This window comes from Haliotis rubra, unplaced genomic scaffold (genome assembly GCF_003918875.1).
Source record: "Haliotis rubra isolate DU_JTF1 unplaced genomic scaffold, ASM391887v1 Scf1403, whole genome shotgun sequence".
Lineage (NCBI taxonomy): Eukaryota > Metazoa > Mollusca > Gastropoda > Lepetellida > Haliotidae > Haliotis > Haliotis rubra.
Genome location: NW_025765341.1, coordinates 73,111 through 145,199, shown reverse-complemented (window position 1 = coordinate 145,199; position 72,089 = coordinate 73,111). Strand labels below are relative to the sequence as shown.

The following is a 72,089-nucleotide window of genomic DNA, read 5'->3' as shown; positions in this document are numbered from 1 at the left end:
AACTAGGTGCATTGTCTAGCTCATGCGAGGTTTTCTGCCCTTTGGGTTATCTGAACCTACTATGTCACTCATATATTCATTCAATATTTACCATTGTTTGCCTGTGTGACAATCAATGAATTCGAAATGTGTTTCAGGATCTATAAAACACTCTATGTGGTAACAGTCATTATCACCCTCTTATATCCAAAAGGAACTCTGCTGCAACTATGGATGGGACCCCGCAACAAATCAACAGAAGCAATTATAAGGTAGACTGTCTAGTGCATACTTACTTGCTAATACCCTTGGTTCACCAAATACCTGCAAAAAGACACAAATGCACATCAATTTACACAGTGTACCTCTTAATCATTGTTTTTTCCGTTATACTTCATTTGATAATGTATCAGCCAATTCATTATTTGAATACTCATGAATCCACACAATACATTTTGAGCAACTGTATGAAATTGGATCTAACCTTGAAGATGAAATCAACACCGGCTGTTTCTTGCAAGATGCTTTTAACAGTGGCCATGGTGGTCTTCACATCAGCGACTCCTGTTGGTTCAACGATGTCGACAAGGAAACGAGAGTAGTCTTCGCATCTTGCAAGGCCCAACACAAGCATAACTGCTAAAATGGTCAGCGTAGGAAGTTCCATCGCTGTACGTAAATGTGGAGCCAACGCCTTACTGATTCATCACAGTTGAACTTCCCATATATAGAGGTATAGCAATAGGGAGGTCCATTTACGAAAAGGGGTGTTAAGTTGCGTATTGCACGAACACAAATCCTATATCTATGGGATCACATGATCAGACGCCCATGAAACTAGGAAATACGATATTTATTTTTTGGAAATAGTTGGGTAATATGGGAAGCATGGGGTGTTTCACTGCTGTATGTTATGCTTCAACACTTCATGACATGATATCTATAGATTTGCACAACACGTTTCGGTGTAGCTACTAACATCTTGATAACGGTGTCAGTATCTCGACCAAAACGTTAACAGTAACGATTTGCGCTACACATTTGTCCCAGCTCAGTCTATGCCTGATCACAAATAAGCATCCCACACTGACTAAAAACCCCTAATATGAGCAATTTCTTACATTATTTCACATTCAAGATCACCCCACCCACCCCAATCGCTCAACTGCCATCACACCAGCCTGCCACCCCTCTCCCCCTACTGACACTACCCCCACCTTCCCCTACAGACACCTCCTCAATGAGAGAGAGAGAGAGAGAGAGAGAGAGAGAGAGAGAGAGAGAGAGAGAGAGAGAGAGAGAGACACTTACACCCGCTACACCCTTCAAACAGACATATCCCCAACCACACTTCCACACATCATATTTATTCAGACACACCTCCAACAACATAGTAGCACACACTTACCCAATAACAAAACACCACACAAACACACACACGCACGCACATGCACGCACACACATACTTGCAGTCAGTGACTCCGTCCACTCCCTAACCCTTGCAGATCTTCCCCCATTTATCCTCACAGAGAGAGAGAGAGAGAGAGAGAGAGAGAGAGAGAGAGAGAGAGAGAGAGAGAGATAGACAGAGAGAGAGAGACTGGAATAAGATAGATCCGGACCTCTTTTATGTACAAATTACATGTAGTGTTCATCTGTTGCTTGTCACTACATACTTCTCATCACCTTGTTGTAGTCACATTCAGCTTGACAACGGTGTAAGGATCTACTTCGAAATATTGCTCTGTGCGATTAACAAGACATTGTCATATGCTTCGTATGACATCTGAAGGTGAGTTTTGCCATATCAAATAACATTTCATGATATCGTTAGATCAAATCTGTCTTATATATTTCAAGCCTTTGTGTAAATGAATGCATGAATATTGCTTTATGCTGCATCAGCCAATTTCAAGCTATTCGCTCCGGGAACCAGCTTGTCTCAATTACTAATTTAAAGCCAATCGATATCAAAGACTGCATAAAATATTAGTCATATGTCACGAGTAATTGAACAGTGAGTGAGTGAGTTAGGATTTTTTTCAGTCACGTAGGCAATATTTCAGCCATATCGTGACTAAGTCAAGTTATAGATATATCATAATTAAAAGTAAATTATAAACACCTGTCACCGAAGGGCATTAAAACAACTAGGTTATAGCAAAGAGAAATTTAAAACCCGGGACCGTTCTTCCCGCATGGACCCCAGCTGGATTTACACCATCCCTTCAGGTGTTAGCAATTTTTTACTTTCTAGCCATAACTTAAAATGGCATATATACTGCGGTTAAAATAGTAGTAAGTGTGAATTTACTTTGAAAGTTTTGGGACTTACGTACCTTCTCAGGAGGACAATAATTTTACAATACGTTAACCCCCTTCGAGGATACAGCCACCAACAATCTCAGTTCTTAATTCAAACTACTAATCATAAATCATTTTTCCATTTACACAACTTTAATAAAAAATCTAATAACTCCATTTCTTTTTAAAATGCAATGATTAAATGATAATTCACACTAAAAAGATCCTTCATTGTTATGCCAATGAAATACTTATCCCTTGTGATGGAAAAATACAAGTAATGTTAAAAACTAACAATTTGGCTAAAGTTATATCTTGTGATAAAGATCAATATCTTTGAAAAATGATCAAATCTTGTGGCTATGAACCAGTGTGAAAAGCTGTTAAAACAGAAACATTAAAATATGATTGTCTTATCAATGTTGTATCCACACATGTTTCATGGTGAACTGACAAGACATTGTCATATGCTTCGTGACATCTGAAGGTGAGTTTTGGCATATCAATTAACATTTCATGATAACGTTAGATCAAATTTGTCTTATATATTTCAAGCCTTTGTGTAAATGAATGAATGAATGAATATTGCTTTATGCTGCATCAGCACATTTCAAGCTATTCGCGCCGAGAACCAGCTTGTCTCAATTACTAATTTAAAGCCAATCGATATCAAAGACTGTTATCACTCATGATCGGCTGTATATCACGTAGCTTGTTTGTTGTTTCTGTATCCCATTTCGATTGCCAGCTGTAATTAAAATATTGCCTCATAACAGGCTCACAATCAGTATACGGGATCTCAGTGCATCTGGCGGGTTGTTCGAGAGCAGGTTGTACTGCTTCATCAACGTGCCCTTACGATAGTCAGTACTAACTAGGTGTTAGCCACGAGACGTGCACCTGCCGTTACAATAGTCAGTACTAACTAGGTGTTTGCCACGAGACATGCACCTGCCGTTAATAGTCAGTACTAACTAGGTGTTAGCCACGAGACGTGCACCTGCCGTTACAATAGTCAGTACTAACTAGGTGTTTGCCACGAGACGTGCACCTGCCGTTACAATACTCAGTACTTACTACGTGTTTGCCACGAAACGTGCACCTATCGTAAATAGTCAGTACTTACTAGGTGTTTGCCACGAGACGTGCACCTGCCGTTACAATAGTCAGTACTAACTAGGTGTTAGCCACGAGACGTGCACCTGCCGTTACAATACTCAGTACTAGCTAGGTGTTTGCCACGATACGTGCACCTGCCGTTACAATAGGCAGTACTAACTAGGTGTTTGCCACGAGACGTGCAGCTGCCGTTACAATAGTCAGTACTAACTAGGTGTTTGCCACGAGACGTGCACCTGCCGTTACAATAGTCAGTACTAACTAGGTGTTTGCCACGAGACGTGCACCTGCCGTTACAATAGTCAGTACTAACTAGGTGTTTGCCACGAGACGTGCACCAGCCGTTACAATAGTCAGTACTAACTAGGTGTTTGCCACGAGACGTGCACCTGCCGTTACAATAGTCAGTACTAACTAGGTGTTTGCCACGAGACGTGCACCTGCCGTTACAATAGTCAGTACTAACTAGGTGTTTGCCACGAGACGTGCACCTGCCGTTAATAGTCAGTACTAACTAGGTGTGTGCCACGAGACGTGCACCTGCCGTTACAATACTCAGTACTAACTAGGTGTTTGCCACGAGACGTGCACCTGCCGTTACAATAGTCAGTACTAACTAGGTGTTTGCCACGAGACGTGCACCAGCCGTTACAATAGTCAGTACTAACTAGGTGTTTGCCAGGAGACGTGCACCTGCCGTTAATAGTCAGTACTAACTAGGTGTTTGCCACGAGACGTGCACCTGCCGTTACAATACTCAGTACTAACTAGGTGTTTGCCACGAGACGTGCACCTGCCGTTACAATAGTCAGTACTAACTAGGTGTTTGCCACGAGACGTGCACCTGCCGTTACAATAGTCAGTACTAACTAGGTGTTTGCCACGAGACGTGCACCTGCCGTTACAATAGGCAGTACTAACTAGGTGTTTGCCACCAGACGTGCACCTGCCGTTACAATAGTCAGTACTAACTAGGTGTTTGCCAGGAGACGTGCACCTGCCGTTAATAGTCATCACTAACTAGGTGTTTGCCACGAGACGTGCACCTGCCGTTACAATAGTCAGTACTAACTAGGTGTTTGCCACGAGACGTGCACCTGCCGTTACAATAGTCAGTACTAACTAGGTGTTAGCCACGAGACGTGCACCTGCCGTTAAAAGTCAGTACTAACTAGGTGTGTGCCACGAGACGTGCACCTGCCGTTACAATAGGCAGTACTTCAGTGGTATTGTGGTTATCAATGTGAAAAGTCAGTGAGAGTGATAAATATTCCAATTTGGAACGTTGAAAGCAATTTGGAGTCTCAGAGAAAATGTACCGGTGACTACATATTCCATTTCACGACAAAACGATCACAAAATCGATTAAATTTAATATATTACACCCTTTATTAATACGAATCATTAAAATATATAGCATGTTACAGCTTGCAGTTAGATAAGAGTAATATCACTAAACTGAAAACCGTTACATATTCAGATAAGAAAGATTATTTTACCATATCACATGACATATATATGACATTAAAATATAATGCAAAGAGTAGAACAGGCCCTGGAATGTTATCAAAATGCTTAACATGGACAAACTCAGAGTTTGAAATTTTAAATGAGTAATAATGTTAGAGGGCCTATTGCTATGTGTGAAATTTGAAAGTGCATTTTGCGCAGTTCTTAAATAAAAACAAGGAAACGGAACCACATGTTTTTCTTTGTTTTTATCTGCAATAAAAACCTGAATAGGAAAATGAATGAACGGTGGTAATGAACCAGTCATCAAATTTGAGATTTCAACCAACTTTCAACGCTAAGTGTCCTTTTATATGGACGAGACTATTTACCTTTAAAATTCAAAACCAAATTCACATGTAAAAGTATAATAGGTTCTCAGTTTGTTTCAACTACTTCCAGTGTTACTGCCTGCTTGCGATACTTCATGCTTCCATTTATTTACATAATTACTATAAACGACCTCTGAACTAGTGTGAAACAATTTAAGATGTGGCACAAGAAAACAAGCCAGTGTTTGAGCCCTAAAGTAAAGAAAGAGGTTATATAGTTGCCGCTTGCACCACAGGTATAAAGGACAGCGTATTTGAGCATGTACATACTAGTTGTGTGGATTAGTGCGCTATATAAATATCCCATCATCATCATCATTAGTCCCTAGTTCAGTACCAACTGATGCATTGCAGTTAGAATTCGAAGAGAAAACTACTACTGAGCAGGGTCCGTGTTGCTTTTTTTCCATCAGATGACAACTGAGACTACAACAGTAGCTATAGGCAGCAGAATTTAAGAACATTCGAAAAAACCATGAAAACAAGAAAATCTGCCAAGAATGTGGGTGTTATCAAGAGGTAATTTACCTTTCGAATTCAGGGACAAATCACACTAATGCATGACAGCCGAAGACATGTTTCGTCGACGAAATTTCATTATTTTAGAACAAGCAACAGAGAAGGCCACAACAACTGAACAGCGTTTAAATATGGCTTGAAAAAACTCTTTAATCTGCTTTCTAATGTTGCGAAATTTGGTGATGATGAAGATGGCAAGGCAAGTGAAGTTGGGGCGTTCATTCATTTGGTGGATCTGAATTAGAGAATTAAAGAGATTGATGTTAGAGTATGAAATTGACTATGTCAAACTCGTTGATGCTGTCTGCCGTGGAATCACTCTGTATACTGTTCGACGTGGTGGTGATCGGCTGAATATTCATTCCCGCTATATCACGGCTGAGGACACCAGAAACGCTAAGCCGCCAGTCTACCCTACCGTCCCTTGTCTGAACAGTTGGACACGTATGAGAAATGTAAACAGCTACCGATTTTCAGGCTTGTATAAAATCAACCAACCTCATTTAATATCGCTGAATTTCTGTTCATATTAATTCATTAAACTACATCCGGAAGAAAACCGAAATGAGTTTCAAATGGCTTGCATGTTGTCTCAATATAACAGCAGATTTAAACACTAGATGGTATATTCTTTGTCTGAGTCATCTAAATTCTGTGAGTGAGTGATTGAGTTTACATTTATAGTCACATCGGTAATATTTCAGCCATATCGTGACTTAAAACAATAATATATAGAATAAATAAAGGTAAATTTTTAAAAAAAATGTCAGCGAAGGACAGTAAAACTAACTAGAATATCACAGACAGGAATATGAAACTAGTATGTAACTCTAAAACAGCTTAATTACAGAGGACAATACAATATAAAAGCAGGCTATATATTGCCAACAACTGAAGGTAGACTACCATAATAGGGACCATGGGGACTTACAGACTTACAGTACAGATTTACACCATCCTTGAGCTATTAGCATTTTTTGACAATCTAGCCATAAATTAGAATGCCATATATACCGCGGTTAAAAAAGTTGTAAGTTTAAATTGACTTTGAAAGATTTTGGTCTTTCAGGAGGACAATGATTTTACAGTACTTTAATCCCCTTTGAGGATACAGCCACCAACAATATAAGTTGATAATCTAAACTACTAATTATAGAAAAAAACATTTATCTATTTAAATGTATGCAACCATTCTATTACTTAAAAAACAGTAATTAAATGAATATTAACAGAAGTAGAAATACCCTTAACCGTTGTTACATTGAAATATTTATCCCTAGTGATGGAATAACAGGGTTGAAGCAGCAACAGTGAAAACTTTTCCCGAGAGAAGACAATCATTGTGTCATTATGAAATACTGATGAACATTGTAGTTTAATATTCCTGACTTTCTGTGTGGGATATTCAAAGTATTTGTGGTAGACGATTTAGACAAGAAACAAAAAATACTTTTAAAAAGCAACAGAGATCTTGATGTTTGGTGCTTTTCCATGTTCGGGCGTCAACATGACGTAACAAACATCGCCTGTAACCGCTGCAAATACCAAATTACTCAGTCGGATTACTGATATGAACGCATTAGACATGTAGTTATCATAAGTTGTATGCTTCTCTCTACGGTAATACGGTCCGATGTACGCCTCTTTGTAGCAGTGTCACCCGAGCCGCTTTAAAAATTAATTTTGTTTAAGTTGAGTGCAAACGATTCAATGTATAAAATAGTTTAAATAAAGCAGTGAAAGTCGGAAAATAAATGTGTACATAGTGAACTCAAAAACAGCTTATCGAACTGTGTTGGAACTCATATCATGGCGTCATATGATAGTTAACAATACAGCTTCTCACGAGAGAGGTTTGAGGTTACTGTGGCAGAGGGTAACATTTCTTCCAGTTGTCACCGTCCTGAGAGGGGTGACACGGAAACTTGTTAAAGCGTCTTTGAAGGTAAGATAAGCGATTAAACTGTCCCTCGATCGTAATGCACATTGAGTTTAAAAAACTTGATTAGTATTCGAATAATAACAAAAGAAAAAACTCTTTTCACATTCTGCTAATCGCTGCATCGGCTTAACATTCCAACTAAATCCTTTGCATATCAATCGTTGTCAAATCATACAAGGTGTTCGCAAAGAGGTGTGCATATCTTGACTTACTGGTGCCAACGTCATAAACACACGCAAAGGCTGGTCAAGTACAAGTCAGTTGTTAGAGTCAGGTGTTAGAGAAGCACATGCACAAGTGCCGACAAAGTTATTGATTCATTAACCTGTGCTGTGCCGTCTCCATACTTGCTCGCACACTTGGCTATCCCTTCCTCTGCACTGCTCCCCTCGTAACAAATAGTGAACTATGTCAATATTTTAATGATAGTTTGTTAAACAACTTTTTTATTTTTAGGATATAAATTCTGCAAAAAACTCGCAGAGTTGGTCTGACGTTTTGATTATGATCAGCGTTTCATTGAGAATTATATGTTTATTAGTTTTCGAGTTAGATTGCAATTCATCGGTCCGCTTTTGAGCCAAACGGACTATAGTTTGTATTGGGTCTCAGTAAAAGGTTTCAAATGACATGAACCAATATATTCAAAGGTCAAGGATTAAGGTCTCTAGACGAATGCTCCTTACTGAAGTATCGTCATGGTATCATGGAGGAGACATTTTTAAGAACCAACTTAATTGGACATGCATACGTACCTTGAAATCGAAGCAACATAGCAATATTAGACATGGATACGTACCTTGATATCTATGCAACATAGCAATATTGGACATGCATACGTACCTTGAAATCGAAGCAACTTAGCAATAATGGAAATGCATACCTACAATGAAATCCAAGCAACATAGCAATATTGGACATGCATACTACCTTGAAATCGCCCTTCATTATATGTATGTCCAGAAGAAATGGGACAGAGGTGATCGTGTTCCAAGTCTTGTTCATCGGCACATCTTCCATTGACCCTTTACGGAAAGAATACTCAAGCTTCTTCTGCGAAACCTGTGCATCTAGGTGAAACAGAAATATCTGCTCGATATTTTCTGGGCTGGTCAGGCTCGCTAACTTAGTTGGAGCATGAGATAGTATTAATGCTCAAGATGCCAGTCACTAAAATGCCTGGTCCCGACTCGAAGACTTAAAGACCGCCGTCATATAGCTGGAATATTAATATGGCATCTCGTTAGTCGTCCAGTACGACAGGCAAAGCCATCTCAAATGACAAGCATGGATTTTCGAAGACCGCTAAAAGGAGACGTATCCTGCCTACTGGCAAATCAAAAATACATGTCAAGCCAAGTCAAATATCCGCCGAACAAAACATCTGAACAGGGAATTGATCATCATTGCATGGAATTTGAAATGTCCATATATTACTAATTTAACTTCCATTTTAAAGCTTAAATGCTCACCGTCTTTGTTAGAAAGAGATAACTTGTTTGTGATCTTGTAATAAAACCATGCTGGTTTATACCTTGACAATTGTGAAATGTAGATATGTAAATGGAGCTTCTGAAGTTTTGTGCTACGTCAAATGAAAGTTTACTAATCGATTAGTGAAGTGATGCACCCAGTACAGAGTCTCTCTCTTGTGGACAGGTTGTCATCAATGCCGACGATTTTTCGTTTAATATGAATTATGCATAACCTTGCAATATACATGCATCGAAAATATGAGACTTCAAGGTGCTACTCTTAAACATTGCGAGTTCCAACAAACAGTGAAAGGCAGGGCCGGTCGGTTAAAAAGCTTTTGCCAGGGTATATAAACGTAAATGCAAATAGATTCCTTACCAATTCATTATCGAATCAATCAATGTGAAAAGTACACTTATCTGTTCAGTGTATGCCAGACCCACTGGGTATTTAATGGTATGAACAGATCTATTTTACTCAGAATTTGCTGAAGATAAAGTTTTGATAATATCAGAAATTATCAAAGAAATATGTTTTGAATTTCCCGGAGCACAATGATTGGAATCATTCTTGTAGGGTTATATAATGATGGATGGACAGAGGCACGCAGTTAAGAGCTTGAGGTACTCGTGGCTCACGTGGTGCTTGAAAACTTGTGTTATCAGAGAACAACATTTGCAGCTGAGGATTGCAACCTCTTTACGCCTCCTTAACATCAAAAACGTTGGAGGACGACTGAAAAATTAGGCAGATATCATTGGTATACTTGAAATTGGGTCAACAAAACGTTTCGGTGCAAACGTCGCTAGTGTGTATATGTGATCAGAAGCGTATGGAATCTACGCCAGGCGCAAGTTTCAGTTACCCAGTGACATGCGTCACGCGAAGACGTTGGCTTGGTCACACAATTTGACGAATTACGTTATATACTGGTAACCCTTAGCAAACTTCGGGTAGTGTATATGACTAATTCATACCTGCCCTGAGTTGTGAGTCCCGTCAATGATAGTGAAGAATTTTCTTTCATGCCCCATGGAATGTCGGCTGTAAACACGCCCTTTGTCTGAAATTGATGAACATGGCCTCAACCATAATGAAAACAGATTGTATATCTACACAATGAAAACAAGCAGGGACATTTTAATATGGCCTGTTTTGGAAATTGCACGACTACTGAATAATGCTCTAGTGTATCAAATTTTGTATGATATTTCATACAAAATGTGGTATTTATGCATCAGGCGTTCACTGTCTGGGTCACATTCAGCGTATATTCTGACATTATACTACAACCTCACACGTCACTGCTCCAGGAGCTGCCTGTACATTGAATCTTGTGCAAACGAACGGGATTCAGGTTCTTGGTTCTTAAATGGAGAGTGAAATATGAATTTTTCTCGAAATGTCCAAGCTCATACTTCTCAAGGACTACACTTACAACAAGGCATCTATAAGTTGTCTTTCCTAGAATTAGTGAGTGAATAGGGTTTTATGCCGCACTTAGTAATATTGTACAATATCACACCTGGGTCATCAGTTATGGGCTTCACGAATTGTACCCATGTGCTGAATCAAACCGGCGGTTTCGGCCTGGTGAATGAACCACAAAGCCCAAGGGAAACCTGTCTTGATTGTACAAACATTGTGTTTAGAGTGTCACTTGCAATTCTGTTTCATTCCTGCTGATACATGTCTGGGCTACCATCTGAGGTCACCATCATAGAAAGCCACGTGAGGCCATGGCAACGGTACCTTTGACCAACCAGTCAAAATGTGTCTGGAGGAGACAATCCAGTGATAAACAGCAGGTGCATTGGTATACGCAACTGATATATGTCAACCAAGTCAGCGAGCCTGACCACCCGATCCCATTTATCGCTTCTGCATTTGTTGACCAATTCTAACCCGGATCATCACGCGTTCATTTACGTCCAAAAGAATGGCCCGAAGACCGAACCCTGCGGAACTCCAGTTTATACAACTTTTTGTCGGAACTGTACCGCTGTACTCTATTTTATAATTAACTTTCAAACCATTTAACAGGTCACCTTGAAAACCATACATTTCCAGATTGTAAACATCACCTATATGCCAGATCTTGTCAAGGGCTTAAATTATTAAAACACATTGATACATTAATTGATTTACTGTCGAATCTCCTGCCATAAATCCTGACTGTAAAGCCCGATCTAAAAAAAGTTCTTAGCACTACGACATTCGTAAGCGTAACGACAGTTACGACATGACGTAACGTTATGGACCGCCTCCGTGGTGTAGTGGTTAGAGCGTCCGCCCAGAGAGCTGAAGGTCGCGGGTTCCATCCCCGACCGCGTCATACCAAAAGACGTTAAAATATGGTAGCTGTTGGTCCCTGCCTGGCGCTCGGCATTAATGGGTACAACAAGGACTGGTCAGCTCGGAGTCAGTGTCTGTGGAGTATTCATGCTTCACTGCGGCATGGTATCTCAGTGGGCTAGCACTATAAAACCAGTTTAAGTCTGTGCTAGTACAAGTATACTAGTACATACACATACACACGCATTCACGTCGTCCTATGAGCGAAATATTCTCAAGCACGACGTTAAACCCAATTTCACCTCACCGTAACGTTACGAACGCTTTGTGGATCGCTACCCAGGACAATGTTGTAGACATTCAAGACTGTGGCTATTGCCCAGACGTTCTATATTCACACTGTCTTTCGAAAGAATTGGTATTTCCATACCGAAATTGCGGATTGGTGGAGAGACGAGTTAAATAGTTTTGTGAATATGGGTGCTAAACTATTTGCTGTGTGTTTACGTACTATAGTGTCTATTCCATCTTGGCCAGTCTTTTTTGTAGTTGTGTCCAATGAAACACAAAATGTCAAACCTCATGTTTGGTAGGATTTTCGTTAATAGTGATTTAGTAAAAAGCTGACAATCGAGCAGTTTCCCCGTGATAACTTACCGCTGACTGATCTGCAAATATTATTAAGAATATTAACCATTTCCTCTGGGTCATTGCAGACAATACAAGTATACCTACCACTATGCGATTTTAAAGACTCTTTGGTCAGTCGATACCATGTTTTAATACCCTGAGTATTTTTACAGAATCTTAAAGTTTAGAGAGGAACACCTGCTAACAATTCTTACAGCAGAAGTAAATTTGCTTCTTGATGATCTGAGATTAGTCAACGTCGTAGAGTAATTACGTCTCTTTGCAATGTTGCGTAACCGATAACGTTGACTGGGTTCCTATCAACAAAAGGTTCGTAACTTTGCGACATATCGTAACTTCATACTTTATCATTGGCTTATGAATGACATAGTGGTACGAACGTTATAAGGGTCGAGCCCCTGGTCATCCATAGATCTGTTGATGTAATTGTAACAGGTTTTGGGTATGTGTTTATCACAACTGTTCTTTGATTGAGATCTTAATTAATTTGTGGCCTCACTTACATTTTTAGAGACAATGTTCTTGATACTTATATTAGTGATGGCTATGTCCGCTACCGAAAAATTGTAAACGGTCCTCTTAAAGTTTACTATTGGAGGAATTTATTCATTAATATACTATTCCAAAAAAGAAACGCATAACCCGGAAATCTGTTGCGAAAGTGTTGTATTTTCAAACATGTATAACTCGTCCACAACTAGACTTTAGTACATGAATTTTTACATCAGTTTAGAAGAAGGTAATGTTTATACAACCAAGTGGATAATTTTAGACAACGGAGACGTTGAGCGCGATGGTAACCACATAACATGGTTCCGACGTCGGGTCTCCTGGCTGTCAGTCCAATCTCTGTCAACCTGTTCTGTACAGTTTGACCGGATATCCTCCGAAGTCCAGGCACCCTGGCTGCTGTGCTCTCACCCGTGGCGATCACGCAAATGTATTACCCGGATGTACCGATCTTGGGTTACAGTGGTGACTCGAGGTCTGCCTGTACGGGGACGGTCATTTGTTATAACTGTTTGGTTTAACGAGCTGCAAGTAGTGATATCGTGCTCAGACTAACATTCAGACGCCTGGCAACATAAAATTGGTACCCTCAAGCGTGCATTCTTTCAATGGCGATGTTCCGTGTCGCAGCGTCAGGACGTGGCGTAGTGATTTGACCTTGAAACTCCCTCAGAACAATGCCGTTTTCCGAAAGTAATCTGGATTTTTATAGCCAGACAGTCCACAATTTCAACTGGAAGGTGATTTTTTCTGTTGCGTTGTGGCGATGCCTGTTTAATTCTTGTAAGAAATCTCGCTCATCAAAGTCAACATTTTCAGGCAAAGTCGATTTTTCACTTTCTTTTTCGTTTCTTTTTTGGGATAGTATAGTTACAAGTTTCTGACAGTGGTCGCTATAAACAGGGTCAAAAACTCCTGACTGACTCTGTGATCCATTCACGCTTGACAGAAAGATTAAACCAATTAAGATACTGGAATGGGGTGTAAGTCTCGTTGGGTCTGTAATAATCTGCTTCCCCAATCATTAGTTGAAACTAATGTATCTTCAAGTCAGTGTTCACGGGGGATGTCTACATTAAAATTGTCAGCAACAGTAGTAGTCAGTGAGTGAGTGAGTATGGTTTTCCGCAGCTTTTAGCTGTATTCCAGCAATATCACGGTGGGGGAGACCAGAAACGGGCTTCACACAGTGTACCCGAGTGGGAAATCGAACCAGGGTCTTCGGCGTGAGTAGCGAACGCTTTAACCACTAGACTAAACCCTAGGCTAAACCCCCACCCACCACCACCATGCCGGGGTTTGCCTGTCTTTTAAAAATGATAATTGGAATGTAGGAACTGGTAGATTAATATTTTGTATGTCGGTATGTAACCAAGTTTCCGTGAGACGTTTCAGTGACTGAGTTATAATTTGAGGTCACGTCGAGTTCTGATTTCATGTTAAATACATGTACATTATAAAACCCTGTCAACGAAGGACAGTAAAAAAGAAACAAGGATAGAACAAGCATCTATCTCTAAAACTTGTTGTCGTAAGAGGCGACTAACGGGATCGGATGGTCAGGCTCGCTGACTTGGTTGACACATGCCATCTGTTCCCAATTGAGCAGATCGATGCTCGTGCTGTTGATCACTGGATTGTCTGGTCCAGACTCGATTATTTACGGACTGTCGCCATAGAGCAGGAATATTACTGAGTGCGGCCTAAAACCCAATCACTCACTCTAAAATATGATTTCTATCAGAACAAACCATACAAAAAACAGGCTATGGATCGCCAGCAACTGAAGGTGGATCACCATGCTAAGGACCATAGAGATTTACAGTACCTGCAAGGACTCGAGCTGGACTTACACTATCCCTTCAGATACTAGCGGTTGAAGAAAATCTAAATTAAAATAACATACATTGACAGTCGTAATAGTTGGTTAATTTGGGGATTGTTAGATGGGAAATGTGATATTCTTGCAAGGATTATCGGTTACTTACAGTCAACTGACAACCACGAGACCATTCGAAAAGATATGAAACGTTGTTTGTCACCGGAAGTAGCAAACAACGTAAGGTCTCGTGAAGTGGCGTGACATACTTAATTGTAAAATACCTTTAATCTTTTATCTAGCATTCTACTCAATCAGTTCTATTTCTTTTAAAAATCCAATGGTTAAATGAAAACTAACATTGATAAAGCTTTGAAATAGCTGTCCCTTGTCCCTTGTAATGACCAGTGCTCGGCTGTTCGTCAGACGTTTGTGATGATGCTCAGTCTAATCTTCAGTCTGAGATCCAGAGAAAGCCTAAGTGACTGGTGAAGTCGGTGGTAAAGTCGAAGTTGCATGTTTCTCTGACTTGACTCATATGATGTTGCTTTAGAGTTAATGACTGCAGCAGCGAATGACATAGCTCCAAATAGTTTTATTTGCAAATAGTTTCTTGGGGTCAGGGTAGGATATGTTTTTCTCACATTTCAGTCTCACTATTTGTCACTCTTTTTGCCACACAGGGCAGGACTTAGCACCATATTCGCCATGGCAGTTAGGGCCCTTATAATCTTTGTCAAGGTCTGTATTTTCGTGCCTCTCACTATATCGATGACATGTCACAGAGCCATGACAACAGTTTGACACATGACCACATTTTTGGGCATTTGTAACATCAAAGTGGACTGGGACATACAGATCCACTCTGATATTAAAATATCCAGCTTTAGGTGTTTATTTTTGCTATGATACACTCTTTCTTGACGGTAACACGGGCTTTCATAGTCTGTGTCAGTGTGTGTCATCATGTTTGTCTCCTCAACGGTGACACACCACAGAGTTTCGACATGATTTGACCATGACCAAAATGTTCACATGTGTAACACCGGAGTTGATTGGGTACATACACCTGCACTCCGATATTAAAGTATCCTGTTTTGATTGATTGGGGAATGGTTGAACGAGCACACGTCAAGAGATAGGTGTTCGTTATAGTGATGACACCCTCTCTTGACAGTAAAACGTTTTACTGCTGTGACAGCCTGTTCCTTTAATTCTGTAGCAATGTCAATTCTGAACAAATGTCAAGAGATAGGCGTTGATGCTTATTACGGCACCCCCTCTCTTGATGGTAAAACATTTCACCGCTGTAACAGCCTGCTCCTTAAGCTCTGTTGCAATGTTCTCACCGGACACGTCACACAGACAAGGAGCTGTCACGAATGATACTACGACAGGTATGTAATGTTCAGTGAATAGACACAGCAAACTGGCAAATGTCTTGATTGACAACAGACTGAAATATTGCTGTCTCCCTGCATATTCCACCTGAAGTGAACTGCGACGGGTGACGTTCTTAACATTCCTACAAATTCCAGAAACAACCTTAGATATGTCAAAAGTGATTATATTTGTGGGAAGAAAATCATTAACCTCAGTCACCAAGAATCAGCTTTGGTTTAAACAGTCGAGTGAGTGAGTGAGTGAGTGAACATTTATAGACCCAATATTTCAGCCATATCGAGACTTCCACACGGGAGAGGAGCTATTGGCGTTAACAAGCACTCACCACGAGGAGGTTGCTCTTCACGAGTGCCTTACGAGAACGGATGGATGGCTCGATGGATTGATGGACTGATGAACGGATATGGATGGATGTTCATAACGATTGCACAGAACGTGGTCGCAAAGAACATATGTGAAATATGCTGAGTACAAAGCTAAACTTCAGTCTGGGAAATAGACCATACCCAACTCCGCTATTGTTCAAAGGATTATTGAGAGAGCTCTTATAGGTATATAACTAAAACAGACAGAAAAAAGTGGGAACCCCAACTCCCATCTTTCCTAGTAGTATTTTAGATCGGATTTGAGAGTTCAGTCAGGGTCCATAGTATGGTGTTCTACCTTCAGTTGTTGGCGATCTATAGCCTGTTTTATATTGCCTTGACATGTATAGTTAAAATGTTTTAAATATAATTCCTAGTTTTAAAATTTATATCTGTGATAAACTAGTTGTTTTACTCTCCTTCGTTGACAGGTTTTATAATTTACCTATAATTGTTTTAATATATAACTTGATCTAGTCGCGATATGGCTGAAATACTGCCGATATGACTTAAAATTTTACCTCACTCACAGTTAAGTCAGGACTTTTTGAAAAATCGAAATATAAATATTCACACAAGAAAAAGATCCACTCACCATTCTTGGATTTCTCCAGTGTGTCTTCTTACACTTTGGAGCCATAGACCAGTAAGCGTTACAATTGATATCGTTGTTTCCAAATAGTTTGAATTTCCTATTGCACTGGTAATGCGCAGTTGTTTTGATAATCCGACGCTTTGCATGGCTTACACGTGGTGGAGATGGACATTTAGCTGAAATAATCATTAACAAGACTGTCAAACACAATCACTCAACCTAACAATTTTAACCCATATAACTCATGTTCACTCTCACGGAGATACATGCATATTGCATTGGCAATTGTTTGTATCATTTTACAGCAAGATTACTATGTGCCGGACTCTGAGGTTTGAAATGAAAACCTAAAATAGCTTTTGTGTTCTTTAATAGTTTTATATTTTAGTTTCGAAAATGTTTTAACATGCCTTACCAGCCTGACTGTACCGGGATCACCAAAACCCTCCCTGCTGCATTGTTCATCTTATAATAACATGATAACAATAATAATTATAACTGACCTTTCCAGTTGATGGTAGTCAACGAGGCACGCTCAGGAGGAATACTATTTCCTGTTCGTATCTGCAGTTTACAACGTGCATGGTATATGCCGTATGAGAAATAGAAGCACTCGACCCTGGAAGTGCAACTGATGGCACACCATATCCTGCTCATTATCTTTGAACTCTGGGGTTTGTCGTTCCTGCCTAAGGGAGACCTCACAGATTTGTAGTTTGTATATTTGATACATACACTCCACTTAAGACAGAAATAAACAACAAATATCACGAGTACATTACACTGCATGATTGGCACCTTACACTTTCCTTATAAACTTTGCTGAAGCCAAAACTTGCGTTCCATATGTATACGTTCTCTACAACTGTATGTATTATGCATGGAGCATTCTCGCGATCCGTTACCTTATCTGCATGAATATTGGTGAATTGATAATTAACCCTACACCTGTTTGTGGCATAAGTGTTTTTATATATGTGGTTTCTTTCTGACAAGAAAAGAAAAGCAATAAAATAGCCATCATCTCAAAGTTCAGTCTTAATGATTGGGCTCCCAGTAGTATTTCAATTATCAACCTTGGTATTCAAAGTGAGAGTAAAATATAAAATTGCGAATCAGGTTCACCATGGTCATTGTGAATGTTGTCAATATCACAAAATCAGTTTCTACCGATATACCGTTAAATTAAAGGTCATAACCGTTTATTTGCCTTTTACAAAGACGTCGTCTTTCCTTTATGGTGTTTCATGGAACATAGTGAAAAGATAAGCTGAAAATAAATAATGCTGATAACTATAATAATATTGAAGTATGTTAATGTTTAAGCTTTATCAATCTGAAAAATGTGGGTTTGTTTAACTTTGGCCAATAATGGCAGGGGACGCCAGAAATGGATTTCACCAATTTGTGTACTCATGTGGGTAACCGAACCCGGGTCTTCTGGGTGACGAGTGAACGCTTTAACTACGAGGCTCCCGAGCTCCTATTTGAAAAATGTGCCGGACCACTCCTTTTCAACGTGGACCAACCGTAAGCATCGACCTTCACAATTTGGGATACGATGACATGTTAACCAAATCATGATCAGCGAGCCTGACCACCCAATCCCGTTACTAACCTATTACTACAAGCATGGTTTACTGAATTCTAACCTGGATCTGTATGGGTGCCGTTGTAAAAAAAACGTCGATATTGAGTTTTGGCACCATAATACTGACTGACAACCATTCCTGTTCTCAGTGGGCCCACGGTGAGTCGATTTTTAGCATGACGTGGCATTGATAAGTGTTAGTTAAAGAAGTGGTCTTATGAGCAGCTGATATCTTAGAGGCACTATTTCAAACTTCTCAAGAAATAAATAATGCATTTCTCTCATAAATACAAACTATCAGCCCTCAGGGAAGTTACCATATAATTTATTACCAAAAACGACATTACGTATTTAAATTACAGTATTAAGTTAACAAGTTCGAATGAATTATTGCAACGTTGCATTAAATCGACTCTCGAGCCCTCTACAGGCCGAAAATTATTTCAAGCGAACCACATAGAGTTATGTCCCTTGGAGCGCTCTTATATCATGCAGCTAACTTGTGATTGAAGCCAGTTCGGCAAACATTGACAACACCGCGTGCGACAGTTTTCGATGTACGGAGCAATTGCTTACATTCAATATATGGCAAGAGTTCTCTGTTTTGAAGCTGTTTGCCTCGAAGTTTCCACAGCAAAATAACTCGGTTTCCGCAATGCGGAAACCTGGTAAAACTGGACTGAAACTTAAGTTTCCACCTAGAATCCAGTGAGTTTCCGTTCTTTTACATTGAGTTTCCGCAATAACGGAAACTTACAATTACTTTCTAAGGGTTTCCTGGGTTTCCGTTACCCACCTCCAACAGGTTTCCGCAAGGTATCCGTTACCCACACTCCAAGAAGTTTCCGTTGAGTTTCAGTTAACTTTGAATCCATCAGGTTTCCGCAAGGTTTCAGTTATTAAGACTCCAACAGGTTTCCCGCATAGTTTCAGTTACCAACAATCCGACATAGTTTCCGCATAGTTTCAGTTCCCAACAATCCGACATAGTTTCCGCATAGTTTCAGTTACCAACAATCCGACAAAGGTTTCCACATAGTTTCAGTTACCGGTTTCAATTTCAGGTTCACAGGTTTTCATATGCGTTTCAAAGAGCTAAATGTAAACATTCGTCTTTATTTATATCATAAACTCTTGTTAAAAACAATATAAACAATTTGTTATTATCATGACATTTACTAAAGAAAAAAACAGAATATATAATAAAAGATTCATTTGTTTTATTTTCTCAACATGGTATGGATTAGCATTTAAGGCAAATAAAGATCATACATATAACTAGTAATATAGCACTAAAGAAACATGTTGGCATAACTCAATCCAGTTTTAGAAATCATATATCATTTATAACAAAGTTGTAATTTTTCATCAGTTAAACTTTCATTCACTTATTATCTTGAAATAGCATGTTAGATACAGAATTTATTTCTAAAAATCATGCTAATGATGAAAAATAACAATAACATACAACTTAACACAGTAATAAAACATGGCTGCATCGGACATTTATTTGCACGCCTTGGCATTCAGCCACACTCTATGTCACAACTATCGCCAAACATCCACTATGATATACAATAACAACATACAGCTTACAATACAAAAATAAAATAAAATTACATTATGAAATTGAAAATAAAATTTAATTAAATTGCAAGAGCTGGTCAGTGGGCCCTGTAAGGGGGCATCCCTGGGCGGAGATCCCTCTGTTACTTTGGTTGGATGCCTCATCCTCGTCCTCCTGTTGGCCTTGACGAGAGCAGTGGAGGTGTAGATTCTTTCAAGTCCAGTGTCGTCGTGTATGCCCTAAGCCTGCTGGACTCACAGACAAAGGGGACGGAATGCAACTAATTGACGTCATCTTCGTCACTCACGACTGGTGATGTCATGTCTATGATGAGTGTTGTCGCTACCTTTTTTCTATCGTCTATCTGGCCAATCAATAGATGCAAGTCTGTTTGGGCGTTGTGTAAGAAAGTTTCTGGAAAATGGCAGGTTATAACGAATTACTAGGTTATTTTGATGAATTACACAAACATCAATCAACAAGAAACTGACAATGCCAAGGATGATTTAAAATGAGTAATCCACAAGTAAGTTTGAATAAAAGAGAACTAAATTGAACAATCACACTTTGCACTAGTTTTCTCAAAACTCAAATTATGCAATTCATCACACTTCATTGACCGAATGTAATATCTTATTTTCTAAAGAGGACACACAATCTATACAAAATTTGCTCTGGGGTTACATGCTTCCCAGACCAGAGGTAGTAATATGTTATATATAATATCTGAACATTTATTGCATTTTCTATGTAGTAATAATGGTACTAGTAATAGATTTTCATCAACGTTGTGGTGTCCACCGCCGTGATGTTGCTGGAATATTGCTAAAAGCGGCGTAAAACCAAACTCAGTCAGGCAGTTGTATTGTTGAAGGCACAAGTATATTCACCCAGTAGTGACTGTATGTTTACACCATTACGTCTGTATGTTTACACCATTTAGAAGTGAATAATACAAGACACGAATGTTTCCGGATGTCAAGGTCTTTATTATGTGAAAACACAATGTCTCGGAGTGAATGCTTACACCTGACGAAGGGGTAAGCATTCACTCTGAAACATGTTTTCACATAATAAAGGAGTTGACATCCATAAACTATGTCTCTACTCTATTAATTGATAATTTACTACTTATAATGGAAGTCACTACAGATAGGTCAAAATTACCTTCACACATGTTTCAGCTGACCATCCTTGGTCATTCGTTATACAGTCTGCAGACTCATCATCAGCTGAAAAAATATATAAACAATAACACGTTACTTTTCTTTGCATTTCTCCATTCATTCATTTGAGGTTTAACAAACCCCCAAACAATTGCAGCGACATTTATACCAACAAACAAACTACAGATTTATCACTTTAAGGTTATGCAATGAGTAAGTGAACGGCCTGACATAAACATCCTGATGAATGAAGTTCAGTTATCTCATGTGACATAACCTTGGAGTAATTACGGTATTGTAAAATCAAAGGGGTCAGATTTTACTGCCATTTCACACAGGTGTGAATTTTATTTGGTCAATTTGAAATCATGATTAAGTTACCGGTTATTCAAATCCATTTGCAAATGTAACTTGAGTATGGTTCATTTTGTGAAAATGTATCTAGGGAAGCATAATAATAAAATATTCAAAGTGAAATTACGTCTATGTTTCAAAGTACCATAAACACATACCTTCAGTTAGAGAGGGTGATCTTTTCTTCCAGGAGTGGTCGTGACACGTTTCCTCACAACAGCCTAAATGAATAAAACAAATCAATTAATATACAATCTATTTGCTATATTTTTTTTCAAAATTGTAGTATATTTGTAGATAGACACTTATTTTACTTCACCAACCTTTTTGAAAATAGTTCATTGCAAAACTGTTTATACAGTCAGGGGACTTAAATATACGTCAGTTGGCAAAATTCTCATAGACTTTGCATGCTATTTTAGTGTAGCTATGTAATTTTCATTAATTCAGTTTTCCATATTTGGTTGTCAAATTATGCAGGCTGTTAGGAAATAATCTTGGTCACAGATACATAATTTTCCGCATTGTAGTTACATGAGCAACATATATACAACATTGCGTATTCTTTTCCGCCATGTTAAAAAATTGCCATAACCATGACACACATTGAATTGAAAATAAAACGGAAATTATGTCTTTGAAGCTGAGATGATTCCAGAACCCATGTGCAAAATATGAACAATATCAAACGGATATCAAATAAATTCAAGACATATTTCTAGCTGCACCAAATTAACATGTAAGTCGAATAATGCATAGTGGCGAATACCTATGGCCCCTGGCTGTAATTCGATAGATTAGCTTGTTTAGCAATCCGGATTTTCTGTACGCAAAGTAAATAATTCATAAAACGTTATTTGACAACAAAACAAATTGGTCTTACCTGACAGGGTCGTGGTACTGCGAGTTTGTCGCAGCCATTTCCATCTTTCTTTTCAGGTAGCGAATTCTCTCTTTCAGTGCTTTGAGGGGGGTAACTGGGGCGGCTTTGAAAATCGCGACTCGCAAAAGGCTCACAGGAAAAAGCTTTGTTGTTGTTTTTAATCTAAATCTAACATTACAGTTTGACAATATCTTTCCGCGTTATACAACAAAATAAACATACACTATACACATAAAATGTCAGCTGTGTGTTTTATAATGATTTAGGTAGTCTCGCGTGGACGTGATCCAGTCGCCATTGTTTTATTTGTTTTACATTGCCGACATCAAAGGGGACCGTGAAAGGTGGAAATGAGCAGATTGAATGTGAGTACCCAACAGTGGGCTTGTATGGGCTTAAGGGTCTTCTCATCGCATTATGGGCACCTAATTGCTCCTCCTCAGTGTCAAGCATCAACATGTAGGCCTAGAGAAGTGAATAAATCTGAAAACATATTCACGTTACTTTAAAAGTCCTCATCGAGCTTCATGAGTCCTACTCATGAGAGATTGTGTTAGTTGGCAAATAGGTGATTTTTCAAAACCCACTGTCAGGGAGTAGGCAATATACGTTCTGCTGGACGTAAAACTTCATCAGGTAAGTAATTTACCTATTGAGCTCAAAACATGCACGTGTATTAGACATGCTTATATCATGTTCATTCTTTTCAGTTCTACACCTAGATCTACATATACCATTCCCTGTATTATAAGTTTACTTATCTAATTATATGTGATGTCAGCTCAATATATCTAAGTGAGCGAGTTTGAGTATTATGCCGCACTCGGCAATATTCAGCTATATCGCGGTATTTATCCAATTATACCAGTACATCTTTTTTATCATTTTATTACCATTAAAACAATTATAACATATACTTTACACTCATAGCTTTGTGTAATAATTTATGTAATCAATTATTAAACCTCTTAATATTACAATGCATTGACACAAGTGACGTATAACATTTCTTAAAGAATCATTGTTTCAATTATTTGATTTACAGATACGTATTGTGGATCTACTGACTTGTTGGAGATTGACAAGAGGAAGCGGCTTGGTAATCATTTATAGTTACGCCATACCGTGCTCCTAATTTCATTAAATTTTAAGGAAATCTTAAAACAATATTTTTTATTCATCAGCATTTAGTCAAAAACAGGTAAACACTAAATAGATACATAGAATAAATTTCTTTATCTTTGTGAAAAATATAATCACTCAAAACAGTGCGTGGATTCCAGTGTAACCATAAGTTTAACATATGTTATATATGGGATTACACTTTCATAAGTTAAGATATGTTGATATGTTTTTCAGTTCCAAGAAAAAGACCCAGTTTTCTGTCCGCACTGCCAGTCGTTTGTTTCAAGGAAACAAGGAATCGTCTGGAATGGACGGCAGTTTCTCATCAGGTTAGTCCAAAATACTTCACTTCATAGGTTTCATTTAACGACTTCAGTTTGATCTATCCCATTGCTATCCATCATATATCAATAATGAATATATTTAATTTTTGTAATTTGTCTGATTGGCATTTAGAAGTTGGTGACAAATAAAAGTAAGAGAGTTTATGGAGAACAACTTCTTTATTATATATGATGCGACGTTTCGGTATGGATTCTTATACCGTTGTCGAGCAAGAGTGTAATTATTGTATACCAGATATGTAACTGTAACTGAAAATTGAATAAGTTGTGTTACACATTTTACAGTTTTTTAAATTAAGTTAAAGGTCACATAAAAAAATAATATTTTATGTTACTATATTGCTGGGAATGTTTCCTTAGAGAGTTGATAAAACTAAAGAAATACCCACGATTTTTCATTCATGGGAAATGTTAGGTTTTGTATGCTTTTCTCAGTTGAGTTGGTCATTTCAATTTGAATAAGATCACATATATAATTAGGTGTTACATTCAGTGTTTAAACATAATTCGTATCTATTTAAAAAATATGTATGTACCGTTTTACCAATGCTTCGATTTCAATTGGCGATTTGGTAGTAGATGTTACCTTGAATATGAGTACAGTAACAGTAATAAATATTACAACAATTTGCTTCAGAATACTGGGTTGGCTACTATTTTCTGGTACCAATCAATAAAATAAGTGACATGTCAAATGGAAGATACAATATACATGTATACTACATATCTTTCCTTTGTGATTGTGAAAAAAAATATTTTGGTTACATATACAAATTAGTCGTTCTAGTTATATAATTTCATTGTGATCAGATGTACCACTGTGCATGTTTATGAATATGTATAAATGTGTTACTTTGGCTGTTTTGCAGTTTTACTAAGCATTGTATGTATTGTATTTGCAGGATGATGAAGAGTCTGTGTGGGATGATAAGGATGGCAACGATGTTGTGCCAGACATCAACCAGGACTCTTCATATTCACCCACAAATCTTAAGTAGAGCATACACCATCTGTTTGCGGTTGTGGACTGGTTCAAGCCTTGTTGTAATCAACTTGGTTATATTTCCCCTTTCTGTGTGGCAAAACTCAGGCTCAACTCAAGGCTCTGCGTCATATGTACCACATCAGAGGATTGTTGGCTGCTCAGTGAGTGCAACAGAAGCTTCATGGTTGTAAGCAAGTTGCCAAGTCTTTACTATGTGAGATTGTTAGTGTGTATATGTTAAGATACATTTGAGACAGCTTCAAATGTACACTTCATGTATATGTATATGGGCCCATGACCTTTCATACAATAAACATTTGAATTTGAATTTGAAATCTGTTTTATAAATACCACAGCAAATATGTTATGCCTGCACTAGTAGACCTCATTTCATCATATGCATAAAATGTTGTAGGGTTTTGACATATTTGTATTTGCATATTCATACAGAATTTGTTTTCTCCAATGCTGAAAATTCCCTTTTGATATGGGCATGCATACATACACACACACACACACACACACACACACACACACACACACACACACACACACACACACACACACACACACACACACACATACATACATACATACATACACATTGTTGAGTACTGTTGAAATGTGAGCTATTCACAATAATGAAACAGATGAATCATAACAGTGCATGTGTCACTGTGTTTGTTGTTTTTCGCGTACAATGTAATAAATTGTACATTCACAAGTTATGCAGAATGGTAGTGAGTGAGTTGCATAGTCACATCGGTAGCCATATCGTGACTATGAAAGTCGTAACTTTAAATTTGTAAATGTGTACATGAAATAAAAACAAACTTATATACTTACCTGTCTTCGAAGGACAGTAAAATAACTAATCTATCACAAATGTACACTAAAAACTGGCATGTAACCATAAACACTTTACCGGTACAGTATAAAAATGAGCTATAGATTGCCAACACCTGAAGGTTGATCAACATACTAGGGACTACGGCACGAACAGTACTTTTGCTTCCGGCATTGACCCTAACTGGATTCTGTAAACAGAAATTATCTTGCAAATGTAACAGTAAGTAAATATAGTCCCCCAATGGAACAGCACAAAGCTAATTATAAGTTTGCCATTTCATCTAAGCTGAAACCAACAGAAACCTAGCGGAAACCTACATTACCCAGTATCCAATAGGTTTCCGCAATAGCGGAAACAAAGTCATTTCTCTTTGAATGTTTCAGCGAACTGAAACTAAATGGAAACGCATAATGATAGTTTCAGTTGTAGAAACTTGACGGAAACCTAGATTTGTTAGTTTCAGTTTTGTAAACTATGCGGAAACTCGCATTGTCTGTTTCCGGATACTGAAACCTAGCGGAAACCTACATTACCCAGTATCCGTTAGGTTTCCGCAAAAAAACGGAAACTAAGTAATTTTTGCTGTGTTCAATTAGCGATTTCAGACAAGCCGTAAGGGATAATACGTCTTTTATTACATCAACAGGAAGCTAAAATGAATGGATATGCCCATATATATAATATAGGCTAAAATATTGTCGGAAATGTGTGACATTGTCACAAACACGGTGTGCTATTCACGAAAGCCACCATACTTCCAACACAAACATAAAACATCCAAATTGAGCATATACGAGCAAGTTATGAATCATTTATTACCTTTGAGTGAATATGTGTTCAAAGACCAATAGGAAATGACCAGTAGTTGGTTGAAATTCATCCACAATTAATTTCAAGTTTATGAAATCAGATGTTGAACCACAGCTTAGGAATATATTTATTTGATTATTTGCCATTGTGACATAGCGCCTGGGACGTGGTGCAGCCTGGAGTTAAAATCATAGCGTCGAAGGCCCGGGTTCGATGCTTTCAGGCTGTAGGGTAGCGCAGTGGTTAACGCGTCACGACAGGACCCGTGTTCGATTCCCAACATGGTAACAGACAGATAGACAGCAGACTATGCACACAAACAAACACAACTGCTGCTTTGTGACACAGTACACCTTTTTATTTTACTAAGTCATGGAAAACAGGCACGGGACAATTGTTTCTACGAACATGATAGTTGACCTACATGAATATTTTGGTTGCGTAGGGAAAAACATTTTAATGAAGATATTGGCATCATGATGGTATCAGGTTTCTTTCTCTATATTTCTTCCTTTTTTTAAATCTTCGACGATATCGCCACTGATCTTGATCCGGTAACGGAGGATGCATTAACATCGAACGCCGAAGAAATGTTAATGCCTTCCGTCCACATAAATAAACAGTTGGGTTATCAATTCAAACAAAATGATATATTTTTGAGAAATTTGTACTGTTTCGAATTTAGCGGTAGTAGAACACATTTACAGAATCTGCAAAATTCACTTAAAACCGTTCTGTTTAGTCCAATATATTTTTTTCTAAAAACATAATATCGTTGAAAAAATGATTTAGCTTAGTCTTGATTCAGTAATTAGATATCAAAGACTATCATAGTCATACAATCAGGTAAACCTTGCGCAAACTGTCAGAGGCTCTCCTGTCGCATCTTTCCAAATTTCCAATATGCAACGTAAATGTAAACATGACTTCCGAGACAAGGTCAAGGCCATGAGGTTGCTGCCATTATTCTGGTGGGGAAAGGGTCTACGGTGGAATTTTCAAATGTGAACCCAGCTTTTTAAACTTATTTGATATATGTTTTCCAATTTATCAGTTAATGATTGGTGATTAATGCATTGAAAAAAACATTACGTTATTTGTTATTACTGAATCTGGAGTTTGTTAGTTATTGACGGTTTGCCACCAATCACCCCGTTTCGGGCGATGCCACTTGAGATTGGAATGCGAGGCAGCTTCACGTATTGACTCGTAACCAAAGAAAGAGTTCTAACTCAAATTGTTCATAAAATTGTCATGGTAGAATGGAGATATACCTACTGTGTAGGAAAATCAGAGGTATATAACGAAATTATAATAGCTCTAAATTTTTCATTTAAAACCGAACGCTTATACCTCCGATTTTCCCACACAGTAGGTTTATCTCCTAATTATCTTGTTTGTACCTGGAGTTCCGTGCTATTTAAGTGGCGTTATTATACTATTATAAATAATGTGAGTCATAAGTGGCCTTATCATACTATAATAAATAATGTGACTCATAAGTGGCCTTATTATACTATAATAACTAACAAGCTTTGTCTTGCTCCTGTTTATAATGACCATACACCAACACCGACTTGAAATTGCCTGTCGGTTAAAACCTCGAAAATATATGGAGGCAAGCGACCGCTCAATGTAAGATCATGCAAATCCTTTCCATGTAATGTCGTAAGATTTTTCCCAGTTGTAAAAGATTGACACTGTATGGTTTTGTTTGTAAATATTAAAGAATGACTCCAAACTAAATGGTCAATGACTCTTCGATTTTTTTAAATCCACATTAATTTTACTGTGTACTTTTGCACATGATTATTATGAGATGATCCTCTGGTGATACATGTCAACTAGGAAAAACAAGGAATTCGACGACTATTTTAAGCGCGTCAAGGTTGTTGGACAGAATCTCAAAGTCGAAGTAGATTTTGTTGATGGCGAGGTACTGCTGGACGGTACAGCTGTTGCAGCCATGAAATAGTGGTGCTCTGTAATAACCACAGGCTACGGGTTGTGAGGTCAATATCATTTATTCCGTAGTGGGAGTAGTAGTAGGAGTAGACACTCTTAGATCAAAACTCAATCTTTAAAACAGTCCTCATGTAGAGACAGTGTGGTGCAAAACTGATTAGTTACATGGCGGTGAGAAGTATATTTGAACTTACACCAATCAACTGAGAAGCTGAACCTGGGCTATTGTTAAAACAACTAAAGACAATGACATAAAAGTAGATCGACCCAGATACCCTTAAATACACAATGAACCAGCCCTGTAACACAGAACTGAACAGTTCAGGCCAAGACAAGATGCAACTTGATTGACAACATATAACATATATATAATGTATAGAGAAGTCGTCTGTCGGATCACCTGAAATAAGAATAAAAATGAAAATGATTAATTAAACATGTATGTACACAATATACAATCCCTGGATTTATCCCTGTTACACACTTCCCCCCTGCAACAAAATGGTGTCCACATCATTTGATGCTTCCACTGATAAGGTTGAGAAGTGTGTTACGAGCACTGACATCATCCAGCACACCGGTTCCAATCAGAGATACAAGGTACTCTGCTCGTCTCCTCCAGTCTGTATCCATGGTAACTGACATGACATAATCTCCAGTTTCCATCCATTGGGGTCTACGTCTTTCACGGGTGGATCTTCTTAGGGGTGGAGGGTTATCTCTGGGTGCAACTTCATCATCACCTGCATCCTGATCAGGTGTCTCGTCCAAAACTACAGGAGTGAATTCCCTAGGCACTGTGACGTCAACAGGAGTAGCTTCTTCTGATTCCTCTACCTGCTCACGATCTGGAGTAGGTACATCTGTCGATTCCTCTGCATCATCATCATCAATCGCAGTGACTCTTCTATCCTCTTCTGCTATAACCTCAGTTGGCCTATCGACTGCTTCAGCACTCGAAACTGACGGTTGGGATGCAGTGATGGGGACTATCACGGATTCTGTGTCACTATCACCAGGTCCTCTTCCTTGCAATCTACGTGATGATCTTGTCTTAGAGACTGGTACTGATGGTAAAGTTCTACGTAGCTTTGGTACTGTCTGAGATACAGGTGCTGATGGTAATGTTCTACGTTGCTTTGGTCCTGAAATATCATGCCGGTGTAAAGATCCTGGAAAGATTGGAAGCAAGAGATTCCTATGAAGGGTCTTTCTTCTTCCTTCACCATTTTCCTTGCCAACTAAGTAAACGGGCACAGTTGTATTTGGCTGATCGATCACAACATAGACATCATTTTCCCATCTGTCGGCAATTTTATGGCGTCCTTCAAAGGCTACAATCTTGACAAGTACTCTGTCGCCTATGTCCAAAATAGCAGCTCTGGCTCGTTGGTCATAATTTACTTTCTGCTTTTTCTGTGATGTCTTCGCCTTTTCTGTGGCCAGTTCGTATGCCTGTTGAAGTCTCTTCTTTAACGACTCTGTATACTTGAGCATAGATCTTGGTTTTCCTGGTTCTATGTCAAGACCAAAGGCCAAATCAATGGGAAGTCTTGGGTGCCGTCCGAACATAAGAAAGTATAGAGAGTGCTTCGTGGACTCATGCCTTGTACAGTTGTAAGCATGCACTAAGGGCGCTACCTGTGTCTTCCAATCTTTCTTAGATTCTGGATCCAGTGTTCCCAGCATATTTAACAGAGTTCTGTTAAATCTTTCGCACATGCCATTACCCATTGGGTGATAGGGTGTAGTAGAGGACTTGTCAATTCTTAGTAACTTGCAGAGCTCAGTCATCAGATTTAGCACCTTTGTCTGAATGGATCCTCTTCGGCAAGCCGTAGTGACTGACAAAGTTGTTAAAGAATAGATCTGCTGTAGTTTTTGCGGTGGTGTTCTTGCAAGGATAAGCTTGGGCGTGCCTAGTAAAGTGATCTGTGATTACTAGTACATACTGCTGTCCTCCCTTTGATGATTCTAGGGTGAGAAAATCCATGCATACCAACTCTAGTGGTTGGGTTGTCTCGATGTTTCTAATGGAGCTCTGTCAGTAGTCGCTTTCCTCTTGATACACCGTTCACAGGTCTTTAAATGCATGTCAACATCATGTGCCATGCCTGGCCAGAAAAATCGCTCCTTCAGTAGGGAAAGTGTCCTGTCTCTCCCAGGGTGTCCAACGTTGTCATGCAAGCTACGAAGGGCTGCTGATCTACATCTGGAAGGTAAGACCAGTTGTTCCTGCTCAGTGTCCTCTTGACAGGTAATTCTGTATAAAACTCCTTGCTTGATTCTAAAATGATGGTAGTTCTTTAGCAGTGTAGTCATTTCCTTGTCTCCAATGTATTGAGTCCTGTCGGGTTTCTGTCCAGCTTCGAGACTATCCATAATTGTAGCTATAGCTGGGTCTCTATGTTGAGCGCTGCTCCATTCCTTGGCATTGTTGTGACACTTGTCCTCAAATACTCCTGAGCCATCATCACCTATTGCATCAGCATCCAAGCACATTGTTTCAACCAAGCTGGAGACCTGAACTTTGTTACAGATTGCACTCACTAGATCCGTAGTTAGTTCTTCTGTGTCAGTGTTGTCACTCTTAGGTAATCTAGACAATGCATCTGCATCTGAGTTACCTTTTCCTGGTCTGTAGGTGATGGTGAAGTTATAATTTGACAAGGCTGCCAACCATCTGTGTCCCGTTGCATCAAGGTGAGCTGTCGTCAAAACCTAGGTGAGTGGATTATTATCTGTGAGTACGACGAAACTGAGATAATCATGAAATTTTTCAGAGATGGCCCATTTCAAGCATAAGAATTCCAACTTGTGTGCTGAATAATTCCTTTCTGATCTACTCAACCCTCTACTGGCATACGCTATCACCCGTTGTTTTCCTCCGTCTTCTTGGTACAAAACAGCTCCAAGGCCTTGTGTACTTGCGTCCGTATGCAGTTCAAATGGTTTGGAGAAATCAGCATATCCCAATACTGGTGGGGTAGAAAGACAAGTCTTCAACTGGTTGAAAGCTTCTTCTTGTGCTGATCCCCAATACCATTCCTGTGGAATATTCGATTTGGTAGTTCTGTGCTTCTTTGAAGATGTCTTGGGCAGAAGGTTTGATAGTGGTCTGGCAATCTTGGAGAAATCTTTGACGAATTTCCGATATTAACCAGCGAATCCAAGAAAGCGTCTTATTTCCTCTGGAGTGGTGGGTGTAGGCCACTGTCTGATCTTTTCAACCTTGTCTGGGTCAGCTTCTATTCCATCCTCTGATACGATATATCCGACGTAACGTACCTTCGTCTTGAAAAATTTGCATTTTTTCGGGGCAAGCTTAAGTCCACATTCCTGAAGACGTCTGAAGACAAGTTCAAGCCGTTCTACATGCTCCTGATAGTTCTTAGAAAAGATTATGAGATCGTCCAAATATATCAAGCAAATCTTCAAGTGAAGTCCCTCCAAGCATTTTTCCATGAGTCTTTGGTATGTGGCTGGAGCGTTAGATAATCCAAAAGGCATTCTGTTATATTCATAAAACCCTAAGGGGCCCACCGTAAAAGCTGTTCTCTGTTTATGTTCTTCTGCCATCTCAACCTGATGATATCCGCTTTTCTTGTCAAGAACAGAGAAGTACTTCATCCCTTCCAGACAATCAAGAAGTTCTTCAATTCGCGGAAGGGCGTAACTGTCCTTAATGGTGCGACGGTTCAGCTCGCGAAAATCTATACACAGTCTCAATCGTCCATCCTTGCGCTTAGCCAAAACAACATTAGAGGCCCACGGACTATGTGAAGGTCTGATCACGCCAGCAGACAGAAGATCTTGAAGATGACTCTTTACTTCACTGTACATGCCGGGCGGAATTCGACGGTGTCTCTGTTTCAATGGAATGTCATCTTGTAATTCTATCCTGTGTTCAACCATAGTTGAGTGTCCTAAATCATCATCCCGTTTTGAGAAAATATCTTTGAACTTCATGATAAGTTCAAGTCCCTGTGCTATCTCCTCTCTTGTTAATCCATCCTGCTCAACTTCCACTTGCTCCAGTAAATTGTCAGAGTCCACAGGTTGTCCAGGTGATAACCTTTCTATAGTAACAGGTTGCAGTTCACAGATGACAGCTTTGGGGTGTATAACAGCTGTCTGTGTAGTGATGTTTGACACAAGTATCTCTATTTCCTCTGGATGATGGTAATCATAAGTTACAAGCGTTGGTGCAATATCCAGATCAGTTGATACAGATGAAGCTACGGTAGCCTGTAGGAGGGCACATACTTGACGGTATGGAATCACATGACTCAACTGTCCTTTGATGCTGACTGTGTTAGCCGGTATGGAAATAGCCGTGTATGGCACATTTGACAAGTCCTAACTTTCCTCCATTCTTAGTCAACTCCCTGTCCTGGATGACCAAATTTCTAAATGTCAAATACCATGGTGTATACAAGTCACCCTTTTGAAGAAATCTGGTTCCATTTAAGCTCTTGCATTCTTCCAACAGATATAAAAGGACATTAGTTCCCAATAAGACAGGTACCCTACAGTTGTATCTAGTATCCGGGACAACTAAGAGTAAACATGATGTTTCTGTATCTTTGTCTATGCCACAACCAATAGATTTGATGTTAACTTCCACGAATCCTTTATATGGCAATGACGATCCTCCGGCGTGTTCAATATCCAACATGCAGTCTAAGGCTTGTATAGGTATATGACTGAGATGGCTTTTATAGAATGATTCCGATACAAAGGACACAGTTGCTCCGGTATCCAATAACGCTCTCACAGAAATATTTTCAACCTGTATTTCAACTTCATTTGAATGTCCAACTAATCTGTCCATTAACGGCTTTCCTCGGGGTTGTGATCCTAGGCCTGATAGTCCCCCTTGCCCATAGGCCTGTTCCAGTTTAAAGGTTTGCGGCGATGATCCAACCTAACTCGACAGCCATAAGCAAGGTGACCAGGGTACCCACATCTCCAACAGACTGGTTCCTGAGACTGAGCAGAAGCCTGGTCTGTGTGTACTGTAGATGGTGAATGAGAAGTAGCCTGTTGTGGTACCATAGGAGGAGCAGATGATACTCTACTTGGACCGGTATCTGACCAACCTTCATTTCCATGTTTATATTGACCTCTGCCTCTGTTTCTATCATATCTTTCTCTGAAGGATGTAGATGCAGGTGCCTGTTGGTTATGGTGGACAAATGAGGAAGGCTGTAGCTGCTGTATCTGAGCAGTCATGTGCTGCTGTTGTTCCTTCATATCAGCAAACTCCGAGTACATCTCCTTAAACATAGACTTAATCTCAGAAAGGTCCTGACTAGATGAGTCTGTGACTGATGCTTTAGCTGTATGAGCTGTGGCTTGTTTGACCTTTACCTTGGGTGCGTCAGCTGTGCTTCGTTGGAGATCAAACTCCATTTCCCTGAGGCATAAACGAAGATCATCAAAGTTTTTGATTGACTCATACTTGTATCCAGCCAAACTTTTAAGAGCCGGATTAAGTCCATCCCATAATCTTGTCCTCAACATTTCATCCTGTTCAACTGGTGGTATTGACTTTTGCCCTACTAACTGATAGAGTAACCTTTCCAAGCGACAACTCCATGCTGAGACATCCTCGTTTTCTCCTTGACAAGTACTGTAAAACTTGGACATAAGTACAGAACTCCTTCTAAGTGTCCAAAAAGCACTCTTAAGCTTCGATAATATGTCTGATGTGGTGGCCTTAGGTCCCAGTTTCATGACAGCTAGAGCTGCTTCTCCTTTAAGGGATCTTCTTATGGTTTGTAGGATTGTACCCTTGGAATAGGTCTGTGTGTCCAATAAGCAATCCACTTCATAGTGCCACAAGTCATACTCTGCGTCCTTACCAGGCTCTCCACTGAAGAAAGGTAATTTAGGGAAGTTATGATAGGTCACTGCAGACGCTTTGGTATCAGATTCTGGGTTTACTCCCTCGGGTTCCTTCTTAATGACAGGTGCTATGTCCTGCTGTGCTAATCCTTGAATCCAATACTTGAAATCCTCAGGTGAGTCAGACTTGGGTTTGAATCCTGCCTTTCGAAAGGCCTCCACCATGTTATCGAGTTTTTCCTTGTTGAACTCCATCGTGAATGAATGCGCTGTATTCACTGAACGTGAAATGCAAACACTCTTACGAGAAACAACTGTTGTGTTTGAAGTACAAGGTATATGGCATACCAATGGGTAGTAGCAACAAAGATGAATAACACACTACATGTACAATGTAATGGAAAAGTAACAGGTAAATACGTAGGTAAGTACTATATGATAGGTTATGTGTACCTGTGGTGAAGAGCTTATAGTACTTAATAAATAATATGAGTATCAGAAGCGAAGTGTAGACTTGCAGTGATACAAAGAAGGAAAACGGTAAACCTTAAACCTTAAAGTAGTTAAAGTCAACTCAACCACACATCAATCAATCACAATCTGTGTACCTGAAACCGAGTGTTACCCAAGCTTAAGAAACAACACTGGGTTAACTGAGATAAATACACTCAGTTACATATTCTGTAGTAGTAGTACCGGTACTAATGAAATACTAATAGCATGGTAAAACCATACATATACCAGAGTCTGTTATGAATTGAAGTGATAGAAAAATTCAAACAATGCTTCCAATGTTTAAAGAAAAGAAGCAAATACTTTGACAAGCTGTCAGATATATGTATTAATACAATGAAATGTCACAATGCAAGTTAGGTATACCACATATCAACCTTGTCTGGGTCAGCAAGGAATAACAACAAAGTGTCATCATAAAGCCTTTACTCAGATGGCATATTGATATTCTTATCATTGACGAAGGAGCTCACTAACTCTTCAGTGGTCATGTATTAATATTGTCAATGCACAAAAGGTTCAAGCATGTCAGTGGCATGAACACCGAAAGTCACAATTCACAGGAAGACTGTCATCATAGTTACGCACACACAAATATAGTCGTTATCAATGTTCTCACCCTGGATGAGGCAGAACTCAGAAATGGAACATCAGATCCATCTATCATGCACAAACAGTTGAATACTATCTTCGGCTACTGGCTCTGGCGTTGCTCAGATATTCCTCACTGGGGGCTCCATTGTTGCAGCCATGAAATAGTGGTGCTCTGTAATAACCACAGGCTACGGGTTGTGAGGTCAATATCTTTTATTCCGTAGTGGGAGAAGTAGTAGGAGTAGACACTCTTAGATCAAAACTCAATCTTTAAAACAGTCCTCATGTAGAGACAGTGTGGTGCAAAACTGATTAGTTACATGGCGGTGAGAAGTATATTTGAACTTACACCAATCAACTGAGAAGCTGAACCTGGGCTATTGTTAAAACAACTAAAGACAATGACATAAAAGTAGATCGACCCAGATACCCTTAAATACACAATGAACCAGCCCTGTAACACAGAACTGAACAGTTCAGGCCAAGACAAGATGCAACTTGATTGACAACATATAACATATATATAATGTATAGAGAAGTCGTCTGTCGGATCACCTGAAATAAGAATAAAAATGAAAATGATTAATTAAACATGTATGTACACAATATACAATCCCTGGATTTATCCCTGTTACACAGCGATGGGATAAAACCAGGTAAAGTCCTTCACCAAGTCTACCACAGTCGGTCATTTGTGGAAAGGCTTTCTTGGAAACCATGCATGGTGTATATATGCAGTGTATGGAACAGACAGAATAGCAATCCGACCGACTCCGGATGAAGTCGGCTGGTCTTAAGTCCTAAGTGAAACAGAGGGCTCCAATTTGGTGCTCAGGACTGATCACCTCCCACTCGCAATCAACACAAAGTGATTCTTAAAGAAAAGATTTGCATAAAATGTTGATGTGCAATGAATTGACTAAAATTGTCCAACACCCGGTCGGTGGATGCCCTTCCTTGGCACAAACGACATGATGTCATGGCTCGTTGCTTCTACTACCAACTTCGCCATTTCTGTGGCTTTGACTTAGATGTCCATCCATGGTACGACCCTGGACATGTCCATGTCAATGGAATATGTTTCATTATCGTCCGCATTTTCTGAATTTAAATGCTCATTTACCTTTTCCAGATGATTTTGATATTTTGGAATAGGGCTACATAATTAGAAGAGGAATGTTTAAGCAACGGTTCACGGGGTGCATGGGCAATATCTGATGTATCAGTTAAAAATAGGTCTTTAAGATGGTGAATGCCCTTGAATTAGAGACCCAGGTCGTATCTATTCAGCTTCTTAAATTTCATATCACCGGCCAAACCTTCGATTGCCTTTGCCATGCATCTGGGACGAAATTGGTAAGGACACTAGACCAATTATAGGGGCTGGTGAAAGCTCTCGCAGCCTCGTTAGAGAACAAATCTTCAATTCGTGTAAAGGCTTTCTGAGTCGGGGTGCCATCGCTCCCCACCCACGATGGAGTGTCTACCAGGAGGGTACACTGAGGAGGAAAAGCTCTGTCTTACATGACTACATTTAATAATAATAATAATAATGTGTCCATTTATATAGCGCCAAACTCCACATTAGGTATGCTCATAGCGCTAACAATCAAGGCACAGCACATTATTACCCCGGATAACCCAAGCTGTCTGTTAGGCGCTAGAAGGTTATAGTCATATGACTTTTTTCCACCGGGTACCCATTTTCCTGCTGGGTGAACAGAGTCAATTTGAACAAACTCACTTGCCTAAGGTGAGACCACATGTGTCACATGTGCTTCGTTGTGGGGCAGGACTCAAGTCCTAAAAACTCTCAGGAGTCAAGCTGCCAAACACGATCACCCATCCAAGGACTCTCCGAGCTCGACGCAGCTTTACTTCACCGATTTGTGACCTGAGCTTTGAATCTGTTCATTTAACAGCAAGACCTAACATATTTCAGCTGCACCCGAGCAACTGTCATCAGACTGATGCAACGACTAGGATAAACAGGCAAAGCGTCAGACAGGCTTAGAAGTCGTCGACCACGCCACACCCTACAATTCATCTGAGAAATCGTTTTGTAACGACGTCGTCAACGGCAGGACATCAGTCAACATACAGTGTATCGACGACTAAGAACATGGTATTCGAGCACGTCGACCCAACCGCGGAGTGCATCTGACTCTTCAAAACCGACGTCGTCGATTTAAATGGACCAAGCGAGTTCGACGTTGGTAGATGCATCATTGGCGACGTGTGATGTGCACCAACGACAGTAGGTTTTGCCTGTACAGTGATGACGATAACGCAAGGCCTCATACAGCAAGGCTGACAAACGACTTCCTGCATAACGCTTACATCGTTGTTTTGCCGTGTCCAGCATGTTCTCCCGACATGAATCCGATAGAATGCATATGGGACTACCTGGATCGACAAATCAGAAGACTACCAGCGCCACCTGTCACCGCTCAACAACTGGAACAATGATCCCTACCGGAATTGGAACGGATGATGCCTAACGTCATTTGTCGTCTTACGTCATCAAAACGTCGACCTGTTTCGACGTGCGTTGAAGATAGTGGTGGTCAATCGAAGTAGAAGGAACAAAACCCTTTCCACATATGGAAGAAATTTCTGCAAAAGCAGAGTCAATCGTACAATTGTGACAATATCATGAGTATATATTTGTTTCAGTAGTATTACAGCTATATGATGTTGTTTGTAAACAAATTGAGTCTTCGACATGCAACAATCAACCTATACAATGTATGGGAACAGCACATTTACACATGCTTTTCTTTTCTTTTCAAGTATGGTCAAACACACTTTTGAGCACTAGTTTATGTTCGCAAAATTCAAGTACGTGGATTATCAGTGTTTTTTGCTGCTCTGAACCGCTGACATTCTTTACCAAGGTATATGTTGACTGGCAGGCTATTATTTGCAGATATTACTATAGATAGCTTCTAGTATTATAAATATTGTATTAATGATCAACGCCTGATAAAACAATCAATAGTTTTTTCACCATTTTGAAGCTTATCTATATTGCTGATCGTCTAGAAAATAATTAGCTATTCGAAATACTTCGCCACTCAACTAGTTATCTCATTTTAAGATCATATGCTTAATGTGTGTAAAAAATTGTGACAACCGTATCAGTGCTCGTTGGAACAGAGATTATAATTCCATCCTAGCTTAATCTTGTTGACAATTAGGGGTGATGGGTAGCCTAGTGGTTAGAGCGTTCGCACGTTACGCCGATAACGCGTGAGTTCGATACCCATATGGGTACAGCGTGTGAAGCCCATTTCTGGGCCCCGTTCCTCAAAGCGATCGTAGCGCTACGACAGTCTTAACTCCCATACTTTAACACAGACTTACGACTGTCGTAGCGCTACGATCGCTTTGAGGAACGGGGCCCTGGTGTGCCCCGCCGTGTATAGCTGGAATATTGCTAAAAGTGGCGTGAAATGCAACTCACTCGTTTGCCATAAGACCAACGCCGTTCACATGGGTGTGGTACCCAACGCACAGACTCATACGTTCATGATTTGTTAGGCTATCTTGTAATTTAATGTATTTATCTGTGATTATGTATGGCAATTGCTGACTGATGATGTTGTTATTAAAATCAAACTGCCAAAAGGAAACGGTACATTGTGAACTGATAAACTAATGATAAACTGATAAATTTCTTATATGTCAGTTAAAAATACAGGAAACTTCGTTTCTAACGAACTGACGAACTGACGAACTTACGAACTTACTTACATTTTAGTCGAAATACGGTTATAAGGAAATAACATTGAGTTCGTTATAACCGTAGTATATTATCATAAAATGAACAGGTGATATAATATCACATGTAGATAATATAAACGAAGTAATATTTAGTGGTGGTGGTCTTATAATATAATATTGACACATCACGTTATAAAAATGCAGATCACGTTATAGAATGAGCAGATCATATCCTAATATGATATTTTGAATGAAAGACTGAGTATATATTCACTTGATTGTTCAAGAGACACATAGAATTTCTTTCATCAGAGGTCTTTATAGAGCCTACCAAAGGTTTTATGGTAAACATGCTGGCTCTAAAATTTGTAGCTTTACCTTCTTAGGGGTTTTAACAGAAATAAGGCGGTGTCCCATATCTAACTTACCCGTGAAGATCGGGTTAGAACTGATCTTCAGCAACCCATGTGCTTGTCGTAAACGGCGACTGACGGGATCGGGTGGGCATGCTGACATGTCCCAAGGGCATAGATCGATGCTCATCCTGTTGATCACTTGATTGTCTGGTCAAGACATGATTATTTACAGACCGCCGCCATATGGATCGAATTTTGCGGCGTTAGACAACAAACAAATAAAACTCTTACTCTTAGATATTTCTTAATATTACTAAAACGGGTTTTGTTGTCGCGTCCATATTTCTTCTTATACACCTGTCGCATCATTTCAGGAAATATTTCACCACCGCAATGTTGACTTTGCCTTTAATGTATAATTCCAGGTTAGAGGGGAACCTAGAGCAATTGTAGGTAAGTATATTTAGCAAAACACGAACAGAAACAACAATAAAACTTCCATTGCTATTATTTCTTGATTGCTCGGTGAATCCTCTTCTAAGCATAAGGCCACAAAAATAAATTTCTTGTTTCTCATCCTTTTATTTAAAAATGGGTAGGTAGGGCGGATTATATTTTTTCCTTTTAATATTTTTTTTCTGATTTTCTGTACAATGTTAGTCGAAAACTTTGAATGCCGGAAGCTGAGACGGATTTCGGAAGTCTGCCGGCTTTATATACTCGAATTAACCTGAGCAAGATATATAACAAAAATCGGGTCGGGCCAAATTTTAGTGTCGGGCGGTAATGAGACACAAGAAATTATTTTTATGTGGCCTAACGGGAGAAGAGATTTGTTTTTGCCTCAAGCGCTTGTAAAATACCAACAGGTGTAATTGCAAAAATTACACCGGAAGTTGGCTTAGACTTACCGTCCTTGGTCGGTAACATACAAAACCAGACTTGCTTGAGAGCGTTCATAACGAGATAGATTCTAAAAGTGGGACTGTAAATGCGAGGGCAAAATATTGTTGAAAGTTGTCGCTAACTCCGACAACTGTTTGGCCCTCAGGTAATGAAGGTAAGTATTTATTGAAATGGGTATCATGAAAACGTGATTAATAATTACATTTAATGTATTTGTCATACCGTTATTATTCTATTCATTCTCGTACTGCAAGTCCCCATGGTCCCTAGTATGGTGATCTACCTTCAGTTGCTGGCGATCTATTGCCAGCTTAATACTGTGCATTGTCCTTGTAGTGAATTGTGTGTATTTTAACAGTAAATGCTAGTTTTAAATATAACTGTGATACTCTAGTTGGTTTACTGTCCCTTGAGGACAGGTTTAATGTTATATTTTACATTTATTCCTTATCAATGTCATATTGGTTCTCGTCACGATATGGCTGAAATATTGCCGATGTAACGATAACTGTTAACTCACTCACTCACCCAATTCATTCTCATTCCATGTCAGTTGTAACCGCTAGATCCGGCTGCTCATGGAACTGGTTGACATATCGGTATGTTAAGATTGGAGCGGATTTCTCTGTAACTACACTGTACGATGGTGAGAGTTTGGCGGATGATCTTGGTGTAACCAATACATTACAAGGAAATGGACCCAGCAGCTTTTCGGATTCTAACCTGTACTTCATTGAAGTCACATTTGCACCCGGTAAGTCGGCTACTGTTTACCCGTGAAGATCAGGGTTAGAACTGATCTTCAGAAACCCATGACTGTGGTAAAAGTCAACTAAAGGGATGGGGTGGTCAAGCTCACTGACTTGGATGACACATGTCATCGTATCCCAATTGTGTAGATTGATGCTCATACTGTTGTCATCGAAATGCACATTAAAAGGCGAAATGCATACAGTAATGAAATGTCTGTTAATTACATAAAAATGTGTATTGATAAAAACAATTTCTGTATTTTTCATTTCATTTCAGAGTTTTTGACAGTTTTTCATTTTAATGTATTACGGGATTAGTTAATGTGTTTGTCATTAACTGCAATGTTGGTGACCTTTGCCATAAACTGATACAAAAACAAAATGGAAGCTGGCATCAGTTTTTTTCTTGTTTTTAATCATAAATAATGTTATACCGTGTTTGGTAATTGCCATTGCGTTTGTTTCGATATATTCTCCACATGCATTCTTTTTGTCGAGTCCATGAAAACTAACTCACTCACTCACTCACTCACTCACTACTCACTCACTCACTCACTCACCCACCCACTCACTCACTCACTCACTCAGAGTCATGTAACAGCAATCCCAACATAGCCAGATCATTCCTGCGAATATAAGTCACATATTTCGATTCTGTTCAGAGATTCCTATTTTGACATATTACTTTCCTTGCAGGTAAAACAACCCCGACCGCTTTGAACAGCCTGACTCAACAGATCTTACGTCTGAGAGCAGACTTACTCAACCAGGATAAAAAATTAGCTTTCTACAAAGTCCTGGGACAAGTTCCAGCACGGGTAAGTCACAATTGCAAGGGAGACGTTAAGTATGCCGGATCCTGAACACCCCAGAGTACTGAGTTGACTTCCTGTTGCTTGCGCTGAAACCACTATTCTAAACGTTTCCATCACGAAGAACTATGTCCATCTTGAACAATGGAATTGCACGAGAATGAAGATCATGGAATTGCCTAACTCAAGCAGTTTATCTCTTCATTCACACAGCACCAAAACCGGATAGTAAATCATTGAAATATACGTAAATACAGTAGGAAATACATGCCATGACCGGGTTTACGTATGTTTTCAGATATTTCCTAACTTCGGGCATATATTTCATATGAATCTATACCTTTGAAACATATGCTCATCGCTACATTTTCGTATGCACAAGCACCTCGTTCATGTATGCCCTGACCGGATTGTCAGGGATTTCCAAATATGAATTGCAAAACAGATACCCCGGTAAATACATGATCATACAGTATTTCCAATGCATTCCTTTGAATTTCAGTGGGTGCTGAAATTTCCGATTTCGTTCTAAGTTTACTCGGGTTGGAAACATGTGAATTTACTTAGGTGGGGAAACACATGTAAATTTTCAAATTTGCAAATGTTTACACACCTTAGATATTTATGTATCATACCGGATTTCAGGGGTATGTATATGAATGGTTCATACACCATCATGTTACCTGTATTCAAGCAAGATGATCATATGTTTCCATCATGTGAATTACTTGGCTCATGTAATTTCACTTTCACACATATTAGTACGTTTGAAATCAACGTTCACATGACCTCAATATTCTTATCACCAAAAAAACTGACAAAGAAAGCGGTATTACGCAAGCTAACACGCCTTATTAAGCTGCACTCGCTCTTGCTACCAGTATCAGTTACGCCTTGTCTGTGGTGTTGGCAAACCTTGTGAGGTGCATGTTTCGAGGGATTGAAAGGTTCAGTGGTGAACAAAGGGCGATGCGTTGCCCCTTTTGTCCTAGCAAGTGTCCCTAGCTGCCCCAAAAGAATAGCACTTTATCTCTCTTGGAGCACAATCAAATATGCTACACGAACCAACTCGTAATTTCTTAAGTCTGTTCAGCTCGCGCATCACTACTGTACAATAATTGTGGCAGTACATAATTGGAATATTATTGCACTTGCTGTAATAACGCCATATATAAACTTTAAAGTTTGTTTCACTAACGCAAAAGTATACAATAAGAAACAATGCCATATCAAATTATATATTCTGTGAGACATGAAATGAAAAATTGTTTTTATCGAGTAGCGATTATGACCGGATAGCACAGGCGGGTGCGTTCTCTGAGTATATCATAGACATGTTGGATCTCCGTGCCTTTTGTGAAATTCGTCTATATTGTCCTGTTTAAATTGACGATCCATAACTCAGATTGCGAGTAAATATCACGTAATTAATTGTGATGTCGCATTGTTGTAAATGTCCCTGTCGAAGAAGTCATTCTCACAAGATGTATATTCCCTCGTTTGGAGAAGATCTATGGCTATTACGCCCCAGTGTTGCTAAACATTTTATAGGCCTTTAGTCTGATTCAGACGCGGACATCGCATGTTCAGGTTCTGATCTGACAGGGGCTGAAAATATCATTCCGACATGAATACAATATCTCAGTGTTTTCCTAAGTAAGTGGAGATCTTTCTACAACATTGGAAATAACTGTATCGTTGTCCTTCTGATATTCCCCCGAACGAAAGCTCTACCCATTTAGGGTACAATGTGTAAGTTACACAATTGTAGGGAATAGTCTTAAGACTTTTCTACTTTGACCAATATTCTTCGAACTTGTAACAGTCGTTTGAGAAGATCAAAAGAGAAAAGGGTAGTGCGCGATGTATCTGACGGACGTATATGGAGAACGTTCGAAGAACTTTATAAATACAATAATAGAAATACCGGTTATGTTTAAAACGCACCTTCAATCTGATAGCCAGAGGGATTATTGTGAAAGATCGCAGTATGTATCATCATAAACGGGCCAAGATAAAAGTACATGTCATTCATCTCTACATTATATCCCTTTTATAGACACGGGACATCGTTGTTACAGGTAGGGCAAACACTTTCTTCTAAAGTATCTGCCGGTTTCACGCTACATACATGTGTTCAGATTATCGAGAAAACTAGCGACGCAAGTTCTCCTCCATCACACCAGAGACCACATAATCTATCATATGGCCTTTGATCACACATATAATTGTATAGATACCCAGTGTTTATTGGTAGCGATGAAGCAACTTATCAAAATTTACAGCCGACAGTATCATCTGCATTACTCTCTTACATAAGGTGAAATATCACAGGGTTGTCATGGTAACGATAATTTGGCATACTATTTATTGTGTTATTCTTTAATCTGTGATTAGAATTTAAATCAGTTTTGACGTGAGCATGTTAAGAAAAGAGAAGCTGTAAAACGAAATGTATTGTGATCGAACCTATAGGCCTTTGTAAAAGCGCGAGTTTCAAGCCACCTACATAAAACCTGTTTTCATGATAAGTATCTGCTAATCCGTGGCACGATTCCGACCATATCATGGGCATGTGTTTGCGAATCATAATCAAATAGTGATGTTACAAGCAGTCCATGCCGCGTCAACAACACATGCAAACAGGGGCGTAGCTACCATTATAAAAAACAGCTTGAGCATTCACATGATCTTTGCTAAAAATAATTTACAGTAAATTACAGTAAACAGGTTATTCTTCATATCATAACTTTCAGTGATGATTGTGTCTCCATCGACATGTATGAGGATGTTTTGTTGCAGTCATGATTATATGTGAATCATCACTGAACTGCAGTTGTTTATTTATCATTTGTTTATCAATTATTTTAGAAAAAACACCAAATACTCGATGTATGGCATTGTATCAATGCAGCTGACATGTATACAATATGTCCAAACATATTTGTATATGAGGAAATCACACTTAAATTTCCATGGTGGTAAGACTTCCGTCCGTAACCCCCAAAACACGTTAAAACTCATCCTTATCGGATGAGGAATATATATTTAGGTGATATGATTTGACTAGAATGAAATTTAAGGGGGGGATACAAGCGGAAGTCTTTCCACCATATTTTGAAGCTATTGAAATCATCAAACGTCAAACGATAACTCTTCAGGTCTCATAAAAAATGAAAGTTGGGCAAGCCCTCAATACCACCTAAACATAAGGCTTTGCAGCCCATATTGCTTACACGAAAAAAATGGCTTGCTACGTGCCTGGCAAACGCACGAGAATTGCAATACGGGCCTCTAACCACTGATTCTCCGTGACCTGGAGACACATGTGATTGAGCGTGTGTTGGGACGTCGTCTGTCATACAGCAAATATATCCAAGCACACGCAAGTCTACAAAATGTGGCAAGTCTAGATTTCCACAGCTTCAGGAGAAAGTCTCAGGGCTCCTTTTCCTTATATAATATTCTTTTTTTACTATCAACTTTTTTTCTGTAAAATATGTTAATATCAGAGACTAGTTGTTAATCTAGTTCTGACGGGTAGAAGACAATAGACAAAATGGATACTAGTGCTGTTACATTTTTTAATTATATATAAACATTCGTCCTTGGCTCGGGATAAATGTATATTTTCCACCAAATGTACATTCGGAGGATATCGAAATCTAGGTTAAGCTATTTGAATCATATTTACAATTAAAAGACCCAAACAATGGTGTGTTGTCCACATTTTTGGTTTTCCATAGTCACAGAACGATATTTTCTCCCCATCCGTCTCTAGGAAAACTCACTGCAGGGTTCGGGTTATGGAGAGCCATACCGAACACCCACAGCTGGCGGGACCAACATCTCCAGTAACATTTACATCTGCCAACGCTTAATTCGCAAGTGGTGAGGCAATAAGCTAATGAGGCTAAGGGTCCTGTACCATGTTTGTGAAATATCTGTGATGCCTTATATGAAGTCTATCATCTAAGCAAGTCTAGCTATGTATGGCGTTAAGTCACTGCTTGAAGAAAGGCTCCTTTAGAATTTTATCTGGTCAATATTAGTATTTCCATCATATCGGAAAATACATAGACTAACGCTTAGTGTCTGAATATATATAATTTTGATAGTAACAAACAAGCCCATTTAAATTGAGCCCCAGGGAGACACGAGATTCAATCCGGCTAGCCATGGCTGCAGTTAGCTATAGATATGTTTACTTTGTAACCCGACCCCCAAAGTGAGTTAGGGTTCTTGCAGATGTTAACAGACCCTGGACCTGAGGAGATCTAGACTTGCTTCATTTAAGGCTTTAGCATTGCAGAGAGGGCTTGGCAGTAGGGGAAACAATGTGGTTCAGGGACTGTGAGACAGACTATAAAATGCATGGCAACCTACACTTCATTGTGACTATCATTTTAAAACACAAGGGTTATTTCCTTTGCGTTAACTGACAGGCTTTCGGTGTCAAATTATTTGGAACTCCAACCAAAGGTTATGGTCTGCTGTCTGGAAATATGGCTTTTTTGTAATGCCATAATGATAAGTGATTGTTGTACATATGATGTTTTTGAAGGATAATAGCAGCGTACTAATACTTTGCACGTGTTTCCCCCCACTCTTTCCATACCCGTAAAAGTTAACTTTCCAATATATGCCTGTAAGAAAATACTGTAAAGTAATGGGATTGCTGAATTTGGCCACCGGAGGTAGTGACCACAGCACTCTGGTTATACTGCATTGGGAGAGGACAAGCTTGGCAAGATGCCAATAAATATGCTTGTCATTTAAACCTTTATCTGATATTTGTGGAATGTGATTTTATGATTGAAGATGCTTCCTGCACATGTAGCCCCAATGTAGATGTTGTTATTCTGTGAATCTTCCAAATTACTTCGTCCCTTTCTTTCAATTGAAATTAAGATCTTTGCCTTTTATCAAAATAATATATTTTCAGTCTTAATGTGCCTTTGTCGGGAATCAAACACCGGCTTTTAACCTGACATGCGAACGCTTTAGCCACGAGCATACCCCATCATTCCTTGATACTGTTGATACATTTATTATACATTCAAGATTGAACCCAGTTTTGTCACCATATATCCTTCAGTTTTTATGTTAGTGACATGATCTGCACACTGATAATTTAAAAAGTGGAATATAAATAATGATTGATTGCGATCTTTATCCAATTTAGTTTTCCATTTATCAGTAATTTTCAGTTTCTATTTCCTCGAAATTCTGTACGCAGGTACTTTTAACAGTTTCACCCAATAACAGTAACGCATACAGATAATACGTTTCGGTACTTTGATAGATTAATAAGTACATATTATGTTCTATGATATTGAGATACCAAAATGATTAACATGATTATATAATGTATAACAATTTAGACAGCAAAAAGCAAAAGCAAAAAAGAAAACGCATGAGCAACATAATGCTGTCAGGTAGTAAGCTTTCAACAATTATCGAAACTGCTTAGTTATGAGCTAATTGCAATCACTACAATTTCCTATAGTCTGCCCAACAGATGGAAACAAAATAGGTCTAATATGAAAATTATGAGCTAATTGCAATCACTACAATTTTCTTTAGTCTACCCAAGAGGTGGAAACAAAATATGTCTACAGTATATTCCGTCGGGTAACTGAAATTATAGAAAACGTCCGTATGGAATAATACCTGTATTCCGAATCAAAAAGAGGTCACACCAAGTATGTGCATGTTCACACATTTACAAAAGTAATTTACACCGGGAATCATTAATACATTGTAATCATCTTTTATGAAAGTATAGATAATGAAATTTGTTCAGTTATGATCAGTCGGATAACTCATACAAGTGAGCACTAAAATAAGGGACCTACCGGTTCATGTCTGTGTGAACACATTCGTCTAAATCTGTGTTTTATTGTAATTAGCAGTGTCTCCTTGTATAGCATATATAAGAAGTGTACCTAAGGTCAGTTATTTAAACTGTTATGTAATTTCCATTACAAAAAGTATAAATGATATTACCTATTGGTCAGAAAGACTTATCAGTACCCCAACACCGACCACCGCCACCACCCCACCCTAAGCCTACCCCATGCCACACCCTCGCCCTCCCACACACACACACTCCCTAACATACATATCGCTCTGGCCCATAGACTCGATATTTGAACCTTTTAAACAGACACCATGTGTATGTCAAGAAAGACACGCACGTTATTAGTGGTGCTCAGTCATGGGTATCACTTCACCATGTGTTACTAATTATCTCAGTAGATTATGGCATGGTCGGACGCGCTAACGAACCCGATGTGACAGTTACATTACAGCACCATTGAAATACATGTTAAAGTAGTGCTAATCTTGTAACACTATACTTACTCATTTCCGACCATTTACGCATGTACAAAATATATGACAAACCTAACCCTGGTCATACGAGATTTCAAGGGTATTGAAATGCATGTCCTACAATCACAGCATTTACATATGTTACACATGTTAGGAAACACATGGAAACAATGGCCAGATTTACACACCTGTGAAAAACATGTAAATACCGAGTCGAATGTATGTTTATTTTAACACCCTTTTAAACGTGTGTAAATCTGACGGCCAGATGATACGTAGATTTCAAACGTTGTTCATATGGCCGCCGGATGAAACGAGTATTTCCTGACGTTAGTAATTTTGGGTAATACAGTCATTTTGTGTGGTGTCACTGTAGGCATCTTCAAAATATTCTGATATCCATGTTGAATCTTGTCAAGAGATTGTTTCACTTTCAGGTAAGATATTTTAGCTACCTTGAATCGCTCATAGATCAATTCACAGTACGAGGAAATGTTTTGGAGGCAGCTCTTTGAACTACCGTTCACTTATGTACAACGTATTTAGTTTAATGATAGACCATAGGTTGAGATTATACAAATCCACGATTGTAACCGTTCGCACTACCCTTAAAAGCAAAGAATGTACACGCAATGAAGATATGCATATCCTGTGTTCACCTCTAAAGACAGACATAGGTTACTGAAGATCGATTCTTACACGATATCGAAGTTGATAAGACGTTTCAAACAAGTTGTTTGTTTATTGTTTAACGCCGCACTCAGCAATATTCCAGCTACATGGCGGAGGCCTGTGAATAATCGTGTCTGGACCAGGTAATCCAGTGGTCAACAGCTTGAGTATCTATCTATGCAATGAGATACGATAACATGTGTCAACCATGATAGTAAGTCTGACCACCGGACCCTGTTAGTAGCTTTATACGACTAGCATGGGTAGCTGAAGACCAGATCCAAACAACTGATTAAATGTACATTAATTAAAGGTTAGAAGTGCAGAATTACAATATATTCCAAAAACACGTTAAAGTTGTACGTTATTGATAACACATTGTCTTTTTTATTGCTGGGCCAGACTGATCGCAACATCACTCACCTGATTTTGTTATGAGATAATGGCTTCAATGATGCCACAATATTAATGTCTTGAGTTTTATATTACTGAAAACAGTACAGTGACGGGACAGAGTTTATCAGAAATCTATTTAAACCGACAACAGATTAATGCTGAATTTACCTTTTGAACAGTCCACCTAAAACAATCACAGTAACTAAATTTAGTTATTAGACACCGTTACCGTCTGCCGAGCGCGGTAAAATATTAATGCCTCAGTATATTTTCAAACCGTGTGTTAAAATTATTATTGAAATATACGAGCTTGCCGTAATGCTTAATATTTTAGTATTCTTTTTTCTAATAATATATACAGAATCATGAATTTTTTATTTTATGATAGGTCGATAGAAGTAAAAAACAGCTTCGAAAAATGAATACGAGACGTCTCGAAGGCAATCAGAGCCCCTTACCAAACCTAGAACATTACGCTTGGGTCATGCAATTCCTCCTTGCATTTCAGTGGAACGTTATTCCAATAGTATTAGTTAGACATCAGTACTGTTGGTTTGTATTTTCTACGGTAACATGTAATCTATGTACTCTCCTTGAATGTAGTTTTGTGACAGATTTGGAAACCGTCGTCTTCAGGTAGCTATTATGTTAAACTGGTCTCGGTCTGTTATTGCAAGATTTTTGAACAGGTTTCTGAAGACACAAATGGTATCCTGTAAAGTTTTTGGATGTTCTGGTTCATCCTACCTGGAAACGTCTTAACGAACGTCATCGGAAACAACATGATATAATCCCACTGCATATTGTTTGTGTACTGTCGTTCAAAACGATACACATCGATCCATTCTCAGTTAAAATGTATTGCCAGTGGAAACTCGCGGGAAAACAATGTTTGATGTTCGATGAATTGCATTACTTTTCATGAAGTACAAGCATTAGAGAATCTGTTGCTAACTATTCAGCACTCAGTTACAAACAAACCTTGCAACAGCTCTTTATACTACTGTACCCTGAAGTTACAATGAAACTTACGTGACGACACCCAAGTCACAATGACAAGCTGCCTTTCAAATAACAATACGTTGATATTTTCAAAAACAGAAGAATAAGATAAACAGTTTCGCATGTCATTTGTGTCGAAAAGCAATATGAACATCTGGGCGTCTACTCTATTATTTCAGATCTGTTTATACAATGGAAATGCCATTGTTAAAAATTATACGCTTTCTTAATGATAGTGCTAAAAAAAAAGTTTCACATTTAATTATCACCTGTCACTGTGATACTGTATCGTAAAGTAATAGTCAGACATGCTGGTCCCAACGATCTCAACCGTTGTATACTAACAACTCATTCTTTTTTCTTTCTTTTTTTGAGTGACGTTAATTACAATTTTTCATAAGTTTTAATACAAATAAACAACACCAAATGACAATAGGTGCAACTCTTGAATACATTTACAATGTAGCTAGAAGCTTTTTACCAAATTGATAACTAATTAATGAATCCAACTTTTGGTTAACATGATCATGAACATAAGACACAGAGGTGCTGATCAAAATACCACTGTTACGTTAATTACCTGTCACCAACTTTAGTGATACTATCATAAGCAAGGAACAAAGCAGATCTTTCGAAGAACTTTTGACGTATGAACTTACAAAACTTAGAAACTGGAACATGAACTGCATCATGAAAGACTCTAGGAATTGTCATCCATATATGCCACATTTACATTATCAATTGACACACGGATAGTTTCTTGATAAGTAGCATTCTGCGGCTTTTACCCGTTGGCACTGGACATTCTTCTAGCATGTAAAGAATGTTGTCTCTTTCCACCCATACGTAAGTACGCAAGTACTGTGTATTTAGTTTAAGAATAGCCCATAGGTTGAAAGTATACAATACCACGATTGTAACCACCATAAAACCCAAAGAAAGTGCAAGTAATAAATTACGCATATAGAGTGGTCGCTCCTAAAGACAAATATATTTTTCTTATCAATTGGGATTTTTTTGGGTGGCATTTAGCCATATTCCAGTTACATGGCGGCGGTCTGTTAATAATCGAGTCTGGACCAGGCAATCCAGTGGCCAACAGCATGAGCATCTACCTATGCAATTGAGATACGATGACATGTGTCAACCATAGCAAGTCTGACCACCTGATCCTGTTAGGAGCGTTATACGTCTTGCATGGGTTGCTGAAGGTCAATTCTAGTCTGGATTGTCACGGGTCAAACAACTAATTACAACCATTGTTTTTCTTTTCCACATTCTTTTTATTCATTTCACTTCAGCAGGTGTAGATACATATGTCATATCATTGTTTTACAAATCATATACAGTGATGCGCTCATAAAATGGACATGTCAGGTGTATAATTATATCTCTAATACATTGTTCAGAGGTTTCCATTTGGAATTAAATTAAGGCAAAGCATTGTTCTTACAAGCAACAATTCTTTCTACTTTGTACACATCTTTGACGATATTAGCGAGACAGTCAATGGATAGTTCATTCTGTTTTATACTTGAAGAATGAATATATTTTTGGCCAACAGGATAATGTGTGTTGCTAGTAGATTAGCTGAACTGTTGCAAAAGAGAATGTCTTGATCTGAAATGGGAACATCACAATGTGTGGGATTAATAAAGTGTTCAACCTTTCTCCAAAATTCCTGTACAAGATTACATTTTATGAATACATGTTGGAGGCTTTCTGGTTTAGATTGACAAAAAGAGCAAATATTTGTTTCAATTATCTTCATTTGCAACAACTCTTTTCTGGGATAAATTGCTCTGTTTATAAATCTATACTGAAAATCTAAAAGCTTTACATCCTTTGTGCAGTTTCTGTATTTTTTAAACACGATGTTCCATGAAATATCTATATTTAGTTCGTTTTGCCATTTCTGACAAACTGTAGGTGGGGTATCATTTGCTATAAGTTTGTCATATAAAATTCTACATTCCTTCATTTGAGATAGAAGGTCTTGAAGACTTGAGTTTAGTGAGAGGTTTTGAGTACTTACAGGATGAAATAAAAGAGTATTTTTCCAAGATTTGGGAATATTTAAGATGATTTTATTGTACTCTTAAACTGTTCCATTGATGCAGTAAAGTTTTTGTATTTCATTGAAAGACAAAAAAACATTTTCACCCCATATATCTCTTCTTGTATGAATATATCTGTTAAACCAATCTTCAATCAAGGAATTACTATGTCTAAATTGGTGGTTCAACCAAGATTTCTTCTGGTTGACAAGTATTTATCTTATGTTGTTGTTTATAATTTTTACTCCAAATAGATAAAACATCACTCCAAAATGGGTTATCAATTCTTGCATGACTGTGAATATTTGCACCAAGAAGAATTATTTGGTTGAATGGAAATAAACTGGGATTGTGAGTTGACGCTTTCTTTACATACCTTCTGAGGCAGGATAACTTCAGTGCATTTATAAAGGATTTGATATCTATCATTCTTAATCCACCTTCTTCATATTTTCTACATGTAGTTGTTCTCTTGATTTTATCCTTCTTGCCATTCCACATGAAATTATATACAATATTGTTCAGTTGATTAAGAAATTCCTTTGGGGGTGATGGTAACACCATAATCGAGTCTGAACCAGACACTCCAGTGATCAACAACATGAGCATCGATCTGCGCAATTGGGATACGATGACATGTGTCAACCAAATCAGTGAGTCTGACCGCCCGATCCCGTCAGTCGACTTCCACTAAATGGCTGAGTGGGTTGGGGGTTCCCGTTTTGCCGGACGCTTTTGTTATAGATACAAATTCACTGATGCGCGATACTCCCTTAAGCAATAGGGTATTAACTTATAGTCTGTTTCGGCCTAAGAAAGTACACACTGTAGCTTCATCTCGAGTTTTTATCTTGCACCAATTCAACATTTTTGGTACATTCTATCTTCATGATAAAATATATAAATACACATTTCGTACATTTTCAGAAAATAAGAAATGGTAACTGAAGACATAAATAAATATATACATAAATATTTTCTAAACTGAACTTGATCGTGATGGTGGTTGTGTATGTTCCTGGACTGACTGACTGACTGAGTTTGGTTTTACGCTGCTTTTAGTAATATTCCAGTAACATCACGGCGGGGGACACCAGAAATGGGCTTCACACATTGTATCCATGTGGGTATTCGAACCCGGGTCTTCGGCGTGACGAGCCAACGCTTTAACCATTAGGCTACCCCGACGCCCCTTATGTTCCTGGAACTGCTGAGAACATCACTGACGGTGTTGGCCGTTGCAGGACAACCGGTCTTACAACATTTCCAATGAACTCGGTCCCTTTTTGTGCTCTTAACCCTAAACTAGTAACCTAAATAGATTAAGTGTCAACCTACCTCCCCTCGAATTTGGAATGAACTGAATGTTAACTTGAGCGTTTGCCATTTTGCAATGAGCGAACCATGTCTACATTATATATTAAGAAATAATCATTTGAATAAGCTTCACTTAATTCAGCTAATATAATTCGAGTTCACTCAAATTAGTTACTAGAAATCGAGTTCACTCAAAACAAATTGGTGCCTTGTAAGAGTTCGAATTCAGTCTGCCAAACGCTCCTGTCCCCCAAATGACTATTGGTGACAACTACTCACTGAAAACAGACTATAGCCGGCAAACCAGCGGACCGTTACTCTTTATCCGTCATCATCACATCAGCTGTCCGGCAAAGTGGGGTATGACCAGTGGGTTGTGCTGGCGATTAGGTGCACATCCTGAATGGAGACTCAACCCAAAAGGTACTTTACTAGGAAAGTGTAATCCCAAATATAACATATGTTACATTTGACCACTTTCTAACATTGTGTATGCATATAGTAAGTCATTTAACGCCAACAACTAAAGTTAGTATGCTAGTGAGAAAATCCTGATAACTAAGGTAAGTGCGTGGATAAGCTAACACTGCAAATTAACCTTAGTGTGCCAATAGGTTAATACTGATAACTGTAACATACGGGCTCGTACGTACGTACAATTTGTCCCTCGGGGTAGAATACATGTTTATTCATAAACTGAAAGCCATTACGCCATAAAATAACCTTCTTTGACATTTGGAATCAATCATGATTAATCTATTTCTGTGGATAGTCAAAACTGGTTATATTTAGCACCGACGTTTCATGTTTACGAGCACTTAGTTCTCACCATGCAGAAAGGTCTTCAGTGAATTTCTACTCTATTGCTGAAATGAATGCTGGTCTTTTTGTTGTTTCAGATCCTGATTTTTGCGAACCTCTTGCCGTCCCAGGCAGATTCTCTCTACACTACTTTCAGCTGTACCGATGGTTGCAGCATGAAACTGACTGCGATTCAGAGCCTTAAAGACTATGTTGAATACTGCTGATGAACGCCTTCCGATGTAACAAATCGTATTTCTCAATTAACTTTCAGGCACAGCAACATGGCACTTTTGTTATATTTTCCACCGACGGTAAACCTATTGTGAATAGTGGAAGTTTCAGACAAGATTTTCTGAATCATGATTACTTCCACGTGTTCCTTTAAATGATCCAAGCCCTTAGAAATATTGGATAGAACTAGTCTTTTATTCATGTATTTCGTAAGAGACAACGTCGAGGGGTTCAAGGGTCGAGTGGTCAAGACTTGCAAAATAGGCTGATGCGTGTCAAGTATCCCAGTTGCAACTTCATCTCATCAAGACTCGGTTTGTTACCGACTTCCTAGTATTCTATTACTTGGATATTGTGTACAGAAATATTAACAACAGACAGTTGTATCCTCATTATCGTTGAAAATTGAGTTTAGTTTTACGCCGCACTCTGCGAAATATCATATCGTTGGGAGTATCATCAATGCAAGTGATGCTACCCTACCAGCCTCTTGATTCAATCCCCAGACTAAACCATATTGGTCAAAAGAGTGAGTGAGTTTAGTTTTACGCCGCACTCAGCAATATTCCAGCTATATGGCGGCGGTCTGTAAATAATCGAGTCTGGACCAAACAATTCAGTGATCAACAGCATGAGCATCGCTCTACGCAATGGGGATATGATGACGTGTGTCAACCAAATCAGCGAGCCTGACCACCCGAACCCGTTAGTCGCCTCTTACGACAAGCATGGGTTACTGAAGATCAAATCTAACCAGGATCTTCACGGGTCTCGATGAAAAGAAACCATTGCAACATGACAGCAGTACTAACTACAAGACGAGTTACAAAATCGAACTTAACTGTGGTCAAAGCCAAACATGAAAAAAGAAGATTGAACATTATAGCAACGAATTCAATGTGACCCGTTTAACATTAGAAACACACACAATATCTGTGCCCCAGACCATGACCGTCACAAAGGTTCTTTGTTAATAAAGACTTCACATTGGCACGTACCAAAAATAACCCACAGTTATCTCTGCTGGATCCTGTGGACGAACGCTCACACTTCTGACACCATGTTAGCACCCACGGGAGTCGGATAATTCACTTTCCTTCGCACCAATGACACAACACGTCATGTTTGGATCATGCGCCATTTAATACACCCAGCATCCCTAGCTACATCCGGCTCCGTACACTTTCACCTATACTGCACAGAGTAATCGGTATGGTTAGCAAGTTAATTCAAAGCAACGAAAACCAGAAAAATTGTCATCACATGTTAAACAGTAAATGTTAACTGAGCTGACTGCTCAACAATTTGGTCATAAAAACTTGGCGTAACAATAAGTACGGAAAAATAATCTACTTTGTACCCAATATCACCTAATATATTTGATTAAATTCAATAAATACATTTTCTCTATTCACGGCGTGATGCTATGGTTGGTTCAGTACATACACCTGGATGCGATCATGCTAATCGTCACATTAATAAACTCATTTCATTGACCGCAAATACACGAAACGCCATGCGCGAGATCGCTCACGTTAAACTAATTTCATTGACCGCAAATATTTGGAACGCTCACATTATCAGTCACTTGATTGCGTGGTACAAGATTCGCTTATTTACAGGTTCTCATCTCGTGCGGCATTAATGCATGATGGAATGTAGATCACCTGTTGACTTGAACCCGTATGTGTAAATATTAAGCACAATGAAAGCGACAAAATGTTCAGATGTTTACAATATTTATACTCAAGGAGTATATTTCTGTCTATAGTCACAGCTGCAACACCTAAAATGATAGCTGGAGTCGTGCAACCATTTAACGGATACATGTATAAGTCTTATGAAATAAAACCTGAAAAGAAATATACGTGATGGAAAAAATACAAAGCAACAAGCTAGATAAGTTTTTAGGGCTCCTTTTAGGAGACCTATTGTAATCGTTCGGATTATTATTATTATTATTAATATGTATTATTATTCCGCCGATTTTTGTACCAAACATACCTCCTAAAACAATGCTCCGAATCGCTTATAAAATATCACACAGATGCCCACCGAGGTGAAGATATTCCCCTTAAAAATCTCTAGGCTCTAGGCACAATAGCAAAGGGGAGATAATTCAAATTAATTCCAAAATGTCAAAGTTTGACAGCAAATATCTCAAGAACTAATTTTTCTAACACTTCCAAATCTCTTGTACAGATGTACAATCGAATTCCCAACAATTTTGCCTGACGGGTCAAGTCGCTAAAATGTACCCTTTGGCAGTTATTTTTGTTTTCAGTTTTTGGCCATGTTTTTCAGCAGTTTTCTGAGTAGTTTGCTCCCAAAATGTGCTGAGTTCGAACCATCAGCTCTAGACAATCCAAACTTTCCACAACTGATATCCAGTAGCCATTGTGGAAATTCTGCACAGACCCAAGAACAACTGAGATACAGCCTTTTAAAGAGGGAACAATTTCTTCTCCAGAACTTCTTAAAAAGGTACATGACCCCCGAGACCCCGGCTGTATTTGGAAGATCCGCTCGCCAGTTAAAACGTGTTCTGGCTCCGTTTTAGACGATGATTTCTTGCCCTCAAATACAATAGATAGAACTAAAGCCAAGGAGCCCACGTCGTTGCTTGAAACTATATTTTTTCATTATTTCACAAGACATTTGTGACCTAACCTTGAATTCCAATATTTTGCCAGGATACCAATCTGATCATTATACTATTTCAAACTCTCTTAACCAAGTAAGAGGGAGAGGTTATTGGAAGTTTAATAATTCCTTGCTTCTATACCCACATTATGAAAAAAGTTAAAAATACAACAAAAGAAACCATTAATGAATAGCTTATTTCTAGAAGCCCTACTAATGAAAATAAGAAGTAAGAGTGAGTGAGCGAGTTAGGATTTTAAGTCACATCGGCAATATTTCAGCCATATCGTGACTATAAATAAGTTTTGAATTCACCATAAATACATGTAAATAATAAACACATACTAGGGACCATGGGGACGTACATTACTTTTGCTACTTGCATAGACCCTAGCTGGATTTACATCATCCCTTCAGGTGTCAGCAATTTTTGACAATCTAGCTATTATCAAAAGAACATATATACTACGATTAGAAATAATAGTAGGTATGAATCTACCTTGAATGCTTTGGGACTTACGTACCCTCTCAGGAGGACAATAATTTTACAATACTTCAACCCCCTTTGAGGGTACGAAGAGGTAAGAGTATATCCTATTCTACACATCTTTAAAAACGTAAAAAGAATAGAACTGATGAAATAGAATCTAGAATAAAGACTCTTGAAGAAAATATAAGAAGAGATTTTCAGTGTTAATTTGCTAGTTGAACTTTCAAAACACAAAACTGTGCTTGAACAGAGAGGAATATCAATGGGAAATAGACTGCTCTGGTAAAATCTTCTGTAAAAATCTTTTTTCTGCTGATAAATAAGACGAAAAAGACTTTATCCCCCTAGATCATATTCTAACCCCAACCCTTAATGATGAATTAAGATTTGGAAAAAGGGATTGATATGAATGAAATTTCCTATGCAATTAAGAATATGAAAAATAACAAAAGCTCCGGAATTGTCTATAACCATGAAAAGAAGTGTAATAACTTGCATACCTAAAGCGAACAGAGATAAAACACTTTTGAGAACCTGGAGACCTATTACTTTATTGGATGCACTTTATAAACTTATTAGCACTTGTATCACTAATCGTGTAAACAAAACCTTGAATTCTCTAGTACATGCTAATCAAACAGGCTTTATTCCAGGTAGAACTCTTAGTGAAAACACAAGATTACTTTATGATATAATGTTTGAAACTAATAAAAGAAATATGCCAGGACTAATTCTCGTAATATATTTTGAGCAGGTTTTCGATACAGTATGCAAAGAGTTCTTGAATAATGTTTTAGCTAAATTTGGTTTTGGTCTTGAAATCACTCATTGGATAAATATACTGACATATGAAACAACATCCTGTGTCATCCAACATGGTAACCGTAAATGAACGCGGATGCAGGCAAGGTGACCCTCTGTCACCGTACCTCTTTATTTTTGTTGCTGAAATACTTGGCTGTATGATTAGAAGTAATGAGAACATAAAAGATATTGCTATTGGCAATAATGTGTATAAATCAAACCAATATGCAGATGATACGGAACTATTTCTTGATGAGAATAAACACAGCTTAAAGGCTGCTATTGATGAAATTCATGCTTTTTATAAAATGTCATGACTTAAACATTGATAAGACAAAAGCAATATGAATTGGATCAAAGAGAAATAGTATGGATATACTATGTAAAGACATCAAAACAGAATGGCAAAAGGGTGTGTTCGAAGTCTTGGGAATTAAATTCCACACAGATCTTAACAATTTGATAATATCAATTACATCTTATCTCAACCCCTTTGGTTGAATCATCAGTTCAAAGATAAAACCCTCTTTATACAAAATTGGTATCATAAAGCGCTGCATTGTGTCTGTAACACAAGAGGCCTAATGCCTTTCAATGAATTGAAAAACGTATATGATATCAGGGGAACTTTCTTAGATTATCACAGACTGTTATGTAGTATCCCTCCTAAGTGGAAACAGTGCATTAACCAGCAAACGTGTATTATAAAATCTTACCTGACCATTGGAAACAGTTTACCTGACTTGCTTAAGCCTGGAAAGGGTTCCATATATTTTTATGACAATATCATCACCTGTAATACCTGCCCAACAGTGGAAACGGGTGGAAAACTTTAATCTTACCTCTCCAAACTGGAAAAATATATTTCTCCAGTACAGGTGTTGTACACAAGATGTAAAACTTTTAGAATTTAAATTTAGATTTCTACACTGCATAGTCTACACTAGGAAGGAAGTAAAGGCTACGAACCCAGTAAGCGATGGTATCTGCTCTTATTGTAAAACTGGGAAGGAAAGACTTCGCTCATGTTTTCCTTCAATGTGAATATGTAAAACAATTTTGAGTGAGTCTGGAACTATTTTTGAATACCCACATTAATATGGGTATAACTTTGGATACCAATGCAATTCTTTTTGGCTATCCAGACCAATATAACCTGTTGAATCACTTGATCCTACTGAGCAAAAGGTATATTTTTCTATGCAGTCTAAAGGGCAGCACCCTATCAATTGATAAGGTTATAAATAACATCAGACAAGTTTATGCCATTGAAAAGTTTGTTGTTTTGTTAGAACAACAAATATAATGCCTTTGAAAATGGTCTCCACTTACAAAAAGTTTTAAACTTTAAGTAGAGGCATTAGATGAATTAGATTTTATATAGTATTGGCTTTCAGCCACAGTCACTTCTCAGTGTAAACAATGTACAATCACGGAACTTTGTAGTTGAAACACTACTGTACAATCTATATCAGATAAATTATGTATGATTGTTGTATATTACTGCGACTGCAGCTATTGACTGTCTTCTCTCTGAAAACATTGTACCACTTTTAAACCTTTGGACCCAAAGCCTATAGAGTGTTAATCAGATAAATTACATCTGATGTTGTTTACTATTGGCTTATAGCCATACATTTACCCCCGTTTGCAAACACTATGCCTCTCTTGAACCTTGGCTGGTCAAATATGTTTATACATCTATAGTCAGATAAATCACACCTGATATGGTAGTCTATTTGCTTATAGTCATGGAGTAACTCTCTCCTTGCAAACTTCCTGCCACTCTTCAATTTTTGTATTTTCAAACATGCTTGGAGCTTTTAGGACCTCTCCGGTGGACAGTCTATATGCAGAGGCTAACGAACCTCCCCTTAATAACGCCGCATTAAACTTTCACTGCAGTATATCACTAAGTTACGTTCAAATGAGTCCAATCCAGCATACAATTGTGTTTTCAACCCTCTTTATGAAAACCTGTATCCGAATGTACCAAGCCTGGTTCCACCACTCACAATCAGAATTCAACCACACATATCTGCAGCTAACATTGATCTCGATATCACAGCACCTTATCGGCTTCTGTCTTCCCCACCCTGGCAGATGGTGAAACCACAAGTGGATCTTACCCTCACCAAACTAAAAAAGTCCGAAACAAATCCTTTGGTGTTCCAACAGGAATACAACCAGTTACGTTCTAAGTATAACACCCATAGATCCATTTTCACAGACGGATCGAAGGATGATGGGCAAGTTGCCAGTGCTACAGTCATTGGATCCAAGACTGTCTCCTCTAGAATTCCCGACAATAGCTCCATTTTCACTGCTGAGGCCAAAGCTATCTTCACAGCTCTGACCTATATCAAACAACAGAACCATTCCAAAAACTTCATCGTTTTCACAGATTCACTGTATTGCCTTCAAGCACTTCATAATGTTACTTCAAGTCACCCTATCATCCTGGACATTTTAGAACTTTACAACGATCTTTCTACTGGCCAATGTGACATCGTCCTCTATTGGTTGCCGGGTCACGTCGGCATAGCAGGTAACACAAAGGCCAATGCTGAAGATAAAGCAGCTCTTGACAAGCCCTATATGTCAACTGCTGATCCCGTACAGTGACTCCAAACCCACTATCAAAAGTTATACTCGGTACCTTATGCAAAAATGGTGGGACACCCAAGTTGGAAGAAATAAACTTCAACAATTGGTTATACCTACTTGGGTTGTTAGTCAAGACGTGATAAGGTAATTTTTCGACGATGTCGTATTCCCCACAGTCAGTTCACTAATGACTACTTGCTGGAAACGGATGGGGATGGACCTCCCATGTGTTTTCACCATCAAGCATATTCCGCTTAGTGACTGTGTGGACTTTTCGACTGCAAGGGATGCACATTATGATACGAGAAATCTGAAAGATCCATTTTCCTACGTGAGCGGGCATCTGATTGTAAACTACCTAAGGGAAGTTGACCTGTATCATCATCAATTGAAACTTTATAAAGAGAATAAACGAATTGCTTGCTTTTTGTATTTGGTGCTATGACATTTTCTGTTTTGAAATAGAAATGTAATGAATATATATAACAGGACCAAAAGCCGGATAACAAACCATTGAAATAATCGTAAATACAGTAGGAAATACATGCCATGACCGGATTTACGTATGTTTTCAGATATTTCCTAACTTCGGGCATATATTTCATATGAATCTATACATTTGAAACATATGCTCATTTTCGTATGCACAAGTGCCTCGTTCATGTATGCAATGACCGGATTGTCAAGTATTTCCAAACATGAGTTGGAATTGAAACAAAACAGATACCCCAGTAAATACATGATCATACAGTATTTCCAATGCATTCCTTTGAATTTCAATTGGTGCTGAAATTTCCGATTTCGTTCTAAGTTTACTCAGGTTGGAAACATGTAAATTTACGTAGGTGGGGAAACACATGTAAATTTTCAAATTTGCAAATGTTTACACACCTTAGATATTTATGTATTATACCGGATTTCAGGGGTATGTATATGAACGGTTTATACACCTTCATGTTACCTGTGCTCAAGCAGGATGATCATTTGTTTCCATCATGTGAATTACATGTAAAATATTTTGTTTTCCATGTCTTTTCCCAATCTGTATCCAGAGACCATATAATAGTCTATTATATGGTCTCTGCTGTATCATAGTCACAGGCCGATATTATTTCCCCTTCCGCCCAGCCCTTACTGTAATGCTTACGCCCTTAATGAAGCATATCTAGATATTCCCAGGTTCAGCGTTTGTTATAATCTGCAGAAAAACTCACTGCAGGGTTCGGGTTACAGAGTAAACATACCAAACATCCATGGCTGGCGGGGACCAACATCTTCAGTAACATTTACATCTGCCAACGCTTAATTCGCAAGTGGTGAGGCAATACGCTAATGGGTCTAAGGGTCCTGTACCATGTTTGTGAAATATCTATGATGCCTTATATGAAGTCTATAATCTACGCAAGTCTAGCTATGTATGGCTTTAAGTCACAGCTTGAAGAAAGGCTCCTTTAGAATTTTGTTTGGTAAATATTAGCATTTCACTGACTTAATCATACTGGAAAACACATGGCAACCTATTCTTCATTGTGACTATGATTAAGATCATTGTAAAACACAACTTTATTTTCCTTTGGGTTAACTGACAGGCTTTCGGTATCAAATATTTGGAACTCCGGCCAAAGGTGATGTTATACTGTCTGGAAATATAGCGTTTTTGTAATGCTTTGTTTGCATTTAATGATAAGTGATTGTTAAATGTACATATGTTTTTGAAGGATAATCTCAGTTGACTCAGAGACTTTGCACGTGTTTTCCCCCACTCTTTGCATACCCATCCTTCAGTTTATATGTTTGTGACATGATCTGCACACTGGTAATTTAAAACAGGTATATAAATAATAACTGTTTGCAATCTTTACCCTGTTTAGTTTTCCATTTATTTAGCAATTTTCAGTTTCTATTATTTTCTGGAAATTTTGTACGGAGGTACATTTAACAGTTTCACCCAAAAACAGTAAAGCATACAGATAATACGTTTCGGTACTTTGATAGGTTAATAAGTTTACATTATATTCCATGATATTGGCATGCCAAAATGATTAACATTATTATATAATGTATAACAAATCAGACAGCAAAGAGCAAAAATTAAAAACGCATGAGCAACATAAATGATGTCAGGTAGTAAGCTTTCGATAATTACAGAAACTGCTTATTTATCTAAGTTTATGAACTAATTGCAGTCACTAGAGTTTTCTATAATCTACCCCAGAGATGGAATCAAAATAGGTGTACAGTATATTCCGTCGGGTAACTGAAATTGGAGAAAACGTCTGTATGGGACAATATCTGTATTCCGAATAAAAAAGAACCCATCCCAAGTAGCGCTGTAACGATTCATCGATAGTATCGATGTTTGCATAGTCAGCTATGCGATATGAATGCATCAATACAAAACACATTTAGGCAATACATCAGGATATTTATATCGCGAGGGTCCATGATACATCGATGTATCGCCACAAGAGACGATATATCCTGGTACTACTTAAGTACTAGTACTACTTAAAGTTGTGAGGAGTATTGCATTAGGAATAGGAAGGGAGTCTCTTTGAAACCCTTCTGAAATTTAAAATCAAATTGAGCCTTATAGGAATTTGTTTGTATCTGTTACATGAACAAAGGACTTGGCGTAGAAGTGAAAGAGTGTGAACATGTTTCAATCACTGTGAACTGTACAATACGAGTCTTCAGGTAATTGAAATATGTTTTAGTTGTTTGACAAATAACACCATTTATTCACAACTATGAATGATGCCTTAGCTTTGTTTTGAAAGAGAACAAAGATAAGATACAATTTTGAGAGCAGACTTAAGAGTTTTTTTCAGTGATTCTGAATTGTGATATAAATTACATTGAATTGTTAGTGAAAGAATTGGTGTAGAAACACAACTTCCCAAAGGAAACTTCAGTTTCAAATTTATTTTGAGGCATGGTGAATATGTTTGACTGAACCTTCTTCAACATGAAATGCTGAAATTTTATTAGATCAAGAGCTCTCTCTCTCTCTCTCTCTCTCTCTCTCTCTCTCTCTCTCTCTCTCTCTCTCTCTCTCTCTCTCTCTCTCTCTCTCTCTCTATCTCTATCTCTATCTCTGTGTGTGTGTGTGTGTGAATGTAACAGGTTTTAATGAATTTATAACTATTTTAAGTCACGATATGGCTGAAATATTGCCACTATAACCATAAACTTTAACTCACTCACACATGATATATCGTCTCGCCTCATTAAACTGGTATCAAGATATAAATCGTCTCCCCACTTAAGCTACGAAACATAGTTCTAATACCAAGTATGTGCATATTAACACATTTACAACTGTTACAGTAATTTACATCGGGAATCATTAATACATTGTCATCATCTTTTTTGAAAGTATAGATAGCTATGATCATGAGTATGATAACTCATAAAAGTGTGCACTAAAATTAGGGACCTACCGGTTCATGTCTGTGTGAACACACCTGTCTGTGCAATAAGCAGTCTCTCCTTGTATGTCATATATAAGAAGTGTACCTAAGGTCAGTTATTTAAACTATAATGTAATTTCGATTGCAAAAAGTATAAACGGTATTACCTACTGATAAGAAAGGCTTATCAGTACCCCACCGCCACCACCCCATCCTAGGCCTACCCTATCCCACACCCTCTCCCTCTCACACACATGCACACACTCCCTAACATACATGTCGCTCTGGCCCATAGACCCAATACTACTATTTGAACCTTTTAAACAGACATCATGTGTGTGTGTCAAGAAAGGCAGGCACGTTAATAGTGATGTTCAGTCATGGATATCACTTCGCCACGTGTTTCTAATGATCTCCGTGCATTATGGCGTGGTCCTACGCATGTTAAAGTAGTGTTAATCTTGTAACACTATATTTACCCATTACCAACCATTTACGCGTGTTATAAATATATGACAAACCTAACCCTGGTCATACGAGATTTCAAAGGTATTTAAATGCATGTCCTACAATCACAGCATTTACATATGTTACACATGCTAGAAAACACATGAAAACAATGGCCAGATTTACACACCTGTGAAATACACGTAAATACAGAGTTGAGTGTTCGTTTATTTTAACACCCCTTTAAACGTGTGTAAATCTGACAGCCAGATGATACGTAGATTTCAAACGTTTGTTCATATGGCCGCCGGATGAAACGTATATTTCCTAATGTTAGTAAATCTGGGTAATACAGTCATTTTGTGTGGTGTATGTTTGTGAAATATAACTCTTTTGGACCTTGGACTTAAAATGGTAATGAATGGAAAGTTGATCTCGTCTCTATATGGCTGGAATAATGCCGATGTGACGTAAAGCCCATCTCAACTCAACTCAAACATGTTTGTACTCTAATCAGACAAATTACATCTGATTGTGTATACTATTGGCCTTTTGGTATACTATTAGCCTATAGCCATATGTGCCTTTCTTGAACTTTGCATCTCAAACAATCAGATTAACTATATCTGACTCTATGTATCACTGGCATACAACAATGAAGTTTACTTTCTTCGGTAAATATTGTGCCATTCTTGAAGCAGCTTGTATAGCTCAAGTCAGATAAATTATATCTGATTTTATACATCAGTTTTGCCACAGCTACCCCCTTCATAATCAGTGTGCCTGGAACACTATTTCAAACAAATCTGGTACAGCCATAGCATCACTTCTTTATGAATTCAATGTCCATCTCCTTGAACTTTGTTATGAAGCCTGTATAACATGCTGATAACTATAATCAATACAAGAAAAAGATTAGATGAGATAAATAGATTACTTTCACAATTTCACAATGCAGGAAAAGACACTTGACACTGATTGGCAAAATAACTGTCATAAAAACTTTGGCTATGTCAAAACGTGTTCATATATTCAATACTCTGCCTAATCCCCAAAAGAGTTCACTACTTCATTGGAGAATATCTTTTTCAAATTTATATGAAAGGACAAACCTGATAAAATGAAAAGGAACAATTTGAAAAGAGTCTACAATAATGGTAGATTAAGAATGGTTGACACTGTAACTTTTTGTGAAGCTTTGAAACCAGCTAGCCAGAGATCATATTGTAGAAAAAGAATTAAACTAACAGAATACCTTGTTTGGTTTGGAACATTATACAGTGATACATTATTAAATCATATTATCCTAACTGCCCCCAAAAATATCCATTTATGTGGGATTAACCTACATATTCCAAAACTTCAAAGGTTCCTGTTTGTTTTGAGAGAAATTTTCAATGTGGAAAAGTTCATTGCAATTAATGATAATAGCCTTCACAATCATGACACAAAATGGGGATCTATATTCCCAATTTAGCAATAAATCTAGACTCTATATTCGGTAATTTTGAACTCTGTGTGTCAAAAGTCAGATAATGTGAATTGGTGTGTAACTATGTACCCTTGGGAACAATAAAAACATAAAGAAAAAAAGTCTTATTAAATGTCAATCTAAAGGTCTGTGATATTGAGTTCTTTATTGCAAAAAGTACAGACTGTTACTGACAGCCGTTAAGATAGACGTCTAGGTACTGAACCAGGATCACCTTTGCTGTGAAAATCAGTTTCCAGCGGATGAAGTGCCAGTTAAGAATTTCAGCATCCTCTGGTTTCAATGGTGCAAAATATAGCATCTGCAAACATAAAACCATCATGGCGAACTTTTCTTCACTTAATAGACACGATGAGGTGGTTAAGACGAGGTTAATAATTATTTCATTATTAATTCGTTCATTGGAATGCCACCAATTAAATAATGGACACATAAGATGTTTTCAATATATCGTCGAAGATCAGCCACAGAATATGCACATGAGTATTGCTTTTTGTCATGTTCTGTTTATATCATGTTCCGGTTCGTATATAATTGAGCTTGGAACAGGCAAAGCAGTAAATGAAAGCAATTGGCAACGATCCAGAAGAGACAAACATACTCTTATTACTCCCCAATTTACCTGAATAGGAAACTGTCCGAGAACTTTGTATATGAGATTCCGGTGATTGTCCAGTCTGTACTTGAGGCTCTCCTCCAGATTGTCTCGTATTTCCTCTTTGTATTCTTCCCTAGTTAGATCTGATATACACAAGTACATACGATGACTCAAAAAATATTGGTTGTATAATTACTCTTGAGGTTGAAGAGTTATTTTCAAAAAGAAACACCATGACATCAATGTTCGTTTAGGACACGATGTTTGCCTATGTATCGCAACATCGCATCTTTATATGGTAAAAATCAAAACAGGTTTTACCTTCCATTCTGAAAACTACATCCCAAAAGTAAATGTGGTCTCCAGTTAGGTTCGCTGGAGGCGGGGCACTTGCAATAAGGGTTTTGTTCACCCCCAGATCAGCTGCAAGTTTTTCACCCAGGAAAAGAGATTTCACAGTGATGTCCAGATTATCGCCCAACAACTTATCTTCGAGACGACGCATATCGCACAGGTTGGGTATATTCAGAACTGGAAAGTAGTTATAGAGAGTTCATGCTTAAGAGAGATCCCGTGTCATGTAACTATAATATGGTAAGTCTTTGGTTAGTCTTGAACAGCGAAAAGAGAAACTATGGGTTCATGAAATGTCTTTTGTATCTCTCAAATCAATTTCTTCATTTACAACCCCTTTGTGTTATTTCACAAAGAATAATTTGCACGTGTCAACAAATCGTTGTGTTGATACAACCATGATCGTCAATGTAAACAGCTTTCAAAAGGTATTGATGAAATATTATAGCGTGTACAGTACAGCCGCCTACTGACCTTCAGTACGGACAAAAAAGCACCCATTGAATTGATTGCAGCTACTGTTGTGATGTGCCACACATCAAACACTCAGAAATGAAACTCACAGAGAGTATTTGGTGAAGATACAAAATGTCAAATTGGATAGTGAGTGAGTTAAAATTTAACGTTACATCGGCAATACAAATTGGATAGAAGAGGTGGGGACGGTGGTTGTCCGATATCCCAAGTTGCCTGTATATTCGGCAATTTTGAATATGTGCATTCCTTACCATAGGACTATCAACCTACACATAAGGGAATACACTTCGACCTGAGCTTAGCAGGCCAAATAACAGACGAAAAGACAAGATCATTTTATTACACCAATTGCCTGCGGACAAATCTGTTTTCCTGTTATCAACAATATATTGCTCAGTGTGGCTTTTAATCACTCACTCACTCACTCTCTCACACACACACACACACACACACACACACACACACACACACACACACACACACACACACACACACACAGACACACACACCTGAAGGCAAACTAGGTACTTTGTTTAGATTATTTATTTTTTGGAAATAGTTGGGTAATATGGGAAGCGTGGCATATTTCATCGTTGTATGTAATGCTTCAACACTTCATGACATGATATCGTTTAGCACAACACAAACAGCTGCAATGAAATACAATCAAACTGAAAGATGGTAGCTTATGGTCGTTGTTTGTTGTGACACAATACAGGATCTATGACTTCCAAATGTATTTCAGGATCTATAAAACAGTCTATGTAGTTACAATCGCCCTCCTACATCCTAAAGGAACTCTGCTGGAACCGTGGATGGGACCCCTGACTAATCAACAGAAGCTGTTTTAAGGTAGACTGTCAAGTGTGTACTTACTTGCTAATACTCTTGGTTCACCAACCACCTGTAAAAAGACACAAATACACATCAATTTACACAGTTGGGTTATATCATAATAATAATAATCTTTATTTGCACTGAAAAGGTCACAGGCCTATAGTACATAAAGTTATGTTACATTTGAGAGGAAATTAGATCGGGTAATCATAGCATGGTAAATGAACATTGAAATCTTTTGTAGAAGAACTGGATTTTTACTACTTAACAGTGAGGGGAATTTTATCACATTTTGATGGACATAGTAATATCTTTTAATATATTTGGTTCGCAACCGGTCATAAAATGGACATATTAGGAGGAAATATAATTCATCTTCTATTTCGTTTAAATTACAAAGTGTACATAATCTATTTTCTCTTTTTACATTCATATATCTGCCTCTTTCAATAGAAAGCTTTTTACATTAGTTGCCCAGTTCTTTTGTCCATTATATCATATAACAACATCATATTATAACACGTCTTGGGTAAGCGATTTGAAGGCATAATCAACAGTTTTATCCAGTACTTAATCACTTTAATGCTTGTACAAATGTGCATTGGATACCTACCGCATTCACCATAAATCACTGCGTTGATAGTGTTCATTTTAACTCCGATGATTTTTTTGCATTCGTATAAAAGGATTTTTTTCAATTTCATCAAATTTTGTTATTCCCCAAATTTCGGCCCAATATGATAAAATTGGACTGACTTTGGCATCAAATATAATAAAGAATAAAGAGTATTTAATATTACCAAGTACACTCAACTGTTTCATAATTCCAATAAATGCTTTTTGTCCCTGTAACGCTGCATATTTTACATGCCTCGTCCATGACAGGCCACTGGTGTAATACAGCACCAAACTTTTATAAAAGCCAATACACTCCAGCTTCATACCGTTATATAACCAGTTTTCCTTTTTAGACAATGTATCTCCATTTTTGAATACAACAATTTTCGGGTTTTTTCTATTTACAATTAATTTCCATTTAACGCAGTAACTTTCAAGTTCATTAATTCTGTAAGCCATTAATCGTGCTTGAGAACAAAACAATGTCATCTGCAAATAACAATAGGAAAGTATGAACTATATCAGGGTGGAGTTGAATCCCTTGTACACAATTAGTTTCGACTTGTCGTGCTAACAGTGTACCTCTTCATCATCGTTTGTTTTCGTTATTCTTCATTTGATAATGCATAAGAAATGTAATTATTTGAATACTCCTGAATCCACACAATGCATTTTGAGCAAATGTATCAAATTAAATCCAACCTTGAAGATGAAATCAACACCGGCTGTTTCTTGCAAGATGCTGTTAACAGTGGCCATGGTGGTCTTTACAACAGCGACACCTGTTGGTTCAACGATGTCGACAAGGAAACGAGAGTAGTCTTCGCATCTTGCAAGGCCGAACACAAGCATAACTGCTAAAATGGCAAGCGTAGGACGTTCCATCGCTGTACTTTAATGTGGAACAAACGCCTTACTGATTCATCACAGTTGAAGTTCCCATATATAGAAGTATAGCAATAGGGCTGTCCACTTACGAAAAGGGGTGTTAAGTTGCTTAATGCACGAACACAAATCCTATATCGATGGAATCACATGATCAGACGCCCCTGAAACTAGGAATGATTTCTTCCTCATTTCTCAGGGTAATACTTGCCAGTTTGTTATAACAACCAATCACAGTCCGATGATTACAGTATTCCGCCTCCAACTGATTGGTAAACTGCATTATTCGCCTTAGATCGTCTATACTCGATTACGCGGCCCATACTACGATTAATTAACATACGCGTTCTGGTACTGCAGCAGGATCACCATTGCTCTCTATATCAATTGACATTTTCTGTTTTCAGAAAGTGTCATGTTGCAAGTAAAACTGACGGAGTGATGTTAACGTATCGTGAACATAAAACGTGAAATATGATATTTATTATTTGGAAATAGTTGGGTAATATGGCAAGCGTGGCATGTTTCATTGCTGTATGTAATGCTTCAACACTTCATGACATGATATCTACAGATAAACAGCTGCAATGAAATACGATAAAACTGACAGATGGTCGCTTAAGGTCTCGCATTTAAAATGTACCTATCTAAGACAAATTTATTATTAACAACGGGGAGAGTTCCATGGATAAACAAATTCGTTATTATTGATATGCGCGACGTTTTGGTGTAGCTACTAACACCTCCTTGATAACGGTGTCAGTATCTCGACCAAAACGTCGCTCATGTTAATAATAGTAGCAAAAGTACTGTAAGTCCCCATGGTCCCTAGTTTGGTGATCTACCTTCAGTTGATGGCGATCTATAGCCAGGTTTTATATTGTATTGCCCAAATAGTGCTATTAGGTTTAGTTTTTCCACACTAGTTTTAGTTGTAATTGTGATATTCTAGTTGTTTTACTGTCCTTCGTCGACAGGTTTTTATAATATACATCTATTCCATTTCAATGCCACATATGTTCTCGTCACGATATGGCTGAAATATTGCCGATGTGACGCTTAATAATAACTCACTCACTCACTCATGTTAATAATAAAGAAGTTGTATTTTCATGTAACTCTCCCCGTTGTCCATCACACCAACTTATAAATGCCACTCAAAGCAGTCTTCTTGCATTTTCTACTGATCATAATGGTAAATGATCCAACACTAGCCTCTTGACGTGGAACGTACATGGAATAATGTCATCAGCTCTTTCACTATGTGAGATTATTGACTGTCACTATGTGGATAGTACCCTGATAACGGAGCATAAGCTATTAGAAAACTGTAACAGGTTTACGGATAGCTTCCATCAAACTACATGTCATATGTAATATATGAAACTGATGTTCCCCAAGATTCATACTTTGGGAAAGCCGGAGTAGCTATTATGATGAATGAGTGAGTAAGTTAATATTTAACGTCACATCGGCAATGTCTCAGCCATATTATGACGAAAACAATTTATACAATAAAGATGAAAACATTGTGAAGAGTAAAACCCGTCGACGATGGACAGAAAATTACTAGAGTATCACATTTATGAATATAAAACTGGCATGTAAAACTAAAACATTTTAATTAAAGAAGACAATACA

The 72,089-nt window shown here is 38.2% G+C and overlaps 2 protein-coding genes and 1 long non-coding RNA gene across 5 annotated transcripts in view; 1 reads left to right on the top strand and 2 right to left on the bottom strand.

Annotated features, from left to right (window-relative positions):
* Nucleotides 1-645, bottom strand: part of LOC124268923 — a 31,878-nt gene extending 31,233 nt beyond the window's left edge. For all 3 annotated transcript variants that reach the window (XM_046703945.1, XM_046703944.1, XM_046703943.1), the window contains exons 1-2: nucleotides 464-645; nucleotides 276-303 (exon numbers count right to left, since the gene is read on the bottom strand). In XM_046703945.1, coding sequence (XP_046559901.1) covers nucleotides 276-303; nucleotides 464-613 — 178 coding nt within the window. In that variant the 5' untranslated portion in view covers nucleotides 614-645. The remainder of the gene's footprint in view (nucleotides 1-275; nucleotides 304-463) is intronic.
* Nucleotides 646-39,894: 39,249 nt separating this feature from the next.
* On the top strand, nucleotides 39,895-54,817 carry LOC124268925. The gene is made up of 4 exons (XR_006896373.1): nucleotides 39,895-39,951; nucleotides 40,958-41,158; nucleotides 41,853-41,974; nucleotides 54,648-54,817. It is a non-coding gene; the product is annotated as an uncharacterized LOC124268925 (long non-coding RNA).
* An 11,964-nt stretch (nucleotides 54,818-66,781) lies between these two features.
* On the bottom strand, nucleotides 66,782-70,461 carry LOC124268922. The gene is made up of 5 exons (XM_046703942.1): nucleotides 70,266-70,461; nucleotides 68,985-69,012; nucleotides 67,599-67,808; nucleotides 67,302-67,420; nucleotides 66,782-66,980 (listed from the first exon to the last, which is right to left on the bottom strand). Exons 1-5 carry the CDS (start codon nucleotides 70,446-70,448, stop codon nucleotides 66,846-66,848), a joined length of 675 nt encoding a protein of 224 aa, XP_046559898.1. The 5' UTR covers nucleotides 70,449-70,461; the 3' UTR covers nucleotides 66,782-66,845.
* Nucleotides 70,462-72,089: the final 1,628 nt, after the last annotated feature.

Bases quoted from the DNA above. Each gene is read 5' to 3' on its own strand.
- LOC124268922 (XM_046703942.1), bottom strand. From the start codon at position 70,448: ATGGAACGTCCTACGCTTGCCATTTTAGCAGTTATGCTTGTGTTCGGC. The intron at 69,013-70,265 runs GTTGGATTTAAT...GTCTTTTTACAG, and splicing joins GTGTTGATTTCATCTTCAAG to GTGGTTGGTGAACCAAGAGT. The intron at 67,421-67,598 runs GTAAAACCTGTT...TGTGTATATCAG, and splicing joins TGTAGTTTTCAGAATGGAAG to ATCTAACTAGGGAAGAATAC.